The sequence below is a fragment of the Cucurbita pepo genome, chromosome 12, assembly GCF_057944985.1.
Source record: "Cucurbita pepo subsp. pepo isolate OVF chromosome 12, ASM5794498v1, whole genome shotgun sequence".
Classification (NCBI taxonomy): Eukaryota; Viridiplantae; Streptophyta; class Magnoliopsida; order Cucurbitales; family Cucurbitaceae; genus Cucurbita; species Cucurbita pepo.
Window position 1 is genome coordinate 3,550,210 of NC_141809.1, and position 72,089 is coordinate 3,622,298.

At 34.9% G+C, this 72,089-nt stretch overlaps 4 protein-coding genes and 1 long non-coding RNA gene across 6 annotated transcripts; 2 read left to right on the forward strand and 3 right to left on the reverse strand.

The window, feature by feature from the left end:
- Positions 1-26,741: 26,741 nt before the first annotated feature.
- Positions 26,742-27,728, reverse strand: LOC147789838 (short-chain dehydrogenase reductase 2a-like). The gene is made up of 2 exons (XM_087129130.1): positions 27,497-27,728; positions 26,742-27,298 (listed from the first exon to the last, which is right to left on the reverse strand). Exons 1-2 carry the CDS (start codon positions 27,726-27,728, stop codon positions 26,742-26,744), a joined length of 789 nt encoding a protein of 262 aa, XP_086985256.1.
- A 13,106-nt stretch (positions 27,729-40,834) lies between these two features.
- On the forward strand, positions 40,835-41,356 carry LOC147789839 (uncharacterized). The gene has a single exon (XM_087129131.1). The coding sequence runs from the start codon at positions 40,835-40,837 to the stop codon at positions 41,354-41,356; it is 522 nt and encodes a 173-aa protein (XP_086985257.1).
- Positions 41,357-52,015: 10,659 nt separating this feature from the next.
- LOC147789840 (uncharacterized) lies at positions 52,016-52,291 on the reverse strand. The gene is made up of 2 exons (XR_015423207.1): positions 52,172-52,291; positions 52,016-52,045 (listed from the first exon to the last, which is right to left on the reverse strand). It is a non-coding gene; the product is annotated as an uncharacterized LOC147789840 (long non-coding RNA).
- Positions 52,292-52,303: 12 nt separating this feature from the next.
- LOC111807593 (CDPK-related kinase 3) lies at positions 52,304-61,204 on the forward strand. Of its 2 annotated transcripts, none has more exons than XM_023693380.2 (11): positions 52,304-53,083; positions 54,907-55,037; positions 57,045-57,086; positions 57,162-57,270; positions 57,693-57,771; positions 58,857-59,153; positions 59,715-59,824; positions 60,111-60,218; positions 60,325-60,387; positions 60,628-60,795; positions 60,901-61,204. In XM_023693380.2, exons 1-11 carry the CDS (start codon positions 52,496-52,498, stop codon positions 61,033-61,035), a joined length of 1,830 nt encoding a protein of 609 aa, XP_023549148.1. In that variant the 5' UTR covers positions 52,304-52,495; the 3' UTR covers positions 61,036-61,204. The 2 variants fall into 2 exon arrangements, with proteins under 2 accessions (XP_023549148.1, XP_023549152.1); XM_023693384.2 differs by having other exon boundaries at positions 52,799-53,083; positions 54,894-55,037.
- A 2,298-nt stretch (positions 61,205-63,502) lies between these two features.
- Positions 63,503-64,227, reverse strand: LOC147789841 (auxin-responsive protein SAUR32-like). Its single transcript, XM_087129357.1, has one exon. It carries the CDS (start codon positions 64,177-64,179, stop codon positions 63,877-63,879), a length of 303 nt encoding a protein of 100 aa, XP_086985483.1. The 5' UTR covers positions 64,180-64,227; the 3' UTR covers positions 63,503-63,876.
- Positions 64,228-72,089: the final 7,862 nt, after the last annotated feature.

The following is a 72,089-nucleotide window of genomic DNA, read 5'->3' on the forward strand; positions in this document are numbered from 1 at the left end:
AAGTAGAATTACTAACTCAATTTAGTTAAAAACTAAGAAACGGGCTTATACTGACCTAAAATCCTTTTAATAAGGTCAAATTTAGCTTCAAGAGAGTTCAAAAGTTACGAAACAATGTTGGATTTAACAACTCGAGCCGGATAGCCAGTTTTTAGCGGTGTTGAGCTGAAGCCGAGCCGAGCTGCTGAAGCCGATGGAAGGACACATGTCATGCACGTGTAGGGGCTGAAAAGCACACGGGTTGGGAGTCGGATCAGGTCACTCTCACAGGCGCGCAAGTTAGGCAGTGGTTTGTGTCTGAAGTTAATGGACTACATGGCCGCTACCATCATTGGGCTATATGAATGGTTGGGTCGCGGGCGTGTTTACTGGACTGTGGGTTGATGCAGTCGTAGTTTGCTTCTTCCATTTTCTCTCTCTTCCCGAGGCCTTCCGTCTTCGTTTTCTCGTCGTCCTCCCCTCAAGAGCCCGCAACCTTAACTCTCTATCCACTTCTACTTCACACCCTAAGCAATGGGGGTATTCATGTAACCTAAAATAGAGAAGTACGACCATATCGTTTATTCGAAAATAAACTCTTCTTCGTCGGTGATGAGACTACACTCAAAGTCTTGATGAGACTACATTCAAAATCATGATAGAAAGACGTAGTTAAACTTACCATCCATATCCATAATCATAAAATTGACTTTACTTTTAGTTTCACCAAAAATATATCATAGGAATGGAGATAATGTCCACCACTTATGATAGGTGGAAATCACTACTAGGGGAGTAAAATTCAAATTTGTTAATCCACTTTCTCAAGCCAAGAACATTGTTTGAGATTCGAATCACTCCACATGCTAGATCGATCATGTCTAGCTTGAATGATTCTTGTTGATCAAATATCTCAACGCGAGAACACTTGTTTGAGATTCGAATCACTCCACAAGCAAGATTGATCATGTCGAGCTTAAATGATTCTACATGCAACCTAAACTATATAGAATTGAAAAGAAACTTAGCAATTGGCTAAAGAAAGCACAAATGTTTTTTTTATTACATTTTCCAAGTCTACTTACAAATACAATATACATGGCTTTCTATAGCCTCAAAATGAAATTATAAAAGACATTCCAAGAGTTGTAGCATTCATACTTTATGGTCATAATTAACCAGAATGTAAATGTAACATAAAGTAAATAAAATGTCTTTAAAATACATTAATGAAATACAATAACTCTAAATTACTCTAAATTTCACCTAAAATTTATAACAACAAAACTTGATTCTTTTTAATGTGACATGAATTAAAATATCTTTTGATAATTTCAACAGCATTTTCTTCGCATCTTCATTTAAATATATTGTATAATTGATGTCTCTTGGTTCATATCAACTTATTTACCCATGACCTTCTTCTGTCCTAGCAAAATGTGCGGTTTGATTACACTCCAACAATATTCATACAAAGTATAAGGCCTTATATCATCACTTATATTTGTTAGACAGAGGAATTCTCAAAGACGGAATAAAAACTTCTCCCTTTCCATTTTTGACACAAAAATCAAGAGTGTGTTATCATATTGTTTATGATTCCTTAACAAAAGCTACAAAACTCATCGGGACCAATCTAATGGAGCAAGAATCGTCTAAACTTATACTATAAACTAAAAATTTAACCAAAGAAATTTCCATAAAATCTGGAAGTTACACCGTTTAAAACTCTAGTAAATAAAATCCATGTTCACTACATTTATTTTCTAATATTATCTCACAAACTCTCATGGATGAAAGTCCTCATAAATATTCACCATTTAAACCCAAACTTCTCCCACAAGGATATATTTTATTCATGAATTTTCATTAGAATTATTCTTTCCAATCATTTACAACTAACAATAAATTTGAGTTATTTTAGTTTGACTGAATCTAAAAAAACACATGAACACACCAACCTATAAAATTTTCATTTATTTGAATCATTTAATTGTTTTACTACACCTATATATATTAAAGCATTACAAAAAGTGCAAATGTAAGAAGCAGGTTACAAACTTAACATTTATATTTTAACCTCTCTCTTGATGGTAGAATTAAATCTTCTTTTTGAAAATGAATAACTCTTTTAATAAATATGCATGTAAATTATTTATGTTACACTTGCGTTTTCTTGATTGAAATGTTCTTGACTTTGGTAAGGTAAATAGTTTTCAATTCAACCATGGCAAAAGACACTAGCACACTTGGAGTAATGGTGGTCCTCTTGTTAGTAATAAATTTGCAAAGCTTTGTTCGACTTACAAAGGAATATGATGACTACAATTCATCGATATGGGATAGGTGGCTAGACGAAGATAGAGCTTACTATTTAAGACCGTGCTTGAATCTAATGAAGAGTGCGAAATGTCAAGTGCAACTCTATAATAATTACTTCAATCTTAGTAAGGAGGAATTGGACTTGAATTATTGCGTTTTCGTCAAAGTCATGGGAAAGAAGTGTACTCTTTGCAGGTTGGTTCAATTATCCAATTTAGGAAGCTTATAAGCCTAACCCTATGAAACTCTACAAAAGATGTATTCCAAAGCTTTTTTCGTCCATCCCACCTATGCCACTGCAATCTTAAATTATAGATTAATTCTTAGGATCTATTAATAATAAATTTGATAACCTAAAAGGTTTCTATCCTTTTTAACTTTTCAATTTAATCTATTGTTTTTAATTATATTTAAATAGAATATGATCTCAATCTTACTCACTATAGATAAAATTAAAATTTTAAATAACAACATTTAATCATTTTAGATTCTTATATGGCTAAATTTAATGAATTTTCAAACATGTCCTAAGGGTTAGGAATCACAGATCTCCAGATCAATAGTATGATATTGTCCACTTTGAACATAAGCTCTCATAGCTTTGCTTTGAGCTTCGCCAAAAGACCTCATTGTGGGGTCCTAAATATTGGTCAAACTCCTAACGAACTCCTCCATTTGATCCACCTCAACCAGCGACAGAATCCCGAAGTTCATGCACTCGTTTCCGTCATCCATCCACGCATGCACGAGCATCGTCGTGGCAACTCCAAACGGCAAAATGCAGTTGACACGTATACCATAGCGGCCAATTTTGTGGGCAGTGTTCTTAATGAGGCCGACAATATCATGTTTGGATGTTGTGTAGGTGTGTGGACCCATTCCTTCTGAAAAGCCTGCCACGCTAGTAGTCGAGATTATGCAGCCGGTAGCTCTGGGTATCATCACAAGCGTCGCATGCTTTATGCCTAATTCGACGCCTTTGACATTCACACACATCACCCGCGAGTCGTCGGGATCATGAAACAGCTCCTGTGACGTAAAACTACCCATAATTTTTCTATCCTCCAAATCTCCTACATAAAACACTAAAAATTTTGCAACATTCCCTCCCTTAAGGCTTCAGAACTCGTCAACTTCCACGACCATTCCCGCAACTTCCACGACCTCTACCTTGAATATTTTGAGAGTAGAGTATCTTTTCATCATTTATTGATGCCTTAGTCTGAAGGCTTGATCGAGTGTCTCCTCCTTCTTTTTCTTACGTTGCTCGTGTGTCTCGAGAGAACCGGCGAATTCATCGACCGTGAACTTCACTAGATCCTTTGACTCTTCTATCGCATGTACAACATTCTTGAAGTTGTCGGTTAACGACCTCAAGATCTTCTCCACAACCCGCGTCTCGGGTAACATTTCTCCATTTCGATTTAGTTTATTTGCCACGGTCTGTACGCGCGTAATGTAGTCAGATACATTTTCTGACTCCTTCATCTTCATGCTCTCTAACTCGTCACACAAAGTTTGGAGACGCACTTGCTTGACTTGGTCGGTTCCTTTGAACACCTTTTCTAAAGTGTCCCACGCTTTTTTTTTAGTAGTTGCCCTTGCAATCTTCTCAAACCCCGACTCGTCAACAGCCCGGAACAGCATGTATAATGTTATCTTATCATTTGATCGTAATTCTTTTAACGCCTTATTTTGCGCCGCCGTATAACCCATGGTATCTTTCGGTTCTTCAAAACCTTCTTCGACCACCTCCCATGCATCTTGAGAACTGAGAAGAACTTTCATTTGGATGCACCAATTCTCTTGGTTCATCTTCGTTAATCGTGGTAGTGGCATTTGTCCCATCATATTCGTCATCAGCTCTGATACCAATTTGTTGAAATAAAAGTTTGCTCTGATACTAATTTGTCAAAATAAGACTCACGGAGTTGTGAAAGAGATGTTGAGAGGGGAGAGACAAGGAGACAAAGAATTTTGAAAAACTTTTTTCTATTGCTCTATTTTTTATTCTCTATACTTTTGATGTTTACTCTTTTGATCTGCCTTGTAATACGAGAAAACAAATGAATTTATAGGTTTTAAGCCTAAAAATGGCTATCCCATAAACCCACTCTTTTCTTGCGATAATTATTGGCCTCTCATTTTTTTTTTCTTTTGTACTTTTGACTCCATTTCAAAAACTTAATAAATTAACAAAATTTAAATACATTTTTTTTTATTTAACTTCATTCTGGACGACCTTTTGAAAAATAGAGTATGTTGATAAATGACGCTTTTCAAAGTCTTCCTTTAGAAAATAAGTTTCAATACGGTTATACCACGCACGTGGAACTTGCTTCAAATCGTATAAAGCCTTTTTCAAGCCATATACTTTGTTCTCTTCTCCCTTGATCACATAACCAAGAGGTTTGTGCCACATAAACCTCCTCATCCAACTCTCCACGAAGAAATGCTGATTTTACATCCAATTGAAACACATTACACCTCTTTTAAATCGCAAGAGCAAGTATCAATCGTATAGTGTTCATACAAGCTACAGGGGAAAAGCCTTCTGTGTAGTCCATGCCGTGCAGCTATGTGTATCCTTTAGTGTATAGTATACTTTGTTCAAGGGGAGGATTGTTGAGAGGGAGTCATTGGCTAATTTAGGGAATGATCATGAACTTATAATTAAGGAAATACATCTCCATTGGTACGAGATCTTTTGGGGAAGCCAAAAGCAAAGCCATGAGAGCTGATGCTCAAAGTGGACAATATCATACCATTGGGGAAATCCGTGATTCCTAACATGGTATCAGAGTCATACCCTAAACTTAGTCGTGTCAATAGAATCTTGTAATATCGAACAAAGAATTGTAAGCCTCAAAGGTATTATCAAAAGTCACTAAAGTGTCGAACAAAGGGTATACTTTATTCGAGAGCTCTAATGGAGCAAGAATCATCTAAAATCATTGACTATACATTAAAAATTTAACCAAAGAAATTTCCATAAAATCCTAAAGTTACCTTTTAAAACTCTAGTGAATTGAATCGATGTTGGCTACCTTTCTTTTCTAATATTGGCTCAATCTCTCGTGAAGGAAAGTCCTCAAGAAGTTCTCACAAACTCCTAAGTACTCACGATTTAAGCTCAAACTTCTCCCATGAAAATATATTTTATTCATGAATTTTCATTAGAATTATTCCTTCCATTCATTTACGAGTAACAATAAATTTTTGTTATTTTAGTTTTATCAATCTAATTTTAGAAAAAATACATGAACCAACCAATCTATAAACTTTTCATTTATTTGAATCATTTAATTTTTTTTAACACGCCCATATATTTAAAAGTATTACAAAAAGTGCAAAGGTAAGATGGAGGTTACAAACTTAATGACATTTATATTTTAACCTCTCTCCTATTGTAGAATTAAATCTTCTTTATCCAACTCCCAAAATCAATAACTCCTTTAATAAATATGCATGTACAATTAAATCTTCTTTATCCAACTCCCAAAATGAATAACTCCTTTATAAATATGTATGTACGTTTTCTTGATTGAAATGTTTCTATAAATAGCTACTATACTTGACTTTGGTAAGGTAAATAGTTTTCAATTCAACCATGGCAAAAGAAACTAGCACACTTGGAGCAATGGTGGTCCTCTTGTTAGTTGTAAATTTGCAAGGCTTTGTTCGAGTTACAAGGGCAGATGATGACTACAATTCACCAATATGGGATAGGTGGCTAGACGAAGATAGAGCTTACTATTTAAGACCGTGCTTGAATCTAATGAAGAGTGCAAAATGTCAAGTGCAGCTCTATAATAATTACTTCAATCTTGATAGGAGGAATTGGACTTGAATTGTTGCGTTTTCCTCAAAGTCATGGGAAAGAAGTGTACTCTTAACTTTGCCGGGTGGTTCAATTATCCAATTTATGAAGTTTATAAGCCTAACCCTATGAAACTATACAACAGATGTATTGCAAGGCTTTCTTCGACCATCCCACCCATGCCAATGTAATTTTGAAATTATAGATTAATTCTTATGATCTATTAATAATAAACTTGATAACCTTAAAAGGTTTCTATCTTTTTAACTTTTCAATTTAATCTCTTGTTTTTAATTGTATTCAAATAGAATATGATCTCAATCTTACTCACTAAAGATAAAATTAAAATCTTAAATAACAACGTTTAACCACTCTAGATGCTTATATTGGTAAATTGAATGAATTTTGAAATATGTTGTAACAGTTAGGAATCACAAATCTCCACACCAATGGTATGATATTGTCCACTCTCAGCATGAGCTCTCATGGCTTTGCTTTGGGCATCCCCAAAAGACCTCATTGTGGGGTCCTTAAGATTGGTCAAACCCCTAACGAACTCCTCCATTTGGTCCACCTCAGCCGGCAACGGAATCACGAAGTTCATGCACTGGTTTTCGTCATCCCCCCACGCGTTCACGAATATCGTCATGGCAACTCTGAACGTCGAAATGCAGTTGACACGTATACCATAGCAGTCAAGTTCGCAGGCAGTGTTCTTAGTGAGGCCGACAATGGCATGTTTGGATGTTTTGTAGGCGTGTGGACCATTCCTCCTGAAACACCTGCCACGCTAGCAGTCGAGATTATGCAGTCGATAGCTCTAGGTATCATCACAAGCGTTGCGCGTTTTATGCCTAATGCGACGCCTTTGACGTTCACACACATCACCCGCTCGAAGTCATCGGGATCATGAAACAACTCCTGTGACGTAAAACTACCCATAATTTTTCTATCCTCCAAATCTCCTGCATAAAACACTAAAACTTTTGCAACATTCCCTCCCTTAAGGCTTCAGAGCCGTCAGGATCACTCTGATCAGAACGAGTTGGATCATTCTAAGTTTATGGTCCCGACGAGTTGGAACATTCTGAAGGCTTCTGATTTTTCTATTAAGAAAAATACCTATAATTTTTTGCTGGAATCATCAATAAAGATTACAATATACCTTTTGTGGTTGTTTGACATAGGTGAAATTGGACCACATATGTGTGAATGAAGAAGTTGAAGTGGCTTTAATGCTCTCCACATACTTTCTCGTGGGAATGGTCTTCTATTTTGCTTTCCCATCAGACAATCTTCACATAACAAGTTAGAACCATACAAGTTCTGGCAAGCTCTATCTGATCTTCCATATCATAAACGATTTCTTGAGATTAGTAGTGAGTGAGTTTCTTTTGTGCCGTGAGTAGTTTGTGACTCTGCAAGTATTGTGTCGAAAGATCTTGTTTGGTATTACTGAGGTATAGCCAACACGATTGGTGATTTCTAAATCGTTGAAGGAATCAAGAAACTCAACAACAATAACAACAATAACTACAACACGTGGGCAACATGCATGATGTCCTATTTACAAGGACATGATCTTCTGGGGATCGTTGGCGGGTGCGAAACTACGCCGCCAGAGGATGATTCTAATGGCGCCTTGTGCAAATGGAGAATCAAAGCAGGCAAAGCAACGTTTGCCCTAAAAACCACAATCGAAGAAGGGATGTTAGAGCATATTTGGGATGACAAGACACCGAAAGAAGCATGAGACACGTTCGTGATGTTGTTCTCAAAGAAGAACGATACGAAACTACAACTTCTAGAGAACACGTTGTTGTTAATTTCACAACGTGACATGACGATTGCTCAGTACTTCCACAAGGTCAAGTCGATCTGTCGGGTGATTACTGAACTAGACCCAAAGTCCGCAATTAGAGAAGATCGAATGAAGAGGATCATTATCCACGGATTGCGACCAAAATATCGAAGCTTCATTATTGTTGTACAAGGATGGCCCACTCAACCATCATTTGTAGAGTTCGAAAATTTGTTAGCCAGCCAAGAAGTCATGGGAGGCATCACATTGAAGAGTGAAGAAGAAGCATTCTACACAACTAGAAGCTGGAGCAAAAATAGGTCGTCTACCAAACGTGGATACAATGGTGACAAAAGAAGAAGTCACCAAGGAACTACACAACCAGAGAGAGCTCAGAAGAACGATAACAATAACTCTAAAGGGAAGAGATTTAAGGGCATTTGCTACAATTGCAAGAAAAAGGGCGACATGTCCAGAGACTGTTGGTCTAAGAAAAAATCCGTCGAAAGTAATGTGGCATCCTCAAACATGGAGATGGAAGAATGGGATGCAGAGGTACTGTATGTCATAGAAGAGATGAGCTAGCACTCAAGGCGATGATGGGAGACCATATTGATTATGAGAAATGATTGGATCATTGATTCAGGATGCTCAAACCACATGATTGATGATCAAAGTGGTGCAATGGAAGAGGAGTAGCCCTCAGAGAAGGAAGTATTACCAAGCCTTGAGCAAACTGAAAAAATTCTTCTACAGAACACGGGGGAACAAATTGAAGAGATTCTTCTACAGAACACGGGGGAGCAAACTGTACACATTTGCTTAAGTGCTGATGTGCCTGAAGATTCAAGTGACGCTAGTGTTGGTGAGCAAGAATTGACTCAACCAAGTGAACCTAGTGAAAATGAAATGACACCTCAACAACTCAGACATTTAGAAATAATCCTAAAGTCAAATCCAGAATATGCCAACGCGGTAGAAGACGAAGTTAATGAGCCAGAGACATATGAAGAAGCATCACAAAACTCAGCTTAGCAGAAAGCGATGGAGGAAGAAATTATAGCCCTGGAATAAAATCAAACTTGGGAATTAGTGCCAAGACCAAGAGATACCAAACTCATCTTTTGCAAGTGGGCTTACAAAATATGTGTCTCTCGGATGGATCAATCGAAAGATACAAGACTCAACCTATAGCTCGAGGGTTTTGTCAACAATATGGACTAGACTATGATGAAACGTTTAGTCCAGTGGCGAAGATCACTATCGTACAGGTTCCTCCAGCACTTGTTAATAATGATTGAAAATTTTGGCAGATGGATATGAAGAATATTTTCTTGCATGGAGAGTTGGACCAGGTGATCTACATGAACCAACCAAATGGATTCGAAAATGAAGTTGGAGTCAATAGTCAGTATATGCGAAGTCTAAAGAAGCCTCATTTGGATGCGGCCCGACAAACCTTGAGATATATCAAACGATATCACGATACTCGAAGGTCAAGCATCAGGTATGTGTTCAAGCTCAGTTCGAAAATAATTTCTTGGTGTAACAAAAGACAACCAACTGTATCATTGTCAACTAGAGAAGCAGAGTATAGAGCAGCGGCGGGAGCAGCTTAGGAATGTACATGGCTGAAACTTCTGATGAAAGATTGGCACCAGGAAGTTGACTATTCGATACAACTTCAATGCGACAACCAATCTGTGATTCATCTAGTAGAAAATTCGATGTTTCATGGCAGAACAAAGCATGTGGAGGTGCACTGTCATTTTATTAGAGACAAAATCTTGAAGGAAGAATACAGATGACCAAGTGGTAGACTTGTCTACAAAAGAGATGAATACTTGCATGAATGAGAGCTTTCGGTGTGGTGCAGCGAATGAGAACTAGTGCTGAGGGGAGTGTTAAAATACCATCACTAGCCCAACCATTGTATGAGTGACTATATTTATGTTAAGAAAATGATTTAGGATTTTAGGAATAAATTTAGGAAAATGATTTAGGGATTTAGGAATAAATTTAGGAAAATGATTTAGGGATTTTAGAAATAAATTTAGGTAAATGATTTAGATACTTCAAAACATTCAGAAATTTTAGGAATTGAATCCAATATAAATACTGCTCAACCCTACTTAGTTCATCATGCGAAGAAATCCCAATCAATACAAAGTAGTAGTTTTTACTGTCTTGTAAATTTCTTCTCGATTGGTCTTAATAAAAAGTGTGCGAGTGTTTCCCACAGGGATTTATGTTCAACAATGGGTTGGTTGAAAATAAGAGAACTTCGGTGCCTCGCCGGAATTCTCGAGTTTTCTGGCGATTACATAGATATTTTTCTTTGTACCGTTTCACATTCATTTATGCTTGCTCTAGGGTAATCACTTTTAACCAAGTCAATTCCCTTTACGAGAACACACCCGTGTCTAATTAGCTCAACCCTAAGTCACTATAACTATGTCATTGAGGCACATGCACATGGCTAAGTCAGGGACATGCCTTTGATATCACTTTTTAGGGGCACTAAAACCATCCATATCCATAATCACAAAATTGGCTTTACTTTTAGTTTCACCCAAAATATCTCATACTAATGAAGATAAATGTCCATCACTTATTTACCCATGATCTTCTTTTTTCCTAGCAAATGCGCCATTTGATTACAATCCAACAATATACATATAAAGTAGAAGGCCTTATATCATCACTTATATTTGTTGAAGAGAGAAATTCTCAAATACGGAATGAAAACTTCTCACTTTCCGTTTTTGTTGTCAAAATCAAGAGTGTGTTCTCATCTATGATTGTTTATGATTCCTTTACAAAAGCTATAAAACACATCCAGACCAATCTAACGGAGCAAGAATCATCTAAAACCATTGACTATACACTAAAAATTTAACGATAGAAATTTTCATAAAATCCTATAGTTACGATTTAAATTCTAGTGAATTTGACCAATATTCACTACATTTATTTAATAAATTTGGCTCACATTCTCTAATGGATGAAAGTCTTCATAAATATTCACCACCTATTTAATTTTAGAAAAATACATGAATACACCCAATCTATAAAATATTCATTTATTTGAATGTTTAATTTTTTTTTAATACGCCTATATATTAACATTACAAAAAGTGCAAATGTGAGAGGGAGGTTACCAAATGTAAGAGGGAGGTTACCAACTTAATGACATTTATATTTTAACCTCTCTCCTATGGTAGAATTAAATCTTCTTTATCCAACTCCTAAAATGAATAACTCCTTTAATAAATATGCATGTAAATTATTTATGTTACAGCTAGGTTTTCTTGATTGAAATGTTTCTATAAATAGCTACTATACTTGACTTTGGTAAGGTAAATAGTTTTCAATTCTACCATTGCAAAAGAAACCAGCACACTTGGAGGAATGGTGGTCCTCTTGTTAGTAAATTTGCAAGAGTAAATTTGCAAGGCTTTCTTCGAGTTACAAGGGCTGATGATGACTACAATTCACTGATATGGGATAGGTGGCTAGACGAAAATAGAGCTTACTATTTAAGGTCGTGCTTGAATCTAATTAAGAGTGCGAAATGTCAAGTGCAACTTTATAATAATTACTTCAATCTTACTATGGAGGAATTGGACTTGAATTGTTGCATTTTCGTCAAAATCATGGGAAAGAAGTGTACTATTAACTTTGTAGGTTGTTCAATTATCCAATTTATGAAGCTTATAAGCCTAATCCTATGAAACTCTACAAAAGATGTATTGCAAGGCTTTCATCGTCCATCCCACCTACGTCATTGTAATCAATTTGATAACCTTAAAAGTTTTCTATCTTTTTAGCTTTCCAATTTAGTCTATTGTTTTTAATTGTATTTAAATAGAATATGGTCTCAATCTTACTCACAGCAGATAAAATTAAAATTTTAAATAACAATATTTAACCACTTTAGATGCTTATATTGCTAAATTTAACATTTCCTAACTATTTGGAATCACATATCTCCACACCAATGGTATGATATTGTCCACTCTGAGCATATGCTCTCATTGTGGAGTCCTTAATATTGGTCAAACCCCTAACGAACTCCTCCATTTGATCCACCACAACCGGCGACTGAATCCCGAAGTTCTTGCACTCGTTTCTGTCATCCATCCACGCATTCACGAGCATCGTCGTGGCAACTCTGAACGGCAAAATGCAGTTGACACATATACCATAGCGGCCAAGTTCGTGGGCAGTGTTCTTAGTGAGGCCGACAATATCATGTTTGGATGTTGTGTAGGTGTGTGGACACATTCCTTCTGAAACGCTTGCCACGCTAGTAGTCGAGATTATGAAGTCGGTAGCTCTAGGTATCATCACAGGCGTCACGTGCTTTATGCCTAATTCGACGCCTTTGACGTTCACACACATCACCCGCGAGTCGTCGGGATCATGAAACAGCTCCTGTGACGTAAAACTACCCATAATTTTTCTATCCTCCAAATCTCCTACATAAAACACTAAAATTTTTGTAACATTCCCTCCCTTAAGGCTTCAGAACTCGTCAACTTCCACGACCAATCCACCTTGAATATTTTGAGAGTAGAGTACATTTTCATCCTTTATTGATGCCTTAATCTGAAGCGCTTGATCGAGTGTCTCCTCCTTCTTTTTCTTACGTTGCTCGTGTGTCTCGAGAGAACTGGCGAGTTCATCGGCTGTGAACTTCGCTAGATCCTTTGACTCTTCTATCGCACATATAACATTCTTGAAGTTGTCGGTTAACGACCTCAAGATCTTCTCCACAACCCGCGTCTTGGGTAACATTTCTCCGTTTCGATTTAGTTTATTTGCCACGGTCTGCACGCGCGTAATGTACTCAGATACATTTTCTGACTCATTCATCTTCATGCTCTCCAACTCGTCACACAAAGTTTGAAGACACACTTGCTTGACTTGGTTTGTTCCTTTGAACAACTTTTCTTAAAGTGTCCCACGCTTTTTATGAAGTAGTTGCCCTTGCAATCTTCTCAAAGCCCAACTCGTCAACATCCCAGAACAGCATGTATAATGCTGCCTTATCCTTTGATCGTAATTCTTTTAATGCCTTATTTTGCGCCGCCGTATAACCCGTGGTATCTTTCGGTTCTTCAAAACCTTCTTCGACCACCTCCCATGCGTCTTGAGAACCGAGAAGAGCTTTCATTTGGATGCTCCAATTCTCTTAGTTCGTCTTCGTTAATCGTGGTAGCAGTATTTGTCCCATCATATTCGTCATCGGCTCTGATACCAATTTGTTGAAATAAAAGTTAGTTCTGATACTAATTTGTTAAAATAACACTCACCAAATTGTGAAGGAGATGTCGGGAGGGGAGAGACAAGGAGACAACCAATTTTGAAAAACCTTTTTCTATTGCTGTTTATTTTTTGTTCTCTACAATTTTGATGTTTGCTCTTTTGATCTAGCTTGTACAACCAATAAACAAACTAATTTATAGGTTTTAAGCGTAAAAAGGGCTCCCATAAACCCGTATAGTGTTCATACAAGCTACAGGGGCAAAGCCTTCTGTGTAGTCCATGCCATGCAGCTATGTGTATCCTTTAGTGTATAGTATACTTTGTTCAAGGGGAGGATTGTTGAGAGGGAGTCATTGGCTAATTTAGGGAATGATCATGGATTTATAATTAAGGAAATACATCTCCACTGGTACGAGATCTTTTGGGGAAGCCAAAAGCAAAGCCATGAGAGCTGATGCTCAGAGTGGACAATATCATACCATTGGGGAAATCCGTGGTTCCTAACATAGTATCAGAGTCATGCCCTAAACTTAGTTTTGTAAATAGAATCTTGTAATATCAAACAAAGAATTGTAAGCCTTAAAGGTGTTATCAAAAGTCACTAAAGTGTCGAACAAAGGGTCGAGGGCTCTAATGGAGCAAGAATCAACTAAAATCATTGACTATACCTTAAAAATTTAACCAAAGAAATTTCCATAAAATCCTAAAGTTACAATTTAAAACTCTAGGGAATTCAATTGATGTTGCTACCTTTCTTTTCTAATATTGGTTCAATCTCAGATTTTGTCACAAACTCCTAAGTATTCACGATTTACGCTCAAACTTCTCACATGAGGATATATTTTTATCATGAATTTTCATTACAATTATTCCTTCCATTCATTTAGGTTAACAATAAATTTGAGTTACTTTAGTTTTACCGATCTAATTTTAGAAAACATATGAACCAATCAACCTATAAAATTTTAAAATTTTTATTTATTTGGCTCATTTAAATTTTTTAATAAGCCTATATATATTAAAGCATTACAAAAAGTGCAAATGTAAGAGGGAGGTTACAAAATTAATGACATTTGTATTTTAACCTCTCTCCTATGGTAGAATTAAATCTTTCTTTATCCAACTCCCAAAATGAATAACTCCTTTAATAAATATGCATTTACAAAATGAATAACTCCTTTAATAAATATGCATGTAAATTATTTATGTTACACTTAGGTTTTCTTGATTGAAATGTTTCTATAAATAGCTACTATTTGTAAGGTAAATAGTTTTCAATTCAACCATGGCAAAAGAAACTAGCACACTTGGAGCAATGGTGGTCCTCTTGTTACTAGTAAATTATCAAGGTTTTGTTCGAGTTACAAGGGCAGATGATGACTACAATTCACCGATATGGGATAGGTGGCTAGACGAAGATAGAGCTTATTATTTAAGACCGTGCTTGAATCTAATGAAGAGTGCGAAATGTCAAGTGCAGCTCTATAATAATTACTTCAATCTTAGTAAGGAGGAATTGGACTTGAATTGTTGCGTTTTCGTCAAAGTCATGGGAAAGCAGTGTACTCTTAACTTTGCGGGTTGGTTCAATTATCCAATTTTTGAAGCTTATAAGTCTAACCCTATGAAACTCTACAAAAGATGTATTGCAAGGCTTTCTTCGTCTATCCCACCTATGCCACTGTAATCTTGAAATTATAGATTAATTCTTATGATCTATTAATAATAAACTTGATAACCTTAAAAGTTTCTCTTATTTTTAATTGGATTTCAATCTTACCCACTATAGATAAAATTAAAATCTTAAATAACAACTTTAACCACTTTAGATGCTTCTATTGGTAAATTTAATGAATTTTCAAACGATGTTTAATTTCTACCATGAGATCCCACATCGGTTAGTGAGGAGAACGTAGCATTCTTTATAAAGACTTAAGAAATTGAGGAGAAGAACGTAACATTGTTTATAAGAGTGTGAAAAACACTCTCTAACAGATGCGTTTTAAAAATCTTGAGCGGAAGTCTGAAATGGAAAGCCCAAAAAATACAATATCTGGTAACAGTAGTCTTGGGCCGTCTACAGCCCCAGACCGATTCGAGTTCCCTACTATATATATGTTTATGTCATTTTAAAGCACACGACATGTATATTACAAACTCATACATTTTCATATATAACAATCAAACTTTATACTAGTACCTTTAAAATCAAAAGACAAACAAAGAAAACTTCACGAATAATATACTGAGTTTGCAAATAAATATAAGAAAGGTCAAGATAACTTTATGAAATACAAATAAAAACTTGTCGACATTCTCTCATGACAACAACAATCAACCCATCCCATCAGAGTCTCATACAAGTAACCAATAATTCATATTATTACTTAATCCTACTTTATATTACTTCATTTAAGGTCCAAAAATATCATTCAACATTTTATGGCGATATATGTTAGAGACAATGAACCTATCTGATATGAATCCAACAACTGATCACGTGCATGTACCCGAACGAGCAATTATAAGAAGCAATACAAAGAAGATTCAAGTATCAAGTATCAAATCAAGAAAATAATGGAGTAGTTGACATTGGAAAGTGATTAGAAGACTTTCCTTTGGTAGTTGAACTACCAATTAAGACAATTTATGAATTGCCTTATATTCTTCAATTTATATTTAATAGCATTTATTAAAAGTTTGTATGAATTGCCTTATATTCTTCAATTTGTATTTAATAACATTTATTAGCGGTTGGTGACTGAACTTTATTTTGTTAGGGTTATCTTTTGGGCCTATTTAAACGCATGTAATACTCATGTTTGAGTGATTTTTGTTGAATACTGAAAAAACCTTTGTGTTTTCTTGATACCCTTTTGGTGTTATTCTTTTTCAAACCTTGCTTTAAGTTTGATGTTTAAATCGATTCATTGAATTAGTTTTGATCAAGCTAATTCTGGAGTGAATTGTCTTGGTATCTAAGAGTGACCATCATAGATTCCAAGTTCGATTAAGAGTCATTCATCTTCTAACCAGCTCTTGGTTGGAATCAATCTGTTAAGTTAGCTTTCTCTGTGAGCGTTTTGCAAGGATTCTAGAAGGACCTCTAGCTTTGCAAAAATCAGCATTGTTGGCGCTTATCATTTGGTATCAGAGCATTTGGTCGACGTTCTTTGGCCGCTCTAGAGGTGAAATATTTTTATTGTTATTTTTTTTGTATCAATTTTTTTTCTCTCTCAGATTATCGAAAAAAAAAAAAAAAGAAAAAAATGAGTAGAAAAAAAAAATCAGTTCTGAGAGAAAAAAATATATATATTCAGTTATTATCATTTATTTTCAAGCTCTTGATCCTTGAGATACTAGTCTTAGCTTGTTAGAATTGATCGTTGAATCGGTTATAATCAAGCTTAAAGCAAGATTGCACCAAAAAAAAAAAAAAAAAAAAAAAAGTCAGCCTTTGCATTCTTGACCTAGTACCAAAAGCCTACCTTTGAGTGTTAAACACGAGTGTCCCTGAGTGAAATTTTTGTGAGAAGTGTGGAGAGATCCCTTGATAACAAAATGTCACATAATGGAGAAGCAGTACCACCAGTACCAGATCTTAATACAACCATTGTTCAAGCAATTCAAGGTATGATGGAAATGATGATGGAAGATAGACAAGAAAGAAGGGCGCAACAACAAAGACAAGAACGAACATTACAAGAAGATGAAGGTATAGTAGTACAAGAAAGACAAGTTGATGGTAGATGGAGAGGAAGAAATAACCATGCAACTATTATGCAACCTAGAAGGATGGAAAGAGTACATGAAGATAGAGATGGGAGTTAAACTCAAAATCCCGCCCTTTTGTGGAACGGCAGATTCTGAGGCATACTTGCAGTGGGAAAGAAAGATAGAGCATGTGTTTGATTGCAACACCTATAGTGAAAATAAAAAGATGAGACTTGCTATTGCCGAATTTACCAATCATGCTGGTGATTGGTACCAACATCTCAAATCTGAGAGAAGAAGAAAAGAGGAGGATCCAATAGAGACATGGGAAGAACTTAAAGAAGCCATGAGAAAAAGGTATGTTCCAAAACATTATGAAAGAAATTTGAAAACTAAATTGCAAGGTTTGAGGCAAGGAACAAAAAGTGTGGCGGAATATTATCAAGAGATGGAAACTATGATGGAAAGAGCAAATGTTAGAGAAGAAGAAGAAGATACCATGTCTAGATTCCTTGGAGGTTTGAATCGAGAAATTGCTCATCTTGTTGACAGAAATCCACCACCATATCTGGAAGACATGTATCATTATGCTCTCAAAATCGAAGACCAATTGAAGGAAGAAAAAGAGCATTAAAAAAGGTACACATCACGAACTAACACCTTTTCAAATTCTAAAACTTGGAACAAGGATAGTTTTATGAATAGAAATGAATCAATGTCACCAAAAGAAAAGTTTGTGGCTGCTAAAAGAGTGGAGGCTGAGAGTTCCATTGGTAAAAAGAATGAAGCTTTAAAGACGGTAAAGGAGAAGTCTAGTTCTATTCAATGTTGGAAGTGCAAAGGGTTTGGACACATGAGCAAAGAGTGTGTTAATAAAAAAGTTATGGTGATAAGGAATGGTATACTTGATTCAGATGATGACTGTGAGGATCATGACTCACAACTTGTGGAAGAAATCGCAGCATATGTTGATGAGTATGTTGAAGAAGGTAATTCCATATCTTTGATCACAAGAAGGGTACTCAATATTCAAATCAAGGAAGAGAAATTTGAAGATCAAAGGGAAAACTTGTTCCACACAAGATGTTTGGTCAAAGGAAACCCATGCAGCTTGGTGATTAATAGTGGAAGTTGCATAAATGTGGTAAGCAGCTTCCTTGTAAAAAGACTTCAACTTTCTGTCCATCCCCATCCAAAACCATACAAACTTCATTGGTTAACAAACAAAGAAGAAATTAAGATGAACTCCCAAGCTCTTATTTCTTTTACTCTTGGAAGATATAAAGATGAAGTTCTTTGTGATGTCGTACCAATGCATGCGGGGGACATCTTATTCGGCCGACCCTGGCAATATGATAGAAAGATAACATTTGATGGTTTGATGAACAAGTATACTTTTACTTTGTGTGGGAAGAAATTTACTTTACTTCCATTGTCTCCATATGAAGTACATTGTGACCAATTGAAATTAGAGAAGAAAAGAAAAGAATCTGAAGAACAACAGTGGAGAGAAGAAACTAAGGTAAAAGTGAGAAAAAAAAAAGTGGAAAAAAAAAACAATATTCAGTTCTTGTCCGGAAAGAACGAAGAATTTGATTTGAGGACAAATCCTTTTAAAGAAAGGGGGGATGATATGAATCCAACAACTGATCACGTGCATGTACCCGAACGAGCAATTATAAGAAGCAATACAAAGAAGATTCAAGTATCAAATCAAGAAAATAATGGAGTGGCTGACATTGGAAAGTGATTAGAAGACTTTCCTTTGATAGTTGAACTACCAATTAAGACAATTTATGAATTGCCTTATATTCTTCAATTTATATTTAATAGCATTTATTAAAGGTTTGTATGAATTGCCTTATATTCTTCAATTTGTATTTAATAGCATTTATTAGTGGTTGGTGGCTGAACTTTATTTTGTTAGGGTTATCTTTTGGGCCTATTTAAACGCATGTAATACTCTGTTTGAGGGATTTTTGTTGAATACAGAAAAAACCTTTGTGTTTTCTTGATACCCTTTTGGTGTTATTCTTTTTCAAACGTTGCTTTAGGTTTGATGTTTAAACTGATTCATTGAATTAGTTTTGATCAAGCTAATTCTGGAGTGAATTGTCTTGGTATCTAAGAGTGACCATCATAGATTCCAAGTTCGATCTAAGAGTCATTCATCTTCTAACCAGCTCTTGGTTGGAAACAATCCGTTAAGTTAGCTTTCTCTATGAGCGTTTTGCAAGGATTCTAGAAGGACCTCTAGCTTTGCAAAAATCAGCATTGTAGACGCTTATCACTATCACATGCCTCCACAATGGTACGATGTTATTATTTTTTTGGCATAAGTCTTTATAGCTTAACTTTTTGTTTCACCCACTCAAAATCTCTCATACTATTGGAGACAATGCTATGATCATCCCCTCTTATCCAACGTAGAAGTTTGGTCACACACCAAGAATTCTCACCTTAAATGAAGGACCACCAAGCTTCCCCTCAAATAGGCATCTTTTAATGAAGGACCACCAAGCTTCCCTCAACAATTCTCACTTTTTGTGTTTACGAACGAGTAATCACTTTTAATAAGTCAATTCCCTTTGCTAGAACACACTCTCGATCTAATTAGCTCAACCATGAGTCACTATAGCTATGTCACCACGGTATAGTGAGATTGATGAGTCAAGGACAACCAAAGAAGTCGAAACTATCCTAGACGAGTGTTTGAGAATTCTTGGTCAAATGGAAAAACCTCCCTAAAGAAGAAATTAGCTAGTAACGCGCCAAAGATCTTAATTCCACCATGACCCATATTGAAATTTTGAACATAGACAATTGACAAGGACATCAACCATTTAGGTGGGGAGGATGTTATGGTCATGCCCATCTTTGTCGTGTTGCCCATGGTGCATGCCCATGAGACGCCAAACCCCTTTACTTGCTTTCGTATTGTATTCTTTCTTAAGTTTAAATATGTTGTATGACTATTCGGCGAAATCAAAATGTACTAGAGGTAGACCAAGTATTCATCAAACCTCCCCCAACCAAGTATTGTAATCTCTTTGCCTACATGTTTTCAATGCAATTGACTTTCACAATACATACTTCCAACTTGTTTTAAATGATTTTCTACGCCCACGTTTTCTAAGACATTTTCTCTCAAAATGTAGCTTGAGACTCGACCGTGCACAAGAATTGTCCATGAAATTCGATTTTGACACGGCTAACTTATTCGCTGGATTAGAGCAAGCGCTACTCAATAGCTAGTCCACTACAGAAAAAAGTGCCATTATGACATGGAGCAACTTTTGTGTCCATCAAAATTTTGATACTATGGGGAGCCATGTCCTTTTGAACAAATTTATTACACAAAGATAGTTACGATCCTCTAAACAATCTCCACCTGATAATATGATGACACTCCCTATCATATGTTCCTAAGACACGACAATAGATAAACCAACTATTCTAATACAAACATGTACCTTAACAATTTCGAAAGTATATTATTAAAGATTCTATTCATATAAATATATGGGGAGTTACCGTGTGCCTTTATTTTCTTCCCTCTCATCACCTGCCGTCCAATCGCGTCGTTATCGATCTTTTTTAATTAACAAAATTTCTAAATTTCTTTTTCTTCTTACTTTTTTGTTTGATTTCCGTTTCTAATTTCAATTTCTTTTTAATAATTTTCTTTGTTCGGTTCATTTTCAATTTCAAATTTTTTTTTAAAATTAGAATCTTACATTTATATCATTGCCCCCTACTTTTACAATTAGATTTTTTTTTTTAATATATGGGATAGATAGAGAGGCATGTTGTATCTATGTTGTATTTGTATTAAATTAATAAATTTGATCAACCAACTTAATTCATAAAGTTTTCATGTATTTGAATCAAGTTAGGTTGGGTTGATCAAACTTTTTAACACTCCTACGTACTAAAACATTACAAAAAGTACAAACATAAGAGGGAGGTTACAAACTTAAAGTCATTTCACTTTTAATTTCTCATCGAGGTAGAATTAAATTTTGTTTACCCAACTCCGAAAATGAATAACTCCTTTAATAAATATGCTTGTAAGTTATTTATATTACACCAATGTTCTTTCTTCAATGTTTCTATAAATAGTCAATGTACAGTTGGAGCATTGGTGAGGTAAATAGTTTTCAATTCAACCATGGCAAAAGAAACTAGGACAGTTGGAGCACTGGCTGTCCTTTTGTTAGCAGTCAATTTGCAAGGGTTTGTTCGACTTACAAGAGCAGATGATGACTACAATTCACCGATATGGGATCGGTGGCTAGACGAAGGTAGAGCTCCGTATTTAAGACCGTGCTTGAATCTAATGAAAAGTGCGAAATGTCAAGTACAACTCTATAATAATTACTTCAATATTAGAAAGAAGAAAGTGGACTTAAATTGTTGCGTTTTCGTCAAAGTCATGGGAAAGAATTGTGCTCGCCACTTTGCAAGTTGTTTCGACTATCCATCACTTGAAGTTTATAAGCCTAACCCTATGAAGCTCTACAAAAGATGTGTTGCAAGACTTTCTTCGTAACCTTGAAATTATAGATGAATTCACATGATCTATTTTTAATAAACTTAATAACCTTAAAAGGTTTCTATCTATTCTCTTTAATTGTATTTAAATAGAATATGGTCTCAAACTTACTCACTATGGATAAAATTAAAATCTTAAATAATAACTTATAATAACTTTAATCACTTTGAGGATGGTAGATGCTTATCTCAATGAATTTAATGAATTTTCAAACGTGAGGTAAGAGCTCGAATTTCTACAATTTTAGACAAACTCGAGTTTATTACTATATATATTTATATCATTTTAAAGCACATAAACAAAAACATGTATGTTGCAAACTCATACATTTTAACATATAACAGTCAAATTTTCAAATTTTGTACTGTTACCCTTTAAAATCAATCACAAGAACACCCAATTAAAAAGAAAAAGTAATCATAAATAGTGTACCGTGTTTGCAAATAGTTATGAGAATGGTCTAGGTAACTTAAGAATGAATTATGATGTGAAATATAAATAAAACATGTCGACCGTCTCTCGGGACAACAAATAGTCCCTTCTGTCAGAGTCGCTATACGCCTTTTCCCTTAGACCAAGTGTACCAATTCTATCTCTTATTCGTTCAACCTCCTTTTTTCGTACGGTAACAAATGTAGCCTCTTTAAACAATGACATCATATTCCTTTAGGGCTTCATCTTTGTGTAAGTAAACAAATATTAGTATTATTACCTAATCCTAGGTTACTTTACTCCATTTAAGTTTCAAAAATAACCTTCAACATTTTATCGAAGATATATGTTAGGGACATTGAACCTTTCACATGCCTCCACAATGATATGATATTATTTTTTTCTGGGCATAAGTCTTTATGGCTTTACTTTTTGTTTCTCCCACTTATTTTACTATGATAATCTTTCTTATCCAATATAGAATTTTGGTCACACACAAACAATTTTCACCTCGAATGAAGGACCACCAAGTTTTCCCTCAAATAGTCATCTTTCAATGTTTACCCTCCAATAGTCACTTTTAACTAGGCCATCTTCCTTTCACATTAGCATAATCGCTATCTAATTAGCTCGACCACATCTCACTATGGCTATATCATTACATTTAATTTAGGAGCATGATTATAATATCAATTGGTACCCTCTTCATATCTCAACAATGGCATCATATCGTCCACTTTAAATAAAAGCTCTTCAGGTTTTATTTTTTGGATCATCCAACTGACTTCATATTTATGGACTTATTATTCTCAACTTATATACCCATAATTTTCTCGTTTCCTAATCAAATCTTGGACTTTTGTCGCTCTACATTAATTTTTCTACTGAACCAAAGACCACCAAATCTTTCCTCAAAACAGTCATTCATTTGTGTTTACTCTCAAGAAACTTTATAGGGGAGGGGAGAGAGTTTTATATAGTTTAAGTATGTTACGTTATGATTTTAGTTTATTAAAGAGTTGTTGTTAATGATTTACATGTGTGTTAAATTAGCTACTTTACCTGCATATTTATTCTCTTATTTGGGAGAAGAGAGGGAACAATGAAATCGTCTTAAATAACTCTAGTTCCATTGCAACGAGACTTAAAGGTAATAGAAGGGTTGGAATAATTCTTCTCCTAGAGCCTTGTTAATAGAAATTAAAAACTATTATGAAAATAATCAACATGCAGGACGCTCGGAAGTGTGCTTGAGAATCTATTCAAAGGAACTAAAATCTACCACAAAATTCAGCAACTTATCTATTTAATCTCTCTTCGCCAAACCTTCTTCATTATTGTTGATTTCCTCGTCATTTTCTGTTTTTTGTCAGCGGTGGTACTCTATGTTTGTTTTGTTTAATTAGGTTACGATCACCAACACCCATTTGAATGTTACCAAAAAAAACTTACTTAATTCCCAGCGATAAAATTAATGAAAAATATAGGTTCTATGTGAAATCGATAATTTACTTATTACTTGGTACTTGTGATAGTGTATACTTGCACTTATTCCTGTGAATTTGACATCATTTTAATATATACATCCACAAGCGATCAATGATAATGCAACATGGCATCTCATACATGTACATCATCGTAACACGAGATATCATTATACTATGTCATATCATCATCATCATAAATTTCATGTCATGATATCATTATGAATCATCATCATAGCATACCATAGCATCGTAATACATCATATCATCATAACATATCATAACATCATAGCAAATCACATAATTATAACATATTATGCCATCATAGTACATCCTATCAACATACATAACACGTACAAGGGCCAATAGGCACGTCTCATCTTACATAAAGACAAGTTTTCCAACCGAACCAAAAGTAGGGTCACTTACATGGTTGGCCTTTGCCAAAGTTCACCTTCCAATTTAGCTTGCATTTGCCCTTCGAATTCGTTCTCACTTATGCCGAGGCTTCACCTATTTAAATACAAACTCAATAGCCTTAGTAAAAGTAGAATTACTGACTCAATTTAGTTAAAAACTAAGAAAACGGGCTTATACTGACCTAAAATCCTTTTAATAAGGTCAAATTTAGCTTAAAGAGAGTTCAAAACTTATGAAACAATGTTGGATTTAACAACCCGAGCCGGATAGCCAGTTTTTAGCCGTGTTGAGCTGAAGCCGATGGAAGGACACATGCCATGCACGTGTAGGGGCTGGAAAGCACACGGGTTGGGAGTCGGATCAGGTCACTCTCACAGGCGCGCAAGTCTGCCGATGGGTTGCTAGGCAGTGGTTTGCGTCTGAACTTAATGGACTACAGGGCCGCTACCATCATTGGGCTATATGAATGGTTGGGTCGCGGGCGTGTTTACTGGACTGTGGGTTGATGCAGTCATGGTTTGCTTCTTCCCGAGGCCTTCCGTCTTCGTTTTCTCGTCGTCCCTCCCCTCAAGAGCCCGCAACCTTAACTCTCTATCCACTTCTACTTCAAACCCTAAGCAATGGGGTATTCATGTAACCTAAAATAGAGAAGCACGACCATACCGTTTATTCGAAAATAAACTCCTCTTCGTCGGTGATGAGACTACATTCAAAATCATGATAGAAAGACGTCGTTAGACTTATCATCCATATCCATAATCATAAAATTGACTTTACTCTTAGTTTCACCTAAAATATATCATACTAATGGAGATAATGTACATCACTTATGATATGTGGAAATCACTACAAGGAGAGTAAGATTCAGATTTGTTAATCAAATATCTCAAGAGAAGAACATTGTTTGAGATTCGAATCACTCCACCACATGCAAGATCGATCATGTCTAGCTTGAAGGATTCTTGTTGATCAAATATCTCAACGCAAGAACACTTGTTTGAGATTCGAATCACTCCACAAGCAAGATTGATCATGTCGAGCTTGAATGATTCTACATATAACCTGAACTACATAAAATTGCAAATAAACTTAGCAATTCGCTAAAAAAAGCACTACACTTTCCAAGTCTACTTACCGATACAATATACATGGCTTTCTATAGCCTCAAAATGAAATTATTAAAGGTATTTCAAGAGTTGTAGCATTCATACTTTATGGTTATAATTAACCAGGATGTAAATGTAACTTAAAATAAATAAAATGTCTTTAAAATACATTAATGAAATATAATAACTCTAAATTACTCTAAATTGTAATCCACCTAAAATTTATAATAACGAAACTTTATTGTTCTTGAATGTGACATGAATTAAAATATCTTTTGATAATTTCAACAACATTTTCTTCGCATCTTCATTGAAATATATTGTATGATTAATGTCTCTTGGTTCATATCAACTTATTTACCCATCACCTTCTTCTGTCCTGGCAAATGTACGGTTTGATTACACTCCAGCAATATTCATACAAAGTAGAAGGCCTTATACCATCACTTATATTCGTTAGATAGAGGAATTCTCAACGACGGAATAAAAACTTCTCCCTTTCTGTTTTTGGCACAAAAATCAAGAGTGTGTTATCATCAAGTATTGTTTATGATTCCTTAACAAAAGCTATAAAACTCATGAGACCAATCTAATGAAGCAAGAATCGTCTAAACTCATACTATAAACGAAAAATTTAACCAAAAAAACTTCAATAAAATCTCAAAGTTACACCGTTTAAAACTCTAGTGAATAAAATCTATGTTCACAACATTTATTTTCTAACATTATCTCACAAACTCCCATGGATGTAAGTCCTCATAAATATTCACCATTTAAACCCAAACTTCTCCTATGAGGATATATTTTATTCATGAATTTTCATTAGAATTATTCCTTCCATTCATTTACAACTAACCATTTGAGTTATTTTAGTTTGACCGAATCTAATTTTAGAAAAACACATGAACATACTCAACCTATAAAATTTTCATTTATTTGAATCACTTAATTTTTTTAATAGGCCTATATCTTAAAGCATTACAAAAGTTGCAAATGTAAGAGGGAGGTTACAAACTTAAAGACATTTATATTTTAACCTCTCTCCTATTATCCAACACCCTAAATGAATAACTCCTTTAATAAATATGCATGTAAATTCTATAGGTTACACTTGGATTTTCTTGATTGAAATGTTTCTATAAATAGCTACTATACTTGACTTTCGTAAGCTAAATGGTTTTCAATTCAACCATGGCAAAAGAAACTAGCACACTTGGAGCAATGGTGGTCCTCTTGTTAGTAGTAAATTTGCAAGGCTTTGTTCGAATTACAAGGGCAGATGATGACTACAATTCACCGATATGGGATAGGTGGCTAGACGAAGCTAGAGATTACTATTTAAGACCGTGCTTGAATCTAATGAAGAGTGCTAAATGTCAAGTGCAACTCTATAATAATTACTTCAATCTTAGTAAGGAGGAATTGGACTTGAATTGTTGCGTTTTCGTCAAAGTCATGGGAAAGAAGTGTACTCTTAACTTTGCAGGTTGGTTCAATTATCCAATTTATGAAGCTTATAAGCCTAACCCTATGAAACTCTACAAAAGATGTATTGCAAGGCTAACCCTATGAAACTCTACAAAAGATGTATTGCAAGGCTTTCTTCGTCCATGCCACCTATGCCACCTATGCCACTGTAATCTTGAAATTATAGATTAATTCTTATGATCTTTTAATAATAATAACCTTGAAAGGTTTCTATCTTTTTAACTTTTCAATTTAATCTATGGTTTTTAATTGTATTTAAATAGAATATGATCTAAATCTTACGCACTATAATAAAATTAAAATTTTAAATAACAACATTTAACCACTTTAGATGCTTATCTTGCTAAATTTAATAAATTTTCAAACATGTCCTATATGTGATGGTGTGATATTGTCCACTCTGAGCATAAGCTCTCATAGGTTTGCTTTGCGCTTCCCCAAAAGACTTCATTGTGGGGTTCTTAATATTGGTCAAACCCCTAACGAACTCCTCCATTTGATCCACCTCAGCCGGAGACGGAACCCCGAAGTTCATGCACTCATTTTCGTCATCCATCCACGCATTCACGAGCATCGTCGTGGCAACTCCGAACGGCAAAATGCAGTTGACACGTATACCATGGCGGCCAAGTTCGTGGGCAGTGTTCTTAGTGAGGCCAACAATATTATGTTTGGATGTTGTGTAGGTGTGTGGACCCATTCCTTCTGAAACGCCTGCCACACTAGTAGTCGAGATTATGCAGTCGGTAGCTCCGGGTATCAACACAGGCGCCGCGTGCTTTATGCCTAATTCGACGCCTTTGACGTTCACACACATCACCCGCGAGTCGTCGGGATCATGAAACAGCTCCTGTGACGTAAACCTACCCATAATTTTTCTATCCTCCAAATCTCCTACATAAAACACTAAAATTTTTGCAACATTCCCTCCCTTAAGGCTTCAGAACTCGTCAACTTCCATGACCATTCCCACAACTTCCACGACCATTCCCACAACTTCCACGACCTCTACCTCGAATATTTTGAGAGTAGAGTACCTTTTCATCCTTTATTGATGCCTTAGTCTGAAGGATTGATCGAGTGTCTCCTCCTTCTTTTTCTTACGTTGCTCGTGTGTCTCGAGAGAACCGGCGAGTTCATCGACTGTGAACTTCGCTAGATCCTTTGACTCTTCTATTGCACATACAACATTCTTGAAGTTGCCGGTTAACGACCTCAAGATCTTCTCCACAACCTGCGTCTCGGGTAACATTTCTCCATTTCGATTTAGTTTATTTGCCACGGTCTGTACGCACGTAATGTAGTGAGATACATTTTCTGACTCCTTCATCTTCATGCTCTCTAACTCATCACGCAAAGTTTGGAGACCTTTTTTTTGAAGTGTCCCACGCTTTTTTTTTTTTGAAGTAGTTGCCCTTGCAATCTTCTCAAAGCCCGACTCGTCAACAGCCCGGAACAACATGTATAATGCTGTCTTTTCATTTGATCATAATTCTTTTAACGCCTTATTTTGCGTCGCCGTATAACCCATGGTATCCTTCGGTTCTTCAAAACCTTCTTCGACCACCTCCCATGCGTCTTGAGAACCGAGAAGAGCTTTCATTTGGATGCTCCAATTCTCTTAGTTCGTCTTCGTTAATCGTGGTAGCGGCATTTGTCCCATCATATTCGTTATCGACTCTGATACCAATTTGTTGAAATGAAAGTTGGCTCTGATACTAATTTTTCAAAATAAGACTCACTGAGTTGTCAAAGAGATGTTGAGAGGGGAGAGACAAGGAGACAGAATTTTGAAAAACCTTTTTCTATGGCAAAACAAATTAATTTTTAGGTTTTAAGCGTAAAAAGGGCTATCCCATAAACCAAATCTTTTCTTCGATCATTATTGGCTTTATTTTTTTCTTTTTTTTTTTTTTTCTTTTTTTTTTTTTTTACTTTTGACTCAATTTCAAAAACTTATTAAAATTAACAAAATTTAAATACATTTTTTTTATTTAAGTTTATTCCCAACTACCTTTTGAAAAACAGAGTATGTTGATAAAGGACGCTTTTCAAAGCCTAACTTTAGAAAATAAGTTTCAATATGGTTATACCACTCGCGTGGAACTTGCTTCAAACCGTATAAAGCCTTTTTCAAGCGATATACTTTGTTCTCTTCTCCCTTGATCACATAACTAAGAGGTTTGTGCCACATAAACCTCCTCATCCAACTCTCTACAAAGAAATGCTGATTTTACATCCAATTGAAACACAATCCACCTCTTTTGAATCGCTAGAGCAAGTATCAATCGTATAGTGTTCATACAAGCTACAGGGACAAGCCTTCTGTGTAGTCCATGTCATGCTGTCATGTGTATCCTTTAGTGTATAGTATACCTTGTTTAAGGAGGATTGTTGAGAGGGAGTCATTGGCTAATTTAGGGAATGATCATGGATTTACAATTAAGGAAATACATCTCAATTGGTACAAGGCCTTCTGGCGAAGCCAAAAGCAAAGCATGAGAGCTTATGCTTAAAGTGGACAATATCATACCATTAGGGAAATCCGTGATTCCTAACATGGTATCAGAGTCATGCCCTAAGCTTAGTCGTGGCAATAGAATACTGTAATATCGAACAGAAAATTGTAAGCCTCAAAGGTGTTATCAAATATCACTAAAGTGTCGAACAAAGGGTATACTTTGTTCAAGGGCTCTAATGGAGCAAGAATCATCTAAAATCATTATGCATTAAAAATTTAACCAAAGAAATTTCCATAAAATCCTAAAGTTACCGTTTAAAACTCTAGTGAATTAAATCGATGTTGGCTACCTTTCTTTTCTAATATTGGCTCAATCTGTCGTGAAGGAAAGTCCTCAAGAAGTTCTCACAAACTCCTAAATATTCAAGATTTGAGCTCAAACTTCTCCCATGGAAATATATTTTATTCATAAATTTTCATTAGAATTATTCCTTCCATTCATTTACGAGTAACAATAAATTTTAATTATTTTAGTTTTATCAATCTAATTTTAGAAAAAATACATGAGCCAACCAACCTATAAACTTTTCATTTATTTGAATCATTTAATTTTTTTTAACACGCCTATACATTTAAAATATTACAAAAAGTGCAAATGTAAGTGGGAGGTTACAAACTTAATGACTTAACCTCTCTCCTATGGTATAATTAAATCTTCTTTATCCAACTCCCAAAATGAATAACTCCTTTAATAAATATGCATGTACCTTTTCTTGAAATGTTTCTATAAATAGCTACTATACTTGACTTTATACTTAGACTTTGGTAAGGTAAATAGTTTTCAATTCAACCATGGCAAAGAAACTAGCACACTTGGAGCAATGGTAGTCCTCTTGTTAGTAGTAAATTTGTAAGGCTTTGTTCGAGTTACAAAGGCAGATGATGACTACAATTCATCGATATGGGATAGGTGGCTAGACGAAGATAGAGCTTACTATTTAAGACTGTGTTTGAATCTAATGAATAGTGCTAAATGTCAAATGCAGCTCTATAATAATTACTTCAATCTTAGTAAGGAGGAATTGGACTTGAATTGTTGCGTTTTCGTCAAAGTCATGGGAAAGAAGTGTACTCTTAACTTTGCCGGTTGGTTCAATTATCCAATTTTTGAAGTTTGTAAGTCTAACCCTATGAAACTATACAACAGATGTATTGCAAGGCTTTCTTCGTCCATCCCACCCATGCCAATGTAATCTTGAAATTATAGATTAATTCTTATGATCTATTAATAATAAACTTGATAACCTTAAAAGGTTTCTATCTTTTTAAATTTTGATAACCTTAAAAGGTTTCTATCTTTTTAACTTTTCAATCGAATCTCTTGTTTTTAATTGTATTCAAATAGAATATGATCTCACTAAACTTTAGATGCTTATATTGGTAAATTGAATGAATTTTCAAATATGTTGTAACGGTTACGAATCACATATCTCCACACCAATGGTATGATATTGTCCACTCTAAGCATAAGCTCTCATGGCTTTGCTTTGGGCATCCCCAAAAGACCTCATTGTGGGGTCCTTAAGATTGGTCAAACCCCTAACGAACTCCTCCATTTGGTCCACCTCAGCCGGCAACGGAATCTCGAAGTTCATGCACTGGTTTTCGTCATCCCTCCACGCGTTCACGAGCATCGTCATGGCAACTCCGAACGGCGAAATGCAATTGACACGTATACCATAGCGGTCAAGTTCGCAGGCAGTGTTCTTAGTGAGGCCAACAATGGCATGTTTGGATGTTGTGTAGGCGTGTGGATCATTCCTCCTGAAACACCTGCCACGCTAGCAGTCGAGATTATGCAGTCGGTAGCTCTAGGTATCATCACAAGCGTCGCGTGCTTTATGCCTAATGCGACACCTTTGACGTTCACACACATCACCCGCTCGAAGTCAACGGGATCATGAAACAGCTCCTGTGACATAAACCTACCCATAATTTTTCTATCCTCCAAATCTCATGCATAAACACTAAAACATTTGCAACATTCCCTCCCTTAAGGCTTCAGAGCTCGTTAGGATCACTCTAATCAGAATGAGTTGGATCATTCTAAGTTCATGATCCCGACGAGTTGGAACATTCTGAAGGCTTCTGATTTTTCTATTAAGAAAAATAGCTATAATTTTTTTGCTGAAATCATCAATAAAGATTAGAATATATCTTTTATGGCTGTTTGACATAGGTGAAATTGGACCACATATGTCTGAATGAAGATAGAGCTTACTATTTAAGACCGTTCTTGAATCTAATGAAGAGTGCGAAATGTCAAGTGCAGCTCTATAATAATTACTTCAATCTTAGTAAGGAGGAATTGGACTTGAATTGTTGCGTTTTCGTCAAAGTCATGGGAAAGCAGTGTACTCTTAACTTTGCGGGTTGGTTCAATTATCCAATTTTTTAAGCTTATAAACCTAACCCTATAAAACTCTACAAAAAGATGTATTGCAAGGCTTTTTTCGTCCATTCCACCTATGCCACAGTAATCTTGAAATTATTGATGAATTCTTATGATCTATTAATAATAAACTTGATAACCTTAAAAGGTGTCTATTTTTTTAACTTTTCAATTTAATCTCTTATTTTTTAATTGTATTTAAATAGAATATGCTCTCAATCTTACTCACTATAGATAAAATTAAAATCTTAAATAACAACATTTAACCACTTTAGATGCTTATATTGGTAAATTTAATGAATTTTCAAACTATGTTTAATTTCTACCATGAGATCCTACGTCGGTTGGTGAGGAGAACGTAGCATTCTTTATAAAGACTTGAGAAATTGAGGAGGAGAACGTAACGTTGTTTATAAGAGTATGAAAAACTCTCTCTAGCAGATGCGTTTTAAAAATCTTAAGCGGAAGTCCGAAATAGAAAACCCAAAAAAGACAATATCTGGTAGCGGTAGTCTTGGGCCGTCTACAGCCCCAGACCAATTCGTGTTCGCTACTATATATATGTTTATGTCAATTTAAAGCACACGAACAAAAACATGTATATCACAAACTCATACATTTTTATATATAACAGTCAAACTTTATACGGGTACCCTTTAAAATCAATAGACAAACAAATAATATACTGAGTTTGCAAATAAATATAAGAAAGGTCAAGATAACTTTATGAAATACAAATAAAAACTTGTCGACATTCTCTCATGACAACAACAATCAACCCACTCTTCAAGTAAACAATAATTCATATTATTACTTAATCCTATTTTATATTACTTCATTTAAAGTCTAAAAATATCATTCAACATTTTATGGCGATATATGTTAGAATGCCTCCATAATAGTACGATGTTATTATTTTTTTGGCATAAGTCTTTATAGCTTAACTTTTTGTTTCACCCACTCAAAATCTCTCGTATTATTGGAGACAATGCTATGATCATCCCCTCTTATCCAACGTAGAAGTTTGGTCACACACCAAGAATTCTCACCTTAAATGAAGTACCACCAAGCTTCCCCTCAAATAGACATCTTTTAATGAAGGATCACCAAGCTTCCCCTCAACAATTCTCACTTTTTGTGTTTACCAACGAAGTAATAACTTTTAATAAGTCAATTCCCTTTGCCAGAACACACTCTCGATCTAATTAGCTCAACCATTTGTCGCTATAGCTATGTCACCACGGTATAGTGAGATTGATGAGTCAAGGACAACTAAAGAAGGAAACCAACGAAGTCGAAACTATCCTAGACGAGTGTTTAAGAATTCTTGGTCAAATGGAAAAACCTTCCTAAAGAAGAAATTAGCTAGTAACGCAATTCCACCATGGACCCATATTGAAATTTTGAACATAGACAATTGACAAGGACATCAACCATTTAGGTGGAGGAGGATGTTATGGTCATGCCCATCTTTGTCCTGTTGCCCATGGTGCATGCCCATAACACGCCAAACCCCTTTACTTGCTTTCATATTGTATTCTTTCTTAAGTTTAAATATGTTGTATGACTATTCGGCGAAATCAAAGTACTAGAGGTAGACCAAGTATTCATCAAACCTCCCCCAACCAAGTATTGTAATCTCTTTGCCTACATGTTTTCAATGCAATTGACTTTCACAATACATACTTCCAACTTGTTTTAAATGATTTTCTACGCGCACGTTTTCTAAGACATTTTCTCCCAAAATGTAGCTCGAGACTCGACCGTGCACAAGAATTGTCCATGAAATTCGATTTTGACACGGCTAACTTATTCGCTGGATTAGAGCAAGCGCTACTCAATAGCTAGTCCACTACAGAAAAAAGTGCCATTATGACATGGAGCAACTTTTGTGCCCATCAAAATTTTGATACTATGGGGAGCCATGTCCTTTTGAACAAATTTATTACACAAAGATAGTTATGATCCTCTAAACAATCTCCACCTGATAATATGATGACACTCCCTATCATATGTTCCTAAGACACGACAATAGATAAACCAACTATTCTAATACAAACATGTACCTTAACAATTTCGAAAGTATATTATTAAAGATTCTATTCATATAAATATATGGGGAGTTACCGTGTGCCTTTATTTTCTTCCCTCTCATCACCTGCCGTCCAATCGCGTCGTTATCGATTTTCTTTAACGCTTTTTTAATTAACAAAATTTCTAAATTTCTTTTTCTTCTTACTTTTTTGTTTGATTTCCGTTTCTAATTTCAATTTCTTTTTAATAATTTTCTTTGTTCGGTTCATTTTCAATTTCAAATTTTTTTTAAAATTAGAATCTTACATTTATATCATTGCCCCCTACTTTTACAATTAGATTTTTTTTTTTAATATATGGGATAGATAGAGAGGCATGTTGTATCTATGTTGTATGATAAGATAAGGAATCACTACAAGGGGAATAAGATTCGGATTACCTTGTTGATCGAATATCTCAAGGCAAGAACATTGTTTGAGATTCGAATCACTCCACAAGCAAGATCAATCATGTCTAGCTTGAATGATTCTTGTTGATCAAATATCTCAAGGCAAGAACACTTGATTGAGATTCGAATCACTCCACAAGCAGGGTTAATCATGTCGAGCTTGGATGATTCTACATGCAACCTAAACTACATAGAATTGCAAACAAACCTAGCCATTGGCTAAAGAAAAGCACATATGCTTCTTTTACTATATTTTCCAAGTCTACCTTACAAATACAACATACATGGTTTTATATAGTCTCAACATGAAACTATTAAAGGCAACATTCATACTTAATGACCATAATTAGTCATTATGTAAATGTAACCTAAAATAAATAAAATGTCTTAAAATATAACTCTAAATTACTCTAAACGGTAACCCACCCAAAATTTGTAACAATCAAACTTCATTCTTCTTCAATGTGGCATGAATTGAAACATCTTTTGATAATTTCAACAATATTTTCTTCAGATCTTCATTGAAGTATATTGTATGATTGTTGTCTCTTGGTTCATATCATTGTATTTGTACTAAGTTAATAAATTTGATCAACCAACTTAATTGATAAAGTTTTCATGTATTTGAATCAAGTTAGGTTAGGTTGATCGAACATTTTAACACTTCTACGTACTAAACAAACATAAGAGGGAGGTTACAAACTTAAATTCATTTCAATTTTAATTTCTCACCGAGGTAGAATTAAATTTTGTTTACCCAACTCCCAAAATGAGTAACTCCTTTAATAAATATGCATGTAAGTTATTTATATTACACCAATGTTCTTTCTTCAATGTTTCTATAAATAGTCAATGTACTGGACTTTGGTAAGGTAGATAGTGCAAAAGAAACTAGCAAAGTTGGAGCACTGGCTGTCCTTTTATTAGCAGTCAATTTGCAAGGGTTTGTTCGACTTACAAGAGCAGATGATGACTACAATTCACCGATGTGGGATCGGTGGCTAGACGAAGGTAGAGCTCCGTATTTAAGACCGTGCTTGAATCTAATGAAGAGTGCGAAATGTCAAGTGCAACTCTATAATAATTACTTCAATATTAGAAAGAAGAAAGTGGACTTACATTGTTGCGTTTTCGTCAAAGTCATGGGAAAGAATTGTGCTCGCCACTTTGCAAGTTGTTTCGATTATCCATCACTTGAAGTTTATAAGCCTAACCCTATGAAGCTCTACCAAAGATGTGTTGCAAGACTTTCTTCGTAACCTTGAAATTATAGATGAATTCACATGATCTATTTATAATAAACTTAATAACCTTAAAAGGTTTACTCACTATGGATAAAATTAAAATCTTAAATAATAACTTTTAATCACTTCGAGGATGGTAGATGCTTATCTCAATGAATTTAATGAATTTTCAAACGTGAGGTAAGAGCTCGAATTTCTACAATTTTAGACAAACTCGAGTTTGTTACTATATATATTTATATCATTAAACAAAAACATGTATGTTGCAAACTCATACATTTTAACATATAACAGTCAAATTTTGTATGGTTACCCTTTAAAATCAATCACAAGAACGCCCAATTAAAAAGAAAAAGTAATCATAAATAGTGCACCGTGTTTGCAAATAGTTATGAGAATGGTCTAGGTAACTTAAGAATGAATTATTATGTGAAATACAAATAAAACATGTCGACCGTCTCTCGTGACAAATAGTCCCTTCCGTCAGAGTCGTATACGCCTTTTCCCTTAGTTGAAAACATTTTTTTAAAGAGTGAGTATTGAAAATAACCAAGTGTACCAATTCTATCTCTTATTCGTTCAACCTCCTTTTTTTCGTACGGTAACAAATGTAGTCTCTTTAAACAATGACATCATATTCCTTTAGAGCTTCATTTTTGTGTAAGTAAACAATAATTAGTATTATTACTTAATCCTCGTTTACTTTACTCCGTTTATGGTCAAAAAATAACACTCAACATTTTGTCGAAGATATATGTTAGAGACATTGAACCTTTCACATGCCTCCACAATGATACGATATTTTTTTTTTCTAGGCATAAGTCCTTATGGCTTTACTTTTTGTTTCACCCACTTATTTTACTATGATCTTCCTCTTTCTTATCCAATGTAGAATTTTGGTCACACACCAACAATTTTGACCTCGAATGAAGGACCACTAAGTTTCCCCTCAAATAGTCATCTTTCAATGTTTACCTTCGAATAGTCACTTTTAACTAGGTCATCTTCCTTTCACCATAGCATAATCGCTGTCTAATTAGCTTGACCACATCTCACTATGGCAATATCATTAGAGTTAATTTAGGAGCATGATTATAATATCAATTGGTAGGGACAAATAACCCTCTACATATCTCAACAATGGCATCATATCGTCCACTTTAATAAAAGCTCTCCTGGTTTTATTTTTTGGATCATCCAACTAGCTTCATATTTATGGACATATTATTCCCAACTTATATACCCATGATTTTCTCGTTTCCTAATCAAATCTTGGACTTTTGTCGCTCTATAGTAATTTTTCTATGGAACAAAAGACCACCAAATCTTTATTCAAAATAGTCATTTATTTGTGTTTACTCTCGAAAAACTTAATAGGGGAGGCGAGAGAGTTTTATTTAGTTTAAGTATGTTGACGATATGATTTTAATTTATTAAAAAGTTGTTGCTAATGTTTTACATGTGTGTTAAATTAGCTACTTTACATACATATTTGTTCTCTTATTCGGGAGAAGAGAGGGAGCAATGAAATCCTCCTAAATAACTCTAGTTCCATTGCAAGAAGAGTTAAGTAATAGAAGGGTTAGGAATAATTCTTTCCTATAGCCTTGTTAATAGAAATTAAAAACCATTATGGAAATAATCCACATGCAGGACCCTCGAAAGTGTGCTTGAGAATCTATTCAAAGAAATTAAAATCTACCACAAAACTCAGAAACTTATCTAGTTAATCTCTCTTCGCCAAACCTTCCTTATTGTTGTTGATTTCCTCATCATTTTCTTTTTCTTGACACCAGCGACACTCTACGTTTTAATTAGTTTAAAATCACTAACACCCATTTGAATGTTACCAAAAAAAACTCACTTAATTTCCACCTATAAAATTAACCAAAAGATGGGTTCTACGTGGAATCGATAATTTACTTATTACTTGCTACTTGTGATATTGTATACTTGCACTTATTCTTGTGAATTTTACATCATTTTAATATATACATCCACAAGCGATCAATAGCATCTCATACATGTACATCATCGTAACATGAGATATCATCATACTATGTCATATCATCATCATAAATCTCATGTCATGATATCATTATGAATCATCATCATAGCATACCATAGCATCGTAATACGTCATATCATCATAACATATCATAACATCATAGCAAATCACATAATTATAACATATTATGCCATCATAGTACATCCTATCAACATACATAACACGTACATGGGCCACTAGGCACTTCTCATCTTACATAAGATAAGTCTTCCAACCGAGCCGATAGTAAGGTCACTTACATGGTTGGCCTTACCCAAAGTTCACCTTTCAATTTAGCTTGCTTTTGTCCTTGGAATTCGTTCTCACTTATGCCAAGTCTTCACCTATTTAAATACAAACTCAATATCCTTAGTGCAATTTAATTAAAAACTAAGAAAACCGGCTTATACTGACCTAAAATCCTTTTAATAAGATCAAATTTAGCTTCGAGAGAGTCAAAAACCTATGAAACAATGTTGGATTTAACAATCGGAGCCGAATAGCCAGTTTTTGGCCGTGTTGAGCTGAAGCCGATGGAAGGACACATGTCATGCACGTGTAGGGGCTGGAAAGCACATGGGTTGGGAGTCGGATTAGGTCACTCTCAGGCGCGCAAGTCTGCCGATGGGTTGCTAGGCAGTGGTTTGCGTCTGAACTTAATGGACTACAGGGCCGCTACCATCATTGGGCTATATGAATGGTTGGGTCGCGGGCGTGTTTACTGGACTGTGGGTTGATGCAGTCATGGTTTGCTTCTTCCCGAGGCCTTCCGTCTTCGTTTTCTCGTCGTCCCTCCCCTCAAGAGCCCGCAACCTTAACTCTCTATCCACTTCTACTTCAAACCCTAAGCAATGGGGTATTCATGTAACCTAAAATAGAGAAGCACGACCATACCGTTTATTCGAAAATAAATTCCTCCTCGTCGGTGATGAGACTACATTAAAAATTATGATAGAAAGACGTCGTTAGACTTACCGTGGTGTGTTCTGAGTCGTCGTCGGCGTTGGATCGAATCTCTCTGTCTCGCCGGCGTCGTGCTCCGAGAAAGGGTTTTGTCGGATTTCCTTCTCTCTATGTCTGTTACTCTCAAATGGCAGGAGGGGACAGTGTTCTTTGTAGGGGTCGTGGATGGGTTGAAAACACGAGATCTATGGTGTCTCGCCAAAAATCTCGCGTTTTCGCGTATATATTTTTTTCTAATACCGTTACATATTCATTCATGCTTGCTCTCAAGTAATCACTTTAAACCAAGTCAATTCCCTTTATCAAAAAAGATTTCTATCTAATTAGCTCAACCATGAGTCATTGTAGCTATGCTATCATGGCTAAGTCACGAACACACCTTTGATATCACTTTTTAAGGGTACTAAAACCATCCATATCCATAATCATAAAATTCGCTTTACTTTTAGTTTCACCTAAAATATATCATACTAATGGAGATAATGTCCATTACTTATGATACGTGGAAATCACTACAAGAGGAGTAAGATTCAAATTACCTTGTTGATCGAATATCACAAGGCAAGAACATTATTTGAGATTCGAATCACTCCACAAGCAAGATTGATCATGTCTAGCTTGAAGGATTCTTGTTGATCAAATATCTCAACGCAAGAACACTTGTTTGAGATTCAAATTACTCCACAACCAAGATTGATTATGTCGAGCTTGAATGATTCTACATGCAACCTAAACTACATAGAATTGCAAAACAACTTAGCCATTGGCTAAAAAAAGCACTACATTTCTCAAGTCTACTTACAAATACATCATATATAGCTTTATATAGCCTCAAGATGAAACTATTAAAGACATTCAAATAGTTGTAACATTCATACTTTAGGGTCATAATTAACCATGATATAAATGTAATAAATAAAATGTCTGAAAATACATTAATTAAATAAATTACTCTAAATTGTAATCCACCTAAAATTTATAACAATGAAATTTTATTCTTTTTAAATGTGGCATAATTGAAATATCATTTGATAATTTCAATATATTGAGATATAACATTTGGAAAATATATTATTTATGGAATATATCTTAAATATTATATCTTAATATTCTTTTTTTATGATTTGATTTCTAGCCTATTTTATTTTATTCTCAATATTAAATTAATTTATATTTTGTTTATATATAGGTATTAGTCGCTAGGTTGTATCCTATTTGAAGCTTATGAATATCAATGAGAATACACACATTCGATTCTAATTCTATTTCTATTTCTCATTCTTAACATGGTATCAGAACATCGATCTTTGTATTCTTAAATATCAAAATTTTCTCTATGGCGGAATCAACCAAATCTAGCTTCAAAATTTCGGATATTGATTTAACACATCCTTATTGTTGAATCGGTATGGCCACCCTAGAGGGGGAGGAGTGAATAGGGTTTTAACAATAAAAGTGTTTAAACGTAATTAATTTTTCTAATGATGAAACTTTTTTACAAATAAGTAGAAGATGATAATTACTAGAACAAAATAATTCAAGTCAAAACAATAATCAAGTAGGACATGCACTAAATCACAATAATAATTTTGAAATTAAATAGGAAAGAGCTAGAGAAAATGACACCGTAGTTTTATAGTGGTTCGGTCAAACTCGACCTACTCCACTCCCCAAGCGCCTCTTGGGAATTTGAATAAAGAACTTTCTCGACTCTTTCCACGGATCAGAGCCAAATCGCTACACCGCCTTTTTACGAGTTCAAGAGCAAACTCAATCCTTTCCACGGCGCAAGATCAAACTGATACAAGTATTTGAGTTTGATAGTAACACACCACAACCTCTCAAAGAGTAGATTTACAATTTGGACACTTACAACTATTTCCTCACAATACAATAATATTCTCTCTCAAGAATAAGATGAAGAGAAATAAACTTCTAAGCTTAGAGAGAGCAACAAACAATGGAGACTTTGAACAAATGAGGATTGGAAAATGTATGTAAGTTGTGTATTTTAAAATGTGGGGAAAATGAGTTTATATACAAGAGAAAAATGGCAAAAAGTAGGAATTAATATTGACCATTGCATTGTGTTAGGAATAACGGAAGGTAGAGATGTAAATAAATAAGAAAATTTTCCAAATTCATTTATTTAAAATTTTTAATATAATAATAATAATAAATTATGTGAGTAACCGTCAAATGAAAATTCAAATTTTATTATAGATATAATAATATAATAATAATAAAAACTATGTGAGTAACTACCAAAATTTTAAAAGATAATAATATAATAATATAATATAGTAATAATAAAAATCGATGTGAGTAACGATTAGATTCAAATTTATATTTTGTAAAAATAATTTTATTTAGAAATATAATAATAAGAAAAACTCCACGAGTTGTTACTCTTCCAACATTATAAATGTCATACTTTGATATATTTTTATTTGTCCATCATTTTGATTTTGCTGTCACATCATCACGTCGGGTATGTTGTCTCGACTCTAATTTCTTCGTTTTAACTCTTATTTGAGTAATTAAAAAGTCGTTGTAATTGTTATTCCCGACCTTATACTGTGGACAGTTCAAAATACTAAAAAATAGTTAATAATTAAGAGTAGGTTTGTTATCATCAAAACATCCATCAATTAATTGATTGAAATTAATTAAAGTGAGATCAAGGGCCAAAAAGCCAACACTTATTATATTTATCACTCTGATCAGCCAAGATATTCACGTGTTCCAATCAAATTAAATGGAACAAATTATCAATCCTTGAGTAAATCAGTTATGCATGCTCTTATTGCCAAAAAGAAAATTGGCTTAATTGATGGCACAATGGAAGAACCGTCTCAAGATGCAAATTCAACCGAATTTGAACTCTGGAATCAGTGCAACAGTATGATAATATCTTGGTTAACTCATTCAGTTGAAGCAGATATCACTGAGGGTATCATTCACGCCAAGACAGCTCATCAAGTATGGGTTGATCTTCACGATCAATTCTCACAAAAGAATGTTCCAGCAATTTTTCAGATACAAAAGTCGATAGCAATGATGTCACAGGGAACCATGACACTGTCAACATATTTCACCAAGCTCAAAGCACTCTGGGATGAATTGGAAGCGTACCGCACACCATTTACCTGTAATCAACGTCAAATACATGTTGATGAACGCGAAGAAGACAAGTTGATGCAACTATTCATGGGGCTCAATGAGTCTTATAAAACGGTGAGAGACATATTGATGATGACTCCATTATCTAATGTGAGGCAATCCTACTCATTACGTGTACAAGAAGAGATGTAGCGTGAGATAACTTCTAAACCTTCTAAGAATTTCTCGATTGCATCAGCAGTGCAGAAGAAAACAACATATTCAAAATTCGCCAAGGATGAATCATGTGAACACTGCAATAAAAGTGGTCATACAATTGATGAGTGTCGAATCCTTAAGTTTCACTGTAAATTTTGTGATAGAAGGGGACACACAGAAGATCAATGTCAACAGAAAAATAATTCTAGAAGGGCAGTACAAATCAATCAATGCAACAATCAAGGATATCCATCATTTGCAAATATGGCCAATGTTTCTCAGTTGAACACAGAAGAACAGTCACATAATTCCATCCCAATTTTTTCTTCTAAGCAATTACAACATATTGTACAAGGCTTATCTGCACTCAATCATTGTTCTTTTGGTAATTTTGATAATAACATCAATATTGCAGGTTTGTTTCCAGTATCTGCATTATCTATTAACTCTACAAGTTCTAATCCATGGATTCTCGATAGTGGAGCTACGGATCATATAGTATCCAAAGCTTCTGTTATGACTGAACTAAAGGCTACCACCATATCTACGATAAATTTGCCTAATGGAGGGACAACACATGTGTCACATACTGGCAATGTTTCCTTTAATCCTGACCTTAAATTAAACAATGTTTTATGTGTGTCTTCATTCAATTTAAACCTAATGTTCATCAGCAAACTTACCAATGACTTGAAATGTTATGTCACCTTCCATCTTGATTCTTGTGTTATGCAAGACTTGGCTACGGGGAGGATGATTGGCTCGGGTAAACAATTCGGAGGTCTCTATCATATTTCTTCATTTCCAATCAAATCTTCTGCAAATCAAGTATCTCATTAATCTGATTTGTGGCATTTACACCTAGGTCATTCTTCTTCTTCTCGTTTTAAATTTCTAGCTGATCAATTGCATCTTAATAATGTTACTCTTTCTCGTAACTGTAGTATTTGTCCATTAGCAAAACAAACTAGGTTGTCTTTCCCAAGAAATTCAATAACAACCCATTCTGTCTTTAATATGTTACATTGTGATGTTTGGGGACCATAAAAAATTTCAACCCATTCTGGTTTGCGTTTTTTTCTCACTGCTGTTGATGATTTTACTCGATGTACTTGGGTTTTTCTTATACAACACAAATAAGAAGTACATCATTTGTTTGTAAACTTTGTTAAATTCGTTCAAATTCAATTTCATACTACTATCAAGATAGTTAGATCAGACAATGGGACTGAGTTCGTATCTTTGCAACCATTTTTCACTTCTTGTGGCATTGAATTTCAGCGCACTTTTGTCTATACTCCACAACAAAATGGAGTCGTAGAACGTAAGCATCGTCATATCCTCAATGTAGTTAGGTCTTTTCTTTTTCAGTCATAGGTTCCACTTAGGGAGAATGCATTTTAACTGTTGTTTATCTTATAAATAGAACACCATCACCATTGTTATTTAACAAGACACCCTTTGAAGCACACTACAAACGACCACCTACATTTCACCATCTTAAAGTTTTTGGTTGTAAGTGTTATGCAACTGTAGTACATCCTAAGCAAAAATTTGAACCTCGGACAATTCCTTGTGTTTTCATAGGATATCCTTGTGGTCACAAAGGTTACAAGTTGTATGACATGCAATTTAAAAAATTCTTTATCAATCGTGATGTTAAATTTTGTGAAGATGATTTTCCTTTTTCATCAGCTTCCAAACTTTGACATTAGCTCCTTCGACTCTCATTTTACCACTTCATGATCCATCCTACTCAAACATTCATTCTAGTCCTCCCCCTTCTATTCCTTCTATTCCTTCGTCGTCTCCTCCTCCTTCTATTCCTTCTCTAAATTCATCAGTTCCAGATTCACCAGATTCACCCACTAAACCTAATCATATCCCACCTGATACATCAATTCCACTCCGACATTCTACTCGTACCAAACAACCTTCAGCTTGTTATAATGATTATGAGATGTTTTCTGGAGCCAATCATTTAACCTCTAGTTCAAGTCCCAATACTGGCACCAGGTATCCCCTTCATCATTACCTTTCATACTCTCGTTTTTCTCCTACTCAACGTTCTTTTCTAGCTCTTAATACAGCCCAAACAGAACCTAAAACCTATGATGAGGCAATTGGTGACCCATTATGACAGCAGGCTATGAATGATGAAATTGCAGCTTTTGAACGTAATCATACTTGGTCTCTCGTTCCTTTACCACCTGGCCATAAAGCTATTGGCTGTCATTGGGTGTACAAGATTAAACACAACTCTGATGGTTCTATTAAATGTTATAAAGCTCGACTGGTAGCAAAGGGATACACTCAAATTGAAGGTCTTGATTACAAAGAGACATTTTCTCCTACAGCGAAACTTTCTACACTTCGTTGCTTACTCACTATTGTCGCTGCTCGAAAATGGTTCACTCATCAGTTGGATGTTCAAAATGTCTTTCTCCATGGTAATCTAGATGAGGAAGTCTATATGTCTTTACCACCAGGTATTCGCCGACAGGGGGAGAATATAGTATGTCGACTCCATAAATCTCTTTATGGTTTAAAACAGGTTTCACGCAATTGGTTCTCCATATTTCTACCACTATACAAAATGCAGGCTATACTTAGTCCAAAGAAGATTACTCTTTATTTACTAAGAGTAAATGTACTTCTTTCACTCCAACTCTTATCCATGTTGATAATATTCTGTTGACAGGCAATGATCTCAAAGAAATTCAACATCTTAAGACTAGTTTACTCGAGAAATTTCTTATAAAATAATTAGGGAATTTGAAATATTACCTAGGTATTGAATTTTCTAGGTCTAGAAAAGGAATCTTTATGACTCAAAGGAAGTATGCTCTAGACATTCTTCAAGACACAGGTCTTACGGGAGCACGTCCAGAAAAATTTCCTATGGAACAAAATCTGAAACTTTCTTCAACAGAAGGAGAAAGGTTGAATGATCCAAGTAAATACAGACGGTTGGTTGGCAGATTAATATATTTAACCGTTACTAGGCCTGACATAGTGTATTCAGTTCGTATGCTTAGTCAATTTATGCATGAACCAAGAAAACCACATTGGGAGGCAGCTCTTCGAGTTCTGAGATACATCAAAGGTACTCCTGATCAAGGACTTCTACTACCATCTGAAAATAACTTGAGATTACAAGCATATTGCGATTCAGACTGGGGTGGTTGTCGAACTTCCAGACGGTCTATTTCTGGGTTCTGCATTTTCCTTGGAAACTCAATTATTTCTTGGAAGTCAAAAAAACAAACCAATGTGTCCAGATCATCAGTAGAAGCCGAGTATCGAGCTACGGCAAATACTTGTTTAGAGTTAACTTGGTTAAGATACATTCTCCAAGACTTGAAAGTTTCACTGTCCGAACCAGCATTATTGTACTGTGATAATCAAGCAGCATTACACATAGCAGCCAATCCAGTTTTTCACTAACGTACGAAACACAATGAAATAGATTGTCATATAGTTTGAAAAAAATTACATGCTGGAATCATCAAACTATGTTATGTTTCGACTAAAATTGGCATATATTTTCACTAAAGCTTTGGGAAGACATCAATTTGATTTTTTGAAAGACAAGTTGGGTGTGATTGACATACACTCTCCAACTTGGGGGGAGTATTCAGATATAATATTTGGAGAATATATTATTTATGAAATATATCTTAGATATTATATCTTAATATTTCTTTTTTAAGATTTGATTCCTAATATATTTTATTTTATTCTCAATATTTAATTAATTTATATTTTTTTTTATTGGTAGGTATTAGTTTCTAGGTTGTATCCTATTCAAAAGCTTATGAATATCAATGAGAATAAACACATTCGATTCCAATTCTATTTCTATTTCTCATTCTTAACACAACAGCATTTTCTTCGCATTTTCATTAAAAAATATTGTATGATTGATGTCTCTTGGTTCATAACAACTTATTTACCCATGACCTTCTTCTGTCCTAGCAAATCTGCCGTTTGATTACACTCCAACAATATTCATACAAAGTAGAAGGCCTTATATCGTCACTTATATTTGTTAGATAGAGGAATTCTCAAAGACGAAATGAAAATTTCTCCCTTTCCATTTTTGTCACCAAAATCAAGAGTGTGTTATCATCTCCTATTGTTTATGATTCCTTTACAAAAGCTATAAAAATCATCTAAAATCATTGACTATACACGGAAAATTTAACCATAGAAATTTCCATAAAATTCTATACTTATGATTTAAAACTCTAGTGAATTCGACCCATATTCACTACATTTATTTTCTAAATTTGGCTCACAATCTCTAATGGATAAAAGTCCTCATAAATATTCACAATTAATGATTTAACCACAAACTTCTCCTAATAAGGATATATTTTATTCATCAATTTTCATTAGAATTATTCCTTCAATTCATTTACAACTAACAATAAATTTGAATTATTTGTATTTTACCGATCTAATTTTAGAAAAATACATTAATCAACCCAACCTATAAAATTTTCATTTATTTGGATCCTTTAATTTTTTTTAACACTAAAACATTACAAAAAAAAAAAGAAAAAAAAAAGTGCAAATGTAGGAGGGAGTTACCAACTTAAAAAGACATTTATATTTTAACCTCTCTCCTATGGTAGAATTAAATCTTCTTTTCCAACTCCCAAAATGAATAACTCCTTTAATAAATATGCATGTACGTTTTCTTGAAATGTGTCTATAAATAGCTACTATACTTGACTTTATACTTAAGACTTTGGTAAGGTTATAGTTTTCAATTCAACCATGGCAAAAGAAACTAGCACACTTGGAGCAATGGTGGTCCTCTTGTTAGTAGTAAATTTGCAAGGCTTTGTTCGTGTTACAAGGGCAGATGATGACTACAATTCACCGATATGGGATAGGTGGCTAGATGAAGATAGAGCTTATTATTTAAGACCGTGCTTGAATCTAATGAAGAGTGCGAAATGTCAAGTGCAACTCTATAATAATTACTTCAATCTTAGTAAGGAGGAATTGGACTTGAACTGTTGCGTTTTCGTCAAAGCCATGGGAAAGAAGTGTACTCTTAACTTTACAGGTTGGTTCAATTATCCAATTTTTGAAGTTTATAAGCCTAACCCTATGAAACTCTACAAAAGATGTATTGCAAGGCTTTCTTCGTCCATTCCACCTATGTCACTGTAATCTTGAAATTATAGATGAATTCTTATGATCTATTAATAATAAACTTGATAACCTTAAAAGTTTCTATCTCTGGTCTTTAATTGTATTTATATAGAATATGAGATAAAATGAAAATCTTAAATAACGATTTTAACAACTTTAGATGCTTACATCGGTAAATTTAAAGAATTTTCAAACATTATATAACAGCTAGAATTTCTACGGCCTTAGATCAGTTTGAGTTCGTTACTATACATATACGTTTATGTCATTTTAAAGTACAAGAACAACACCATGTATGTCACAAACTCATAGATTTCATATATAACAGTCAGACCTGGTATGGGTATCGTTTAAAATCAAAAGACAAAAAAAGAAAACTTCATAAATAATGTACCGAGTTTACAAACAGATATAAGAAAGGCCTAGATAACTTCATAATGAATTATTACTTAATACTATGTTATCTTACTTCATTTAATGTCCAAAAATAGCATTAAACATTTTTTTAAAGATATATGTTAGAGACAACGGACCTCTTAATTTTATTTTTTTTAAAACATTTTTTAAAAATATACTACGTTACTTATTTCATCTCGGCTGTATCATTACAATTAAGTTAGGAGTATGATTCTAATATCAATTGGCAGGGACAATGACCCTCTACATATCTAAACAATGGTACGATATCGTATAGTTTAGATATAAACTCTCTTAATTTTATTTTTTGAATCATCCAAATGGCCTCATATTTATGGACATATTATTTCTAACCCCTTTTCTAACCAAATGTTGGACTTTGATCGCTCTCTGGTAAATTTTATACTAAACGAAAGACAATGAAATCTCTCATCAAAATATCCATTCATTTGTATTTACTCTCGAGTAATCACTTTTAACCAGGTCCATTCCCTTTACCGGAACACACCCCCTGCCTAATTAGCTCAACCATGAGTCACTATAACTATGTCATCAATGCACATTGATATGGCTAAGTCAGTGACACGTCTTTGATACCACTTTTTAGGGATACTAAAACCATCCATATCCATAATCATATTTTGCTATGTTGGCCTAGGAGAGATTCCACGCAAGTCTTGTGAAGGAACTCAGCGGAGATTCAAGCTAGAAATTCGAGTTTCATGAAGTTCCAAAATTTGATAAGAACATATATTGAGTTTAAGAGGATAAACTATTGGTATAGAAAGTAACTTTCAATTCTTTTAAGCATTTCGTAATCATCTTATTTTCAAGATCGCTCTCATTCATATGTGACATCCATTCATTCATATACTGGTCACAAACACAGACATTTTAGTTTAAGGATCTGTGGAGGTTGTCGGTTGACTTGAATAAGAAGGAAACAATAAAACATGGCCACATGACCTTGTATAGGGCATTCAAAGGCTAAGTAATTAAATGTGGGGAGTGATTTGAAGATGATGGAGACAATAATTGAACCCTAAAAAGCCAACTAAAATTAGGGTCAACTTTTGCAGTTGAAGCAGCTCATTAAATTATATAATCAATTCATTTGTAATTATGTTTGAGCCTCGTTTATACTAATAATAATAATAATAATAATAATAATAATAATAATAATAATAATAATAATAATAATAATAATAATAATAATAATGTTTGAGGGTTGTAGCCCTTTACAACTATTGCAACTATTAACTATGGTGCACATACATTAACAACATTTCAACTTTGTAATATATTAATTTCGATTTAATTATTTTCTATTTTTTTTAATATAATTAGTGCTTTTCCAGAATTTAGGGATGTTCAAAGAACAACTAAAAACTAGATCAACCCAACTTAATCCATTCGATTTGGACCGTATTTAAATAAATAAAAATTTTATGGATTTAGTTAGTTCAGGTAAATTGAGCTGAATCAAATCCACTCGAATTTATTATTAATTTTAAATTATACATTTTTTCTTTACAAGATATATATATATATATATAAAATACGTATGTATATTTATTTTATTTCATTTTTTTTATTTATTCTCCGACCACTCCTTAAAATAATTTTTAATTATTTTGAAAGGTAAAATTTTTAAAAATAGATATACAAATTGAATAGTAAATCTTATTTAAATGTTTAAAAATAAATAAATAAATAAATAAATAAACATTTTATAAACTAATATCTTATTTTTATTAATAATTAAGAATAAATCTCCAATTATTGTAACGGTCCAACTTAAAAATTTATGGTTAAGTTGAGTTGGATTCATTATTTAATAAAAATTTATGAAAATATTTCTGGTACTAACTTACCAATTTCAAAATTAAAAATTAAAAAAAGGTTTCCCGAAAATAAATTATTCATTTATAAATAAATAAAAAACCAAATCTTTATGAATATAATCATAAATTTTATATATAAACTTAATGAGCCATGTTATTTTATTCAACAAAAATAATATTTATAATGTTTTTTTTTTTTTTTTTGGCGCTTTTATTTGCATTCTAATTAAGATGGATGGAAAGCTTCAACTATATAACAAGGATAAATATTAGGTATTTAAATTTGAACTTATATGTTTGTTTTATTCAGAATAAAAAGTAAGATATTAAATGAAAATCGTTATTTTAGTAATTTCATAAAGAAAAACATCACTATATAATTAATTAATTAATATTGCATGCCTCAAAAAGTTGTTAGACCTACTCCATTTAGAAAGCATAATATAATATATATATATATATATATATATATATATATATATATATATATATATATCCAAATAGAACCATAAATTTTAATGAGCAATTTCTTTTTTTTTTTTTTTGTGTTTTTTACTTTTTTTTTTTTTTTTAATTATATAGCTTTTTATTGATGTCGACGTTGTAAACACGGTGAAAACATAATTAGAATAAAAGAAAATTATATTTTGCCACATTTATAACGACTCGCTTTTTGAAATTCTGAATTATGGACGGTTAGGATTTACTTCGATAAAAGACTACTTATAATTTCTAATCAAATACTATAAAACACTTGAAGATGGCTCTCAGAAAAGGGCAGATTTACCCCGTCTCTCAGTCACCGATTTTTTAGTCAACTAACAAGGCATTGCTCCCTCTTAAGTTCTTACTGTCTTATTTTCCTTAAGTCCGTAACTCCATGTTCTTATTTGCTCTATCTGAGCTCTCATCGACTCTTGATGAATAATACTCGTCTACTTGGCTCCTTTGGAGCATGTGTAAATCCTTATGGAGCACTTAGGTTAACCCTACTAAATTTTTCTTGCTCGGGTCACTCACCTAAATATCAGGTATCTTTGAAATCTAACTAACTATTCCTAACTACTCAACTTCTAAGACATTATGGAAAATCTTGTTCAATATTGATCAACTACAAGAGATGAGCTGATAACTCCTTGATAATAAACCTGGGGCAACCTTATGGCTGTCAAGTTACTATCGTCATGTGGTTTTGTTGAAATATAATATTTGAAGTATATATTATTTATGAAATATATCTTAGATATTATATCTTAATATTCTTTTTATAATATATTTTATTGACTTTCTCAATATTTAATTAGTTTATATTTTACTGGTTGGTAGGTATTAGTTGCTCGCTTGTATCCTATTGAAAAAGTTATGAATATAAATGAGAATACACACCTTCCCAATTCTATTTCTATTTCTCATTCTTAACAGGTTTCTCACCCCGTGGGTGAGTGAGTTCTCGACTAAGGAATAGTTGGAGATCCTTTGAGCGTACCCACATGATTTCTATCTATGACACATTGTATTTTAGGGCACGACCCTACTACAACTGCTCCTAAAGGACTACTATAAATAGTTTTAGACTCTCACCCTTATGATAGGTTCACTAATAGAAACTACTAGCTTGATTACTAGTCCGCACATCGTCATAAAACTTGTGGGGAGTGACCTCCATGACTATCATCACTATACATACACGAGTTCACAATTAGGAGTGAGTTGTGAGCCCTCTAATTGTCCCTGTATAGCAGCCTGTTGAACTACTAATCACGGGCTATTTAGACAAGGCTGCTCGTGGTAGTTTAGTCTTTGTGCCCCTTGTGTGTATGTTGGAAGATCCCTCACATCTATATTATTCTTACAAATCTTAGAGGCGCCCCTTGGGTTACCTAGCCCCTTAGGATTTAAGGGAACGACCTCAAATGTATTCTTTGATATTGTAAGTCCAAACCTAGGGTCACAACTGCTCATTGCCCTAACGTGCATTCATGAACTTAAGTTTATGGGTAGTCAAGGATAGCCAACGAGATTCCATGCGTAGTATCACAACCTAACAAATAAGACCGTAACACATGGCCTCTAAGCTTTCTATTCATGCTTAGGCACCTCGTTCTAGGCTTTTTGAAATTATAGTATGATATGTTAGTAGTCATTGTATTTGTTAGACATATTTATATTATCAGAAATATTAAATCTAAATTGGAAGATTAAAAAATTTATTAAATACTTAATAAAATTTAATAATGTTTAAAGCCTAAATGGATGATTAGACTAAATATAAATATGAACTTAGTTTTTTAGAATAATCAATAATTGTATGGTCGATGTGTATTGGGATACTTTTCCTTTACGATGAGTACGGACACATACACTATGAAATGGAAATGATCATCATGTTTATCATGATGCTACAATGGTCGCTATTCTCTCCAGGTGTATGGCAACAACACTAGAGAAGTTAGCACGAGCAGCAGACTCAAGGGGTGTGCGCACCCGCTTAGTGGGTCCATGCTCGCATGTGTGGGTTGTGTGAATGGGGAGCCGCACGTGTGGGTTGTGTGACTTTAGTTTTGAATGGAAACGGTTAGTACTTTGTTTCAAAAATACCCTTAGACTCTCGAATTGTTTTAAAATACCCTTTTTAAATTCGAAAAGTGTTTTAAAAAATAATACTGGCTTTTCAAAATTTAAATTAATACCCTCCAATTTTTTTTTTCTATAAACTTTTCAAACTAACATTAAAACGTTTGTAAATAATCTACGAGATGATGATAGACGTTTTTCGCCCATATATTGATAGTAAATTGTTTTATTTTTTTTATAAAGGTAGGAGGTGTTACTATTTTAAAAATTTTATAAGGATTATTTTAGATATAGAATTAACCTTAAAAAAAAAAATTGAAACTTATTTTTAAAACAAAATACTATATTTTCATCCAAAATTAAAGGAAGTGTTTATTTATTTATTTATTTATTATTATTATTATTATTATTATTATTTGTTTCTAAGAGTTTAATAAAAGTATTTACAATATTAAAAAAAATTCGGAGTTGTGGTGTGGTTTTGATGGCAGCAAATCCAGTTTCGAATTTGCGTGTATTTACAGTACAATCGTGATCACGGAAAGCCCGTTCCACATCAGCCGACGTGGCAAATCATGGGTCTTCCCGTAATTCCAACGCATCACATTCCACACGTGGAGACTATATACAACGTGGAAGAAAAAGAAGCTGCACAGCATCCAAATACTCCTCACCGCACCTTACAAAAACCGAACTCATTACATTTACATTGAAACCAAATTAAGAAAAAGGGAAAAAGTGCATATAAAAGGCAAGAAAACTGGAAAAAGACAAAAAACGGAGAGAGCATCAATGTGGACCATACCCCACGGAAACTACCATACACAGGAGTAGACCCGTCGGCGATCCAACGGCAACAATTGGCGGATCAAGATCCAGAGGACGCCATTAATGAATAGCCGATTCTTGATCGATGTTATTTTACGTAATCGTAATCCCTTCTCTTTCGCTTTCATTTTCTGTTTCTTTCTCTCTCTCTCTCTCTCACTGGAGCTTCAGTTGTTTCTCTTTCTATTTCTATATATTTCTCTGTTTCAAACTTCTCTGGGCTGTGTAATGTTTTGAAGCAGATCGGGGTGCGGGCTTTGACTCGGCCGTGATCGAGTGAGCGACTGGGGGGAATTTACGGATGGGGCAGTGTTATGGCAAGACTATTCCGACTACTGACAATCACGTCGCTCCAACCACTATTACCACCACAGCGTCTCCGACTTCTGCTACTAGGTACGGTGGTGATCCGTCGCATTTCACCTCCGGGAGTGCAGGTGGCAATGGCGTAGTAAATGTGAACACTACTACGCCGGTAACACCGGCGAGGACTTCGTATCCCAGTCCATGGCCGAGCCCGTATCCTCACGGAGTTAGTGGTAGTCCTCTGCCTATCGGTGTTTCGCCGTCGCCGGCTAGGGCTTCGACGCCGGGGAGGTTTTTCAAGAGGAAGTTTGCTCCGCCGTCGCCAGCCAAGCACATCAAGGCCTCGTTGGCGAAGCGGTTTGGGTATACGAAGCCCAAGGAGGGCCCAATTTCGGAGGAGAGGGGGACGGAGCCGGAGCATTTTCTGGATAAAAGCTTTGGATATGGGAGGAATTTTGGGGCAAAGTACGAGCTGGGGAAGGAGGTTGGGAAAGGTCATTTTGGTCACACTTGCTCTGCTAAGGGGAAGAAAGGTGAGCTCAAAGATAAACCAGTGGCCGTCAAGATCATCTCTAAAGCCAAGGTATTTAACAGTGATGTTACATGTTTTCTTTAAATTCCTTATTTCATTCACTTTGATTTGCTTTCTTACCTTCATTTTCCTGCTGTTTTCTGCATTATAGGATTGATTTTGAAGTAATTTTAAGCAACTTCTGTATCACTTGTTTCTGTTTCGGAATTGGGTATGGGTTCCGTCAACTATATATACCTATATGGTGTTTAGTTTTTTGTGTTGGGTCCAAATGTACTTTCCATTCTGTAATCAGAAAGTTTTTCTCTCTCTGATTTCTTTATGCTTTGTGGTTGGTGGTGTTGGAGAGGGTGGAGGATTGCTATTGTGACCTATCTAGGATTTAATATCGTACAAGTTACTTGACAACCAAATATAGTAAATATAGTAGAGTATGAACAGTTGTATTCTAAGAATTGTCGAGGTGCGCATAAGGCTGTTCAGAATAGTCAAGGTGCGTGTTTAGACAGACATGGATAAAAAAGAAATTGGAGTTTGGATTTGTCATATGTGACATGCAAATTTTTGCTAAGATTTGCTTTTCTGGACCAAACATGATCTGCTCTACTCCTTGATGGGTAGGCTATGTCCTGGATCTTTTAGTTGGTGAATAATCCACTGATTCTGTGCCCATATTTCAAAGAAATCAAGTTTCACCTGGGCATTGACAAATTTAGTTGAGAATTTTGGGAGTTTGCACATTTCACGTAGGTTGATGGGTTTCTTGTGCCAATTGTGACAGTTAATACAATATGAGGCTTGTTACGTCGAATAAAAGAAAATGTTAGTTTCCTAAATGTTTGGAAGGGACCTTATTCATTGGTGGCCCTACCAGGGTCGAATAAAAGACTTGCTTTTCTAGATGGGTTTTTTCTTTACCAGGGTCCCAGGTTGTTCTTTGGTGGCCCTCGTCTTGGCCTTTTCTTATATAATCCTCGTTGCTTATCAAGAAAAGAAAAAGTTAAAACAGATAAGAAAATTCTGTCATCATAGTTTTGTGCTTGCGGAGTCTCCACAAAAATATTCTCTTGGTGACATTATGGCAACTTCTGCAACCCCTTAAGTGAAGGTGGATGGCATGCTAAGTGCGTTGGTGAGATTGCCTCCCTCTATGTTAATTCTTTTGACTGAGTTTCATTCTTGATGTTCTCTTATGATTAGCGATTGCACTGCATGGGCAGGTATTTGGTGTCCACTGTAAGAGACTGAGTGTCTGACTTTGCCTCGAGTACATTGATCAAAAGCTCTTCCATTGTCTTTGAGTCTCTTTAGTAGTCTCCTACATAGTCCATTAGTCCTGCATATACTTCCACTGAAAAATTGAAACATCTACAGCCAATGTTTGTACAATTTTCAACATGGTATCACCGCCATATGTCATTGGGATCTTATTTTATTCAGCTTATAGGTGGTAGAAGTATATATACTACTTAATTTGCAGCATAACTAGTTTGGATAAAGTCCTTTTGAATATTAAATTAACATGCGTTTTCATTTGCAAAGTTTGCTTGTGCTGAAGTTTCCACATGCATAATTGGCTACTTAGTACAAGTTCTCCCTGGAGGAGGGTGCATTTGACTACCATATGTTATTATCTCTATTGAATCTTCCTTTAATTGGAGAAGTCCATCCTTTAATATTTATCTTTTCTAGCTGGTTTAACCGCTAGCTAGTTCATTCTTTTCATTCTGTCTAAAAGTGAACCTATAGCTCTCTGATCGCTACAAAATTGGGGATATTACTTCATCTATCAAATCTTTCTCTGCATGCAACTTTTTCTTCTGGTTCGTTGATTGCATTTCCTATAATTGTGTCTCAAAAGATACATTTGGCAGATGACAACGGCAATTTCAATTGAAGATGTTCGGAGAGAGGTGAAAATTTTGAAGTCTTTATCTGGGCATAATAACCTTATAACATTTCTTGATGCATGTGAGGATGCCAATAACGTCTACATAGTCATGGAGTATGTCTTTCTTCTTTCTTCTTTTCTTTTATTCTGGATCTGAAAAATGACACCATGACAATTCAGCATATACACTACGTGATTAATGTCACAATTTTTATTTTACGTTCTTGGATCTATCTGGCTATACAACATTGCATGCTTTCTCCTACCACAGGTCTTGATGAATTCAACTTGAAATTTGTGAATTTAGATTATCTTGTTTCTTAAACGTGCAATAAAGAAGGAATCATGTAGCGTTTTCTTTGTTATTAGTTACAGTTTAGTCTGAATTGAATGAGTTTGGACCGTCCTATATTGCAAATGAGCTACAGAATAATAAAACAAGGGTAAGATTGAGGGATTTAATATGGGAAAGGAATCTTGTCAGCATTCTCACCTTCAGTTTGCTACCCTTTTTCTCCAAGTCAGGAAAGCTCCTTTGTTAATCTTAACGGCTTTTTGTCCTTTGAAGCTATCACAGGTCTTAAGACTAACGAAGGGTAAAAGAAAATTGGTGACCCTTGGAAGGCTGTTAACCAACTGCCTTCTCCTTATCTAGTGCTCTCCCTTTGGGGGTAATCCGAAGTGTATATCTTTTCGGAATCCTGTGGAAAAGGTGAAAAAGGATTAGGGTTCTTGGAGGTCTTAAGTGGCATCTCTAGTTATTTCATGTCTTTTATTTGGATACCCGTTTTGGTTAGTAAGGTTATTGAGAAGATGTTAAAGGTATATTTTGTGGGGAGGGGTCGATCCTGTTTGTTGGGATTGGTCTCAAAACCTTTGGCCTTGGACGGTTTAGTATTGGGAATAATCTGAGAGATATTGAGATTTTATAGGCAAAATGGTTGTGGTGTTTTTTATTTGAGCCTAATGCTTAGGATTGTTGAGTAGATATTGTATTCATCTTTTGAGGGGTACAGTGCATGGTTGTAAGGGCGTTGACTAAAAACCTTTGGCTAGTTTCTCAACTTGCTATTGATTTATGAAATGTCTTGTTGGAGACGGATCTAAGATTTATATTTTGGAGGATCAGTGGGCTTGGGTCTCTCTTTGTGCTTTATTTCCTCGTCTCCATCACCTATCTGACCAGAAGTTTCACTCGATGGCTTTTGTGTTGTTCTTTGACCTTCTTTGCATTATGTGGGTTTTCACGGGCTTTTGTTTGGCAAAAAGACTAACGGAAGCGTTGGCCCTGCCTTTTGTTCTTTTTAACCTTCAGGCGTGCCTGGGGAGGAGATGTTAGAGTCTAGATTCCTACTTTGTTCGAGGGGTTTCTCATATTGTTCTTTCTTTCATATTTTGATACCCTGGTGCCTTTGCCTTATCTAAGGAAGAGTAAAATCCCAATTAGGACAAATGCTTGTGGCAAGTTTTGCATGAAAGATTTAATACCTTGGATATGATTCAGAGACGGTGTACTGTAGTGTTGGGCCCTCAATGGTGTGAATTCTTTGTGGGAGGCTTAACGATCATATTGATCATTTGCTGTGGAGGTGCCCGTTTGCTTATTCCCTTTGGAGAAAATGGTCGAGTACATTTGGCTTATGTTTGGATCATGGTACGGAGTGCAGTCCCATATCAAGGAGGTGCTCTTGAAATAATACCCCTTTTGGGATAAAGGAAGAGATTTGTTGCAGTATTGTTTCTGTCTTGGGTGGGGGATTTGGCTTGAGAAGAGTAGGCCAATTTTTAGGATGGTCGAGAAATCTTGAGAGGAGATATGAGAGGTTGTTAGTGGGTATAACGTGTCATTATCAGTGTCTATTACCCTACCTTTTGTTATTATGAGCTTAGTTGGTTTGGAGTCTGTTTTTTTAGTTAGCGTTTGGATTTCTTTTTTGTGGGCTTGTTTTTTTATTTTATTTTTTGTATGTTCTTCTACATTCATTCATTCCTCCTAATGAAAGCTTGGTTTCTTACCAAATAAAAAATAAAAACATAAAACATTTCAGGTTTTTTTGGGAGTTCAGTTTCTGCAGATATTTTAATTCAATTTGAAGTTATCCTGTTTATCGTTACTTCTAGGTTATGTGAAGGTGGGGAACTTCTGGACAGAATCTTGTCAAGGTATTTTATTTGTACAACCACATTATGTTATCATTGACTGATTTGATTTATACTAAAGTATTTCCCTCATTGTAGAGGAGGAAGATACACAGAAGAAGATGCCAAAAATATAGTCGTTCAGATTTTAAGTGTAGTTGCATTTTGTCATCTTCAAGGCGTTGTGCACCGCGACTTAAAGCCTGAGGTCTTTTCCTTCTTTCTGTTGATTTGCGTTTTGATTTTCTTATAAAAATTTTAATTTTCTACATGTTTTTGTTTTCAAACAAATTTTTTTTTTCAATTAAATTCTAGAAAACTTCCGTCATAGTACCCTTTCCTCTCACTTTTTGGTTCTGTGCTGCGAAGATGAGTTGGTACTTTCCATGCAAGATCTAGGTTCTTAGCTTACAACTCTTGATATGACATCATTTCAAAGAAAGAAATCATATATGTGTGTGTTTCTGTGTTACTTTTACGTATAAATGTATCGTGCTTTATTTCATGCAATTCGAGAGAGCTTCTTGATGATTACCTCCCTGAAAGAAAAGAAAAAGGTCGTTCCTTCTGGTCATGTTGTACCTCCCCTTTGTTTCTTATGTTGTTTTCTCTTTTCTCAATACTCTGCAGAATTTCCTATTTACTTCTAGACGTGAAGATGCTGATATGAAGCTCATTGACTTTGGTCTTTCGGACTTTGTTAAACCAGGTAACAAATAGATCATCTAATTGTTTATTATTTTTTTTATAAAAGATAATTTCATTGATGATTGAAATTTACAAAAAGGGACGTAATATCCATGAGCTTTACAAAAGACCTCAATTTGCAATGATGGAGGTATAACCCTTGGAAGTAAAGATATTAAAGAGTTTACATCAAGATATAGCTTGGTAAACAATATTGTTGAAAAGTTTTGTATAAGTCTGTCTTTTTTTTTTATGGTTGTTTTTAAAATGATAAAAAAACAAGCATTTATTAGAGGAAAAAGAGTGAAAAAAGTACTAACAGGATGAAAGGAAGTCAAACAAGAGAAGCTAATCTAAAAAAACTATCTAAGAGATAAAAAGAAAAGTCTTTATTCATGGATGCCCAAACAGAAACATGAAAGCTCACAAGAGACCAACTCGGCAACTCCTAAAAATTCTTTTGTCCTCTCAGCGAAATGCTGCACATTCACTTGCGAGCCACAAAAATGCCCCTTCTCACGAAAGGAGTGAAGAATCAACAACCTGTGCCCCACTAAATACTTTTCACAATAAAAGGAGAGATGAGTGAGGAATTTCTTCTCCATCCTTCCTTTTGCAAGAACGGAAGGTCGTTCCTGGCAAGCAACAGTGTGTCATTTTCTATGTTTCGCTGTGACATCTTGTGACAAAACCTTTTTGTAATTATCCATTAAGTCTCCTTTTACTTGATAGGAATTACTTGGGCTCTCTTTTCGTATACCTTTGTATTCTTTCATTTGTTCTCCATGAACGTCTTTTTTTTTTTTTTTTTTTTCGAAAAGCAGAAACAAATGTTAAGGTCTTTCATCCTCGAAACTGGAAATTACTTGGTAAATAATCAAATATTCTTATGTTGTTTCTTGATAAAATTCCTTATCAGATATTTAAACAATTTTTATAGTGTAAGTTCAATAAATAGAAAAGTGCACTATGGAAATCCATAAATTATTGTGATTGACTACTGCATCAGTACTGAATGCATAGGAACAGTAAGAATTTTTATTACATCATTAGATCAATCTGTGTATCGGATGGTTCACTTCGTTCCTTTTTGTTATCCACATGCAGATGGGAGACTCAACGATATTGTTGGAAGTGCTTATTATGTTGCTCCTGAAGTGCTTCATAGATCTTACTCGTTGGAAGCCGATATATGGAGCATTGGGGTCATTACCTATATTTTATTATGTGGAAGTCGGCCATTTTGGGCTAGAACGGAATCAGGAATTTTCCGTGCAGTGTTAAGAGCAGATCCTAGTTTTGATGATTTACCGTGGTCTACAGTGTCTCCTGAGGCAAAAGACTTTGTTAAAAGGCTCCTCAACAAAGATTATAGAAAGAGAATGACTGCAGTCCAGGCGCTCTGTAAGTTTTTATTTTTTATGTCCTTGCTTCTTAGAGGCTATTGGAGGATAGACCAATGGGTTGAAAATTCGAATAATATCTGTATGTTTAAAGATTTCTTTTGTTGCTTTACTTTCCCTGTGATTGGAGGACCACATTGAAAGAGAAATGATCATTTTACTTCCATTGTTGCTTCAATATATTGCACCAAAAGAGAGAAGGAACTCAAAAAAAAAAAAAAAAAAAAAAAAAACAGTAAATGACCCGACTTCGTGACTTGACAGGATTTAGAGGCAAATTTAGGTAGACCTCTAAGAGAAGAAGGTTTCTAAATTCTTCTTTAAATTTATAAGTTGGCAAAACTTTTCACTTTTCTTCTTTCAGGTGGTTTAATTCTTCTAAATTTCTGCCAACTCTACTATGTATGTTTAAATAATGAAAAAATATTAAAATATAAGGGACTAATTGAAATGAATACTAAAACATTAGAGACTAAAATATATATTTTTCACGTTTGAATTATGACATCTTAACTTCTATACCAAGTTCTGGAAATTTTGAACAGACTTTTTCTCTTTGCAGCTCACCCATGGTTGCGGGATGACAGTCGTCGTTTACCTTTAGATATATTGATCTATAAGTTGGTCAAGTTATACCTTCATGCTACTCCTTTCAGACGTGCCGCTATGAAGGTTAAAAAATTCTTCTCTTTTGGTTTGGTTTTTTAGTTGTTGGTTGCTGAAATTAGAAAAGATATCCGTTGTATAAGCTAAGGCCTACGCAATCATATTTTATTTTCTTAATGAAGCTTCTGTCTGGCTTGCCCTCTGTAGTCGCACTCTTGTTGTATGGGTTTGGAAAGATTTGTTTTCTGTAATTTAATAAGTTCAAAGTGATTCTTTTTAACAATTACGTAGATGTTTTCTATGTGGAACTATTGTTTTAAAATCCTCCTATCATGAAATCCTTCCATCTCAGGCTCTCTCGAAAGCTTTGACAGAAAACGAACTCTTTTATCTTAGAGCTCAGTTTGCGTTGTTGGAACCGAATCAAGATGGGCGAGTTGGGCTTGATAACTTCAAAGTGGTTAGTGTGTTTCTCTTGACCCTGCTTTAGTTTTTATAGTGCAGGACCATACATTTGTTGCTCCTCCTTCCCTATATGTTTTGACTCGTAAATACCTATGCTCTAGGCTCTAATGCGGAATGCAACGGATGCTATGAGAGAGTCGAGGGTTCAGGAAATCGTAAATTTGGTATGCTTCTTTACACCTGATACTTTTTTTCGTGCTAGATAGATAAATGCAGTTATGGCTTGTATTTTTGGGTCTGCTGGTAGTTTTGAGATTAGTTGCATGTAACCTATCCAAGTCCATTACAAAAGATCAAACAAGGGCGACCACAGAATTTTAGGCAAAACTAGAAGGATTGAATAGGGCTAACAATGGAATAAGATGCTTGATTGTTGATGGTTGAAATAAGATGCTTTGTTTCAGCTGGAGCCCCTTGCCCTCAGAAGAATAGACTTTGAGGAGTTCTGTGCTGCTGCTATCAGTACGCATCAATTGGAAGCTCTTGACCGGTGGGAGCAGATAGCCTGTGTGGCCTTTGAGCATTTCGAGCGCGAGGGCAACCGGGTGATATCGGTTGAAGAATTAGCAAGGGTTCGTTCAATGCTCTACTCTTTTAAAATCATGCATACATAAATGTGATGTGAACATGCTTTCTCAAGTCAAATGGTTGTTACAATATTGTGTGTGTAAATGCAGGAATTAAACCTTGGTTCTTCAGCATACTCCATTCTTAAAGAGTGGATTCGCGGAGATGGAAAGCTTAGTTTTCTTGGGTATACAAAGTTTTTACATGGTGTCACCCTACGTAGCTCAAATACAAGACACAATTAGTCTTCTTTTTCTTCTTTTTTTACAGTCTTCATTATATATTCAGTTTCAAATTGGGGAGTTATACATTTTAGGGCTGATGTAGATTTTTTTTTTTTTTTTTTTTGGTTGCCTCTTTTGAGGGTTGGAAATGTGTATAAAATTGGATGTTTTAGTGAAAGCTCTTTTTCTTGATGAGGTCTCATAATGTCATCTAAAGCTATCATCCAATTTTACATTCATGTGTGGATTTAATATAATAAACTTCATGTATGGATTTAATATAATAAACTTGACGATCGTAGAATAAGTTATTAATTTATTAGAAAGATTATTAGAAAGATTGTTAGTGGTTTTTAACTTGAAGAAAAAGTTTAGAAAACTAATAAGTGTTTCTACTATAAATAATCTAACTATAAATATTCATTAGGTTATGATCTTTGAAAGCCAGAGTGTTTAGGGTTCCTTTATTTAAAAGCTCTCTTCTTAAATTCTTCATGCATTAGTTGTTTGTTTCGACATATTTCGATCGTGCCACATTCAACAACACTTTAAGGGTTTTGGCCTATCTACACTTCCTAGACCACAATTGACATACCAAAGTTAAAAATGTTTCCAACATTAGAGGATCAACCATAGGCTCCGCTTTCCCTATGGTGCTGCCAATGGGTCCACATGACCTATTGAACGAACTTGAGTGAGGAGATTCTTGTACTCTCCTATTTTTCTATCCCCAAATGAGCCGATCTCATTGTGCCACAACTCTTCTATTAGTTTAGTTATGTCTATTGTATTTCAAAATGAGTGTCAATAGTTTATGCAATATTTAAAGAACATAAAATATAAATAAGTCTTCATAAAAGCATACCAAGCCGTGACAAGGTGTTTTATCATAATTCTTTTCAACACTAATCAAAGGGAAATTACAAAAGGACATGATGAATGATGACAGAAGTGAAAGCAGGACAACGCCAGAAAAGAAATAATGCATGTAACAAGAAGAACACAAGGGATGGCCTGAAAGCATGCATTAAAGACAGTGTATGAAAGAGTTATTATTGCTCTGTGAATACATTGACATAAATGGAACCAACTTAAACGTGGTGCTCATGCACACTCAATACCCATCTTTGGATACTCAAAACCCATCTTTGGATACTCATTACCCATCTTTGGACCTCTCAACACCTTTGTTGTCTCTGTCCTCTTGTGTCTCCCCTTCCTTAAATGCAGTCCAAACGATGTCTCCATTCACCAAATAAATACACAAACAAATAATAATAATAATTAAGAACAATATGGTTGATAAACAAATTCAAATTTCTAATCATTTAGACAGTAATGAGGTAAAAGATGAGGTAAAAGATAAAATGCATGACTTATTTAAGTTTCGGGTGGTGTACCAACCTCTTTTTGTAAGGTAAGATTGATAAGAAAACCATAGTTTAGCTAAAATCCGCGGGTCACATACTTCCATCTCAAATATGTATGTATTTACCACGGAACATTTATTCACGAGCATTCCACACATTCGGCTAATAATGAGCTAAAAATTGATGTTCAAGTGACATACTCACCTTTTTTCACGTTTCACGTATATTGGTCAAGTATACTACATTCCATATATCATGAATTAATGTTGAAGCAACCTATCGATCTTTTTCACACACATCAATCAAGTGCATCTTATAATCGAGGAAGCCATAACTGTTTTATCACATGTATTTGTAATTCTACTGGATCAAAGTACACAACTACTCGTACAACTCTCAAGCGCATAAACAAGAAATTGCACAAAGTTTTGATTCACATCGCTTCATCCCCCTTAAGTTCATTTTATGAAGCATGTGCATACCTATATTTCGATTAAATACAGACATTTATAAAGCAAAAATATGTTATAATTGACGACTCAAATTATGATGACTTGCTCTATAGCAAGGCATACCTATAGTTGACGAAGTTTTGATGCTTAGCCAAGGAAACTCACTAAACCTTAAGATGTTAGTTCTCCATAAAATCTCAAAGCCAGTCTCTAATACCAATTGAAATGACCTGACTTTTCATGTAGGGACCGGTCATGGTTATTAATTAAAAAACTTTTAAAAGTTAAAACAAAAAAAAAAAATTGTTTAATAGCTTGAGTGTTACACAAAACTACAATTCCAAATAATTGTGTTCGTGTATTTTAGTCAAGTTTAAACTTCTCATTCATAGAGTTGGACAAAACCACGTGATTGTCTCTACCTTCAACAGACATCTCTTGATTTTTCTCACTTCGTTATCACTAGTAACGACTTCGAAGGCAATAAAACTCAAGGTTTTCATAATAACAGTTACGTACGTTGATGTAGAATAATTTAATTATCTTTTGTATTCTTTTTTAAAAAGCTAACAAATAATTACCTATGTCCCGACATGTATAGAAAACCTTATGATTAAAACAAAAATTTAGTAAATTAATACGCTAATTAAAATTTAAAACCAGCATCCTTTTACATTCAATTTTCATATTTTTCCTCAAAAAAGTGACAGAACAAGAAAGAAAAGCGACAGAAACAGTTCACTGTCCCAAAACATGTCTAGATCACAAGCATTAAAAAAAAAAAAAAAACATAATTAAACCATTCCATTTTTTTACATTTAGCCACACATTTTCTTTCATGACAACACAAACCCTAAAAAGGGTGAAAAGGGATGATTGTAACCAACCAACCAAACAAACATAATAAAAAAAAATAAAATAAAAAAAAAACACGAGAAATTATTGGAAAAGACTGATTGAAACAAAACGGAGATAGTAACCAGACGTGTTTAGAGAGAGAAGAATTATAACGTGACAGTCTCGTTGAATAATTTTGCGGGTCAAACCCTAAAGCAAGGACCGTAGAGGTGGTGGTGTTGGTGATGGAAGGAGGTTTCTTGATCAATCAAGGCTTGAACAAACCTAAATTGGTGGATATGACAAGGAAGAGTGATGGTTCCCTTTTGATGAAACCCATATTCGTCTTCAGCTTGCTTGAGTAGCTGCAAGAACAAAGGGTGATTGAAATAGAAGAGAGGGACTATAAATCGCTGCTTCTCTTCATGTTCATGCCCAACTTTGATAGCCAAACAGCCCTTTGGGACGCTCTTGAAGCTCCCTTGGCTTCTCTCCCCACTACCCATTTGAATTTAAAGCTTGTTTGTTGATTTGGGAAGAAGATTATTGTGAGATTAATTCTCAATTACAAAAGGAAACAATGTGGGAAAGAGGAGGACAATTATTAGAGGCATCAATGCCTCTACACACCAACTTCTTGCTTCCTTTTCATTTTCTCAACCTCAAACGTTAAAACAATACAAACTAAATTCAATTTTTGTTTTTTTGTTTTTTTTTTCTAATTTTAGCCTAAATTAATTAATTAAAAAAATTCAAAGGCATGTTATGTGGTGAGTTAGACTATGAGATGCTTGTGATATAATATGGATTTTGTTATGGCTTCATGATGCATGATACCTTTATATGATATGTTATGCACGCTATGTTAGCATGTTCACTTAAGGTTTATAAAACACGGTTAAACCACATGTTATTCAAGAAAGTTATATTTATAAAAGAATGGAGGTATGACCTGCATCATATGTATACACCATGATCTAAAGCCTATGGGGACCTCATATATCTTGTGTGTTATGTGTGATACTTCTCCATTATAACTAGTATGGACGTGTACTCTATGTTATTATGTATACTATGATATTTTGCACTCTCCTTTCCCTCTATGGCTTTTTTTAGCAATGTGAGTGTACGCTTGTCGTCGAAGGACAGGTCTAGAGAGTATGTATATGAGCCCGCTTGGGAGTCCATGTGTGCGTACGTTGGCTGCGTGTATAGAAGTAATGCACATTCAATCGGCCCGGACTAGAAAGTGAAACCAAGACCATGATAATGATGAAAGGATAGGCCCCAGCATAATTGTGTGTGATTGTATTTCATGACCCAATAGTGGGGCTACTTACTCAGTATTTTTAAATAATTGAGCCACATGCTACTTCTTTTTTCAGGTAAAGGTAGGACACCCATGTACATATGATGACGTTGCTATGAAGGCCATGGAATCGAAGCCAGGGTAGTTGCATTTCTATTTAAGTTGTAGTCCTTAAGTTAGATTAGAGCGTTTTCATTATTCTAAACTTATTGTTATTCCGTATTCGTTTCTTTCCATCGATGTTTACTCTTCTTTTACATGGATTCTGCAAACATTTAAGTCCATGACGCTATTTATAAAACAAATTAAACAACAAAATATAATCTATATATAAAGGGAGTCGTTGGAGCGTCACTTGATTGATCGATATGAATTTTGATGAACTCATTTAAGTGCACGAGACTCTAATTGCACTATATTTGATATGTAGGGCTGTTTTACAATGAAATCTATGTTGAATTTTCTTGAAAGCATGAATGGATGGATAAACATGTACTTAGAAACTAAATAAATAAGGCTAAATATCATGTATGTTTAGGATTAAAATTGCATAGCCAGGAAAGTTTACCATGCCCTTACAAATGACTATGAGTACTCTTATAGAGATATGATTGTCTGTATACTATACATTGACGATTAAAACTCCAAATAAGTGTTAATCGCGAACTCATTCTAATCGATGAGGGTCTGCGTAGTGTAGATTTAAGGTCACTACCTAAGACTTGAGTAATAATGTAAAGATTACTAAGGAAGCAAAATTGCGCTCGAAAGTGAACTAGATAGGTATGGGTCCACATTGTTACTTCTGATGAGATGAGTTGGTAGAGTGTCTGTTTTCAAAGATGATTGAAATCTTAGATGTCTTAGGACAACGTTAGGTAGGCTAAGATAATTGAGATCTAAATGTCGGGAGATGTCTTTAGGTACCTTAAGTTCACAAGGGTCGGTTCCATTTTAACTTGGTGACATATGGTTCCTAATAGTGAGACAACCAACGAACTACTATTATTGGTTTTATCTCGACTATGTCAAATAATGTCGCGCCTCAAAGACTTATGATGAATGCAAGAAGATCAAACCAAGGCAAGGGATAGTTAAATATATGGCCAAATAGTACTAAGAAGATCCTAGTGGGATTAAAGTAGAATCCCACCTCGATGAGTTGGCATGTAAGCCTATTATTCAAGTAGATTCATTTAAATATTCCAACGTGAATATGTCACATTAATAATTAAAATCTCATACAACTCAAAATTCTTGATTTCAACTTTCTAGGAAACTATTTGAAGCTAGCCGCAATCAAAGTAGTTGGGAGTGGCAAAAGTAGAATTTTAAACTGTAAATGTAATAGGGGTGTCACGTGTAAGAGGAAAAATAATATTTAACAATCCACCTCCTTGGGAGCCTAGCGTCTTTATTGGCACACCGCCCAGTATCTGACTCTGATACCATTTGTAACAGCTCAAGTCCACCGCGAACAAATATTGTCCTTTTTGACCCATTACGTTTGTTAGGAATAGGTTTTCACACCCTTATAAGGAATGATTCGTTCTCCTCTCCAACCGATATGGGATCTCGCAGTATTCGTTATAAATATTAGATTTTTCTATTTTTAAGATGAATATGACTCGATATGACCGATTGAAACTTGTGTACAAGTTCTAGAGTTATGAAGGATGGGATGGAATTTGTAGGTGTCAATAGGAAGAGCAAATGCGGGGGACAACCAATAGCATATCATGAACACGTCTATACTCATATCAAGATGTGTCCTTCAACTTTTGTGGTTGTCAATCAAATCTTTATTTCATGTTGTCCTTACCTTATTTTCATCACCATTACAACTCTTTTTTTATATGCACAACTATGCTCAACCTCTTTTATATCTCCTTTTTTAATAATAAATGTAGATGAGTTTAGTACTAAATTACATTTATAGTATAATTAAAATAAATAAACAACAGGGGTAAAACTAATAGCAAGATCATAAGAAATTGTGCGTAAATGGTGAACAATACCATACTATTGCCTAAAATGGAGAGGTGCGGGCCGAGTATTTGGTACATGCTTAAATAAGGTGGTGGAGCTGTTCATCGACCTGGGAAGAAAGCGCGGAAAAACTGGACTACACGTATTTTAAATCTAAATTATATCTAAATTATTCTAAGATTGAACAACAATCCAAGAGTGACTCTAAAATTCTTCAATCTACGCCATCAACTCTTCAAGCTATCAACTTTTGACATTAGTTTATGTCTTTCGAATTGTATCCCTCTAGGTCATGTTATAGAAGGGATCTTCTAGTAATTTTACTTGGTGGATTATTAATTGTATCGCTCAACTTGTTTTGTTTGTTATTTTCCACTTGTATTTATGGTTGAGTGGAACATGTATTGTGGTTATTGGATTCACCTAGTTTTACTCAATAAAACTAACTTGTTTGTAGGTGTTTAAATAGTAACTTCACTTACATGTTTTGATTCAATTCATGTTTTTGAATTCGACCTAAATTCATCCCTAACGTGATTCAATTTCACCTATGTCATTCGATGTATTCAAAATATGAAATGTAGAGCTTATTTATGGGCTAATATCACCCACTTATCCTAAAATAACCCTAACTAGTGAGAAATAGTCGTAATTAGCGATAACATTAGCCAAACTTATATTCTTCAGCCTTAGGGAAGTTAAGAAAACGCGTCTAGAATAGTCTAAACCAAAAATAATGGAGCAAAACAACCAATCCAAGTCCCAATTAGAGTTGGAACGAAGCCGGTTGAGTTGCCCAAACCAACTAAAAGAAGCGGTGAGGAATCGATCCCATCGCAAGTTGACATTGAGGGAAAGTGGTTGTTGAAGACAACTGTGGTTGTTGAGTGTCATAATTATACTATGAAGATAGTAGGTTGTGATCCCTATATGTCGAGAGACAAGAGGCAACGACCTTCAAGAGGCGCCCATCTAGCTATGTGAGAACTGAGACAGATAAGTATCTTGATGCAACAGAGGAGAACGGTGCATTATCCAACACAAAAAAGAGTGTGCATTAAAGTCAAGTTGAAGTACAAGAAAGATTGGAGGGAATGATAGGAACATCAATGTCAAAGACAAGCCTCAAGGAGGGTTGGGTAGGGTTCAGGGTCATAATCTCAAAAGTTGAGATTTCGATATGAGTTTTCGCATGCGGCTCTGGAGTTAAGTCCTGTCTATGAAAAATGAAAGTTCACCAATTTTGGTGTCAATCAGACACCCAATGGACGTTCTATGAGGTTATATGACCGCTCTCCAAAATTACTTTTTCTCTAAAAAGATGAGATATGCCTCAAAATATACTACAAAGGGAGGCATGGTATCATCTCTCCACCACCCTAGATCATGTGGCCTAAGTGAGCTACTCGATGGTACATACGTGTGTCACAGTGTGAACGAGCATCTTAAACAACTTCTTTTAGATGAGTTTTCTTAGGACACTGTTGGATGGGATAGATGTGTCGACATTACGCCCCAACCCCTGTGTCGAAGGTTGGAATACATACCCGTTAGCCGTAAATGACTTTGCATGGACATTAGAGGCTTCATGCCTCGATAGAACTCAAATGAATTGATGTTTGGGATGCCCAACGATGTGATTGATACATGAATCGATTCTCGATAGACATGTTTGAGCAAGCTATGATGCTCGAGCCGTCTCAGAACTTGGGATGACATCATGATGTGTGGACCATGTTATTGGGAATCAAAATGAATATCGAGATGCAACGTTACATATGAATGACTTTGGCCTTGATTAGAGGCAAGGTCGACCCAGATGACTTAGCCTAATGGAGAGGGAAGTTGGCTAGATCACTGACGATTGAACATGTACAAGCAGGCAGTATGTATAGTCAAACAAGCTTGAAATCACATGATTTGTATTCGGTCGGCGAAAGAAAACCTCGCCTAAGGTTTGACAAAGTCACAAAGGCGAGTGAAAAATGTGAATGGGACTTGAGTTACGCTTAAGACTTATTTTTTCTTGAAATCTACATGATTTGCATATAAATAACTTTGGCCTAGATTAGAGGCAAGATCGACCCAAATGACTTAGCCTAATGGAGAGGGAAGTTGGCTAGATCGCAGACGATTGAACATGTACAAACAGGCTGTATGTATAGCTAAAGTTTGACAAAGTCACAAAGGCGAGTGAAAAATGTGAATGGGACGTGAGTTAGGCTTAAGGCTTATTTTTTCTTATCGGATCACACCTCTTGTTTTAAGTTACTCAAGAGGCCTCATACCAATGTAGATGTATTCCTTTCCTTATAAACTCATGATCATTCCCTAAATTAACGAATGTGAGATTCACTCTCAATAATCTTCGACCCGAATAAAGTTCTAATTTTATTTTTTTTTTGTTAAAATAAAATAGTGATAAAAAAATTAAAACCAATGATTAAAACTAATCTTCAAATTCGATGGGAGACATTTTTTGACAAGTGTTTTTCACGGAAGTTTCTAGATATTCATTGTAGATGAGGACATTTGGATCACTGAAAATGATCCAGAGTCGAAGAAGAACTAAAGGTATGATTTATGGGTTTCGATTTTGGTCTAAGGCTCAAAAATAGACTATTCAAGAAAGCCGCATAAGACTAAACTAGACACTTTGTTTGGGGTTTAAATGACTTTAGAATAACCCAATAAATGAACTCTGTTGCCCATGAAATTTTAATAGAAAGCTTAATGTGAGAGAATAAGGTTATCCATGAAATTTGGTGGTCATTTGCTTATGTCAAGGGCTAAACTAAGAATAAGGGTAAAATGACCAAAATATTCCTGTAGTTAAGTATCACTAGATTATGATCCAAGTGATCTTTAAATGACATGATATTTTATAAGAAGCCTTATCTATTAGAGTTGGAATGTGAATATCTTGAAGACCTCCTGATGTACAGTGCAACATAGTCTTTTGACATAGACTACGTTGCAAAGAATGCACGAAGCCCTAGACGTACGTATTCATATTATGTCACAGGAAACGTATGAAGCCCTAGACATAGGTATGTAATCTCATCGAAGGGAACACATGAAGCCTTAGATGTAGGATTAATACTATGTCGTAGGGAACGTATGAAGCCTCAGGCATAGTTCAAGATTGAGTTGTTCACTGACCATACGACCCATAGGTTTTCTTAGAAGAATGTATAAGGGATAATAACCAAAGTAAAAGAACTTAAGATTAAAAACCCTAGACCCAAGTTCTCAGTACAAAAATCATGCACTAAAAGGGGCTATCCCTCAAGAAAGAAGACGTTAAAAGAAGAGAGCAAGTCATCTTGACGGAAATGAGAAAGTTGGGAATTAAGGTTGAATAAATATTTTAGGTTTTCTAGTATTAGTATGAATACGAGATGTGGATTTCAATAAAGAACTTAAGTCATGAATCCACTTCAAGTTCTTAAGATTATAGACAGAACGATTGAGTAAGGCTAAGATAGATCGAGCCATAGATTGAGTAAGGCTAAGATAGATCGAGCCATAGATACTAGAGATACTAAGCTAGGACTTCAAACACCTCAGCATTTTCTATTGAACGTGTTAGTTTTGATCGTTAATAGGAAATGATTGACCCATGTGGCGATTTGTTGTATATCACAAACTGATCGAAGTAGTAACGAAGAAGAGATGTGCTTCCAGAAACAAATGTTCTCTCAAGCATATGAGCCAAGAAGGATAATGTTTCAAAGATTTTCTCTAAGTTTCAACATGAGTGACTGTAAAGTCTTTTGACTCACTAATGCCTATGACTTATATACTTTTTATGAATTAGATCTTCGAAGAAGTTCTGAGACTAGTTCTAAAGTGTATCTTGAACATAGTAGTTTAGTCAAGGTCTAAAAGGAGTAGCAAAATGAACCCTTAAGCCAACTTGATGTTTCTATATAGTGAGCTTTATACCAAGGTCCCAAAATATGAGTTTTGGAAGAGCATAAATGTATTTCTTGGACACCGAATGTTGAAGAATGTGGTCTACCAGACACTTTAAATAAGAAACAATTGGCAGTTGGTCTAGACTTGTTCATTTTTTAATGTAGAAGGTTTATCCTGTTAGATTGAATGGCACGATGACCTATATGGGTCACGACCTCATGTATTTATAGATGCGTATAATGAAGATTACATTCCAAATCTATGATTTGGTAACAAACCATAAAATCATAGATTTGGTAACAAACCCTTCAAATCATAAACTAGTAAATCTTAGACTATTTTAGTATATACAGTTATGATCTATTTTAGGTTTAACACCCCCCCTCAATCTGGACGATGTACTACTAAGTTCAGATTGCGCCTAAAATAGCTAAAAGAAGGAGCTGGCAGTGGCTTTGTCATGATATCGGCGAGCTGATCCTTGGAAGATATGAGTCGAACATCAAGCTGACGAGTCGATACTCGTTCACGAACGAAGTGATAATCAACCTCAACATGCTTCGTCCGTCGATGAAAGATTGGATTGGCGGATAGGTAGGTGGCACCAATGTTGTCACACCATAGGCTAGGCGCTCGCGCTTGCGAGATCCCGAGCTCACGCAAGAGAACTTGGATCCAAATTAATTCGGCAGTGGCATCAGCAACCGCCTTATATTCGGCTTCCGTACTAGAACGAGAAACTGTCGATTGTTTCCTCGAACTCCAAGAGATAAGATTGCCACCAAAGAAGATCACATAGCCTCCAGTGCTTCGACGATCATCAGGATTCCCAGCCCAATCAGCATCTGAAAAGGCACTCAACAAATCAGTGCTGGACTTTGTAAGACACAAACCCATATCAATAGTGTCATGTAGATAACGGAGAATTCGTTTGACTGCCGCCCAATGTATAGAAGTCGGAGAGGACATGAACTGACACACTCTGTTGACACAGAAGGATATATCAGGACGTGTCAGAGACAAATATTGGAGAGCACCAACGACACTTCGATAGCGAGTAGTATCCTCAGGTGAGAGCTTTTCACCACCATTCAATAACAACTTCTCACTGGGAAGCATAGGTGTGGGCACACCTTTGGAGGTGAGCATATTGGTTCTGGCTAATAAATCTCGAATGTATTTATGTTGTGTCAGAAT

Bases quoted from the DNA above. Each gene is read 5' to 3' on its own strand.
- LOC147789838 (XM_087129130.1), bottom strand. From the start codon at position 27,728: ATGAAGATGAAGGAGTCAGAAAATGTATCTCACTACATTACGTGCGTA. The intron at 27,299-27,496 runs GTAAGAAAAAGA...CAAAAATTTTAG, and splicing joins TCTCGAGACACACGAGCAAC to TGTTTTATGTAGGAGATTTG.
- LOC147789839 (XM_087129131.1), top strand. From the start codon at position 40,835: ATGCATGCTCTTATTGCCAAAAAGAAAATTGGCTTAATTGATGGCACA.
- LOC111807593 (XM_023693380.2), top strand. From the start codon at position 52,496: ATGGGGCAGTGTTATGGCAAGACTATTCCGACTACTGACAATCACGTC. The intron at 57,271-57,692 runs GTCTTTTCCTTC...AATACTCTGCAG, and splicing joins ACCGCGACTTAAAGCCTGAG to AATTTCCTATTTACTTCTAG. The intron at 60,796-60,900 runs GTTCGTTCAATG...GTGTAAATGCAG, and splicing joins CGGTTGAAGAATTAGCAAGG to GAATTAAACCTTGGTTCTTC.
- LOC147789841 (XM_087129357.1), bottom strand. From the start codon at position 64,179: ATGGGTAGTGGGGAGAGAAGCCAAGGGAGCTTCAAGAGCGTCCCAAAG.